The 60,948-nt window shown below is 42.1% G+C and overlaps 1 protein-coding gene across 2 annotated transcripts; it reads left to right on the top strand.

Moving 5' to 3' along the window:
* Positions 1 to 279: 279 nt before the first annotated feature.
* AACS (acetoacetyl-CoA synthetase) lies at positions 280 to 40,953 on the top strand. 2 transcript variants are annotated; one of them, XM_054392687.1, is made up of 18 exons: positions 280 to 397; positions 3,458 to 3,561; positions 7,888 to 8,008; positions 10,881 to 10,994; positions 19,342 to 19,439; positions 23,788 to 23,902; positions 24,455 to 24,536; positions 25,197 to 25,344; positions 28,947 to 29,027; positions 29,441 to 29,565; positions 32,211 to 32,275; positions 32,471 to 32,593; positions 33,950 to 34,063; positions 34,567 to 34,692; positions 36,186 to 36,255; positions 37,244 to 37,302; positions 38,128 to 38,330; positions 40,816 to 40,953. In XM_054392687.1, exons 1-18 carry the CDS (start codon positions 280 to 282, stop codon positions 40,951 to 40,953), a joined length of 2,004 nt encoding a protein of 667 aa, XP_054248662.1. The 2 variants fall into 2 exon arrangements, with proteins under 2 accessions (XP_054248662.1, XP_054248663.1); XM_054392688.1 differs by lacking the exon at positions 32,471 to 32,593.
* The last annotated feature ends 19,995 nt before the right edge of the window (positions 40,954 to 60,948 follow it).

Genomic DNA, 60,948 nt, shown 5'->3' with positions numbered 1-60,948 from the left:
ACCACTGGGGCGGTGGCAGGGGTCAGCTGGAACGCCTCGGCCGTGCTCGCCGCCCCCTCGCCGGGCGGGGCCGGGCGCAACGCCCCGCACTTTTTTCTCTCTAGCGGAAGGTTACAGAGTGAGGCGTCCCGGTAGATTGGAGGCGCTTAAAGCGTGCGCTCAGAGGAGGGGCCCTGTAGTCAAGGGTTGGGGGTGGTGGAATTGGTGTTGGTACTCTGCGTGACGGACGGTTAGTCGGTTCGCTCGTTTGCTGCTGCTGCCGCCGCCGCCGCCGCCGCCATGTCCCAAGAACCCGAGATCATGGAGTCGCAGGTGATGTGGGAGCCCGACACGAAGCGCAACACCCACATGGACCGGTTCCGCACCGCCGTGGCCAACAGCTGCGGGCTGCGTCTGGGTGAGCGCCGGGCGGGAGGGGAGGCCCTCGGGGTCGTGCTCTGGCTGTGTGGGTTGGTGGGTCTCTGCGTCCCTGAGACTCCGCATGCCCTGGCGCTGGCCCTACCGCTAGAGAGGGGCCAAGGTGCTCGTGGGGTGTCCGAACAGCTCCCCTCCCCGAGGAGCAAGAGGAGACAAAGTGGTCTAGGCTTCGAGATGGATGCTCTACTTGTGCCTTCTACAGAGGTCTCTGGTGCAGCATCTCGCTTAGTGTGAAGGTACATGCTGATGGGAAATGCAAACAGCCTTATCAGTTACTGCTGCTGCTGGATGTCAGCCCGGGCAGCGTCGGCTCTGGTACCAGCGGTGTGCTCCTGGCTGCTCAGGTGCACAGCTGAAGGCCTCTGTGCAGGGCTTTCCTGGGATGAGCAGCAGTACTGAAGTGACTTAGTGTATTAAGGGAACGTGGGAAGGAGGGATCATTGCCATCGTTGCTGTAAGGCTAGAGTACGCTCTAGTATAGTGCTTTGACAGCACGTGTGTGAGGTTTGAGCTAAGGCTATGCTCATCTGTATTTATGAAGGGTATACTTTCTGTAGTGTTTAAGTATGCTGGGAAGTGAAAGGTGATGCATAAGTTGGTTTGGTGGTGGAAATAAGGTGTTTCTGCTATGTGTCTGCTTGAGGTCTTAAATATCAACCTCTGCTTTGTGCTCACTCAAATGCTTACATGGCTGTGAATAGGTCTGCAGCCCTTTGACTTGGAAACCCCCTGTCAGCTTTGATTTAGCCTGACTTTGAGTAAGGGGTTGGCCCTCCAGAGGTGTCTTTCAACCCACATTGTTTTTCTGATATCTATAGGTGATGTCTTCAGTAAGTTTGTGGTCCTGGCTGAATGGGCTTGCTTACATGGTGAATCAGATGGACTTCAGTGCATGTGGGTGTTGAACCCTACATAGTTCTGACTATGTTGTCTGTTTTTCCTAGGTATTTGGGGATCAAGTTGCTTGTGTAACTTCCCTGTAATAATTTGTCTCATGGGGGACGGGAGGGAGTAGTTCTGGCAAGTGTCCTGACAAGTTTGTCAGTTCAGTGGAAATGTGCCAGTGGTATAGGTGACAACATTCTAGAGCAGTTGCAGTGTATCTACTGCTTCCAGCAGTTCATGTCTGGGAAACAGTAATGCACCTTGATTTGGAATTCACTGCTTTGGCCAGCCAGATCTCTAACTCTCCTATATAGGAAGCAAATTACTATAAGATTTTAGCTAACTCCTCAGTAGGAAATGTCATGTCATTGGTACTTGTGATCAAGATTGAATGCAGTTTCACATGGTCTATGGCTGTAACAACTATAACTGTTTTCACCCTGTTTTGAAGTGGCTATTTCTATTGAAAAGTGAACTTCCATGCAAATACAGAAACCTTTATCATATTCCATTAAATTTGAACTGATGTTCATTGGCCTGTGTGCTATTCAACAACTAAGAATGGATCCTTTAACAATAGGATGTGGACTGACTCAGGAGAGCTACGGGCAATATAATACTTTAAATAACATGGCTCTAAAGGCCCTACCCTGAAAATGTAGTAACCAGATGTAATGTTTAATTACTGAATAACAGGTCTGTGCCCTGAAGGGCTTGCAGGCTAAAGCTTATTTGCAGAAGAACTGTACAGATAAGACAGAATCAACTGTTGGCGCTGTAAGAAAGCGAATTAGTGGTGACTTGCAGCTTCTTGGGTTTATCAAATGATTTGGAGCATGTGGTACAATTGGTTTTTAAAGGAGGAGATGGATTGTTGATCTTCCCTTTGTTTAAGCCCTATCCCCACACCATGGGATGTGCAGTGTACAGAATAGTGCAGAATAACTTTGAAGGAGTGTAAAAACAGGTACGTAGGACACTGAGTGAGGCAACACAAGCAAAAGCTGAGTTACGGAGAAGAGTCTTTGCCTTTGCTTCTACTATGTCAGTAATCCCTACGGAGTGATATTGCATCGATGGAAAAGATTGAGTGGCGTAAGCTGCGGAAGGGACAGGCTGGGTGGGGAACTAGCTGTAGTGATAAAGTGTGAGTAACAGTTTAGAGATTGCTTTGAATGCTTGTAGCTTATGCAGCTGGAAGGTGTGCTCCTTGTAGGAAGAGGGTGCAAAGCTGGCTTATGAAACAGTGGGATAACAGGATTATAAACCAAACCTAACTGGAGAAAATGACTGAGTGGTTTAGCTGAAAGCATTAAATAGGAAACACAGTTGGCAGAGCGGGAAATTGTTGCCACTGTCACTGATGGCAGATAGTTGTCTTTAATTTGGCTGCAGGTGCAGCTTTCAGAGGGCATGGACATGACTTGGGAATGTCACTTGAGCTGCTGCTGAGGAATTTGCTTCAGTTATTCATTCTGAATTGTGCTTTTTGTTATGCATTCTTCAAGTTACTCTGTCTCTCTGTTGTGTAGGACTTAAACTGCTCACTTCCATGTTTTTAATGCCAGGTCATGATTTTAATAATCCAGCTAGTAAATATGTTGCTTCACTTTGTTGTTTTAGTGTGAAGAGGTAAGCTGCAATCTGCCAGACCCCAGATGTACTCAGGAGTAATGCATGCTTCCTTTAACAGTGCTGTTGATTTTACAGTTAGGTAATGAATTAAGTAATCTCAGGGGGTCTGTGCTAGTCCAGCTGTCCCTTGTGAGGAAGACTGACTTATCTCTTGCTCTATGAAAGCAGTATGTTGATGGTGTGATAAGGAGTGAAAGTGTCAGCAAGTGTCTAGCCTTCAGTTTCACTGAATTGAAGTGGGGAGGTGTTGCAGAGACCTATTAGAAAAGGGCCTTGTCTGTGGTGGCAAATGGCTTGTAACAGTCAGGTGAAATGATGCCATCTGTTCAGATGTTCAGGCAGAGTATTTGTTGATACTACAGTTGCTTGCCCTGAGCAGAAATGGTCTGCTCTATGTAATCAGTTTTATCTTACTGGCTCCTTTAGCCACAAATTTTCTTTATCTGGGATATCCCTGATTATGGGTTGCCTCATTGCTGCAGTTCTCTGCATATGGCTAACTGGTCTCTATTACTTCTAGCCAACTACAATGACCTGTACCAGTGGTCCGTGGAATCGTTCTCAGACTTCTGGGCAGAGTTTTGGAAGTATAGCAATATTGTCTGCTCTCGCCTGTACGATGAGGTAAGTGTGTGTTTGTCTTTTACAATCACAAAGGGGGAATAAATCAGTTTTACAATCAATCCTTTGACTTGTTCCCGGAACCCCTTGCAAGTGATATGAAGAATCTGTCAAGTGTGTGTATAGTCCTGAGTTTCCTGGTGTGGTGGATGGTGGTGTTCTGTTGCAAATACAGTTTAGGACAGTGAAATACTCAAGCTTCGCTGTCCTGAACAGTTCTACTGTAGTGTCCTTCTGGTTGTTTCATCTCATATGCTGCTTTCTGCTTTAGGGTTATACTTGTAGAATATCATCTTGAGTCTGTAAGTGCTGGCATGAAGTCAAGTCCATGTTTATATTCCCTGAGTCAGCTTACCTGATTAAGCACACCTGTTCAACTCCAGTTCTGTAGAACTAGTTATGGAAGCCGCTGCAATCAGATGTAGGCTTGAAGTGTCTCTGAGGGAATGGTAGTTGCTGAACAGAGGTGAAGCACTCGACCATGCCACAGTGGTTTGAGATCAAGTTGGCTTCCTCTTGCAAATGGAGGACAGAGTTGTGGTGTGGGACATGAACATCACCCTGCGGTCTTCCATCTGAAGAAGATGGACTAATTACTTGAAAAGCTTGTTGTAGAGGAACCTTCCTGAGACTTACAGATGACTGGACTTCTTTCTTAATCCCTGGAGACCATCTGTTCCAAGAACATTGAGAGTACTGCCAGTTCTGCAAAGGGAATTGGTAAGTTACTTTGATCTTTTTCCGATCCTACAAATGTTTCTATGGCATGATATGATAGATAAGGCAGTTCCTTCTGCCATGAAACTGCATGCTCTGATGTCTTAATGTGACCTACCCTTTAGAAGGGTGAATTCAGAAAGTTATGTAAGAACTATGCTGCTTTTTGAAGTATGTGGCTTGAAGATTGCAAACACTTAATTGTTTTTTTTTTTTTTCTGTAGCTGGTAGGTTGTATTTGGGTACTCTCCATTTTCTCTAGATACTCTGTGCTGTTAGTAAGGCTATTTTTCTAAATTTTCACATGGATATAAATTGCCCTGAGCAAGCAGTTTAGAGGAGCTCTTGTGTACCCTTGAGCAAGCTGGACAATAACACTACTTTTCTTGCCTTGCAGGGCTGGTACTCCTGGAAGTCTGCCTCTCCAGACATCACCAATGGCTGGAAAGGGGACTGAAGCATGCATTGGTGGCCTAAAAATGGATGTTTCCTGAGAAGCAAGAAGATGGGCATGTCTAGGAGGGCTTTAATTAGACTACTTGTGAGCTTCTAGGTCCCTGTGCACCTGTTCTACAAGGGTCTTGCTGTGGTGTGAGATTTTAAAATAGGAGAGGTGGAGTCGGTTGATAGACAAGTGCTGCAGAAGATACCTTGATTTGCTCTTTATGGATATTGCTGTTTGCCTCTAACTTTCCCTCAGTGTCAGTGTAGTGTCAGCTTCAAGGAGTGACTCAGCTTTGAGCCTCAAAACTGATTTCCTTTGATCTTTACTATTGGCCCTTCTCTGTTGAATGTCAGGAGGAAAGGCTGACTGCAGTAACTGAGCTGTTCTGTAGTAGCTGAAGCCATGAAAAGTTTGATTTGAAAGTGTCTAATTTTGATCCCTGCTGCTTATTGGAAGTAAGCATTATACTTCGAGGAAAATAATTTACTTGTGAACTAGAGTTTACTTCTCTGTTCCCAGATGGTGAAACAGTTTCTACTTTCACAGGTTGTTCTAAGAAAGAATAAAACTTCTTGTGTATGTAAGGCAGGCAGCTGCTGTTTTATTCAAACTTTACTAAAGGCTTTAAGTATTTGATGTAGACATGCTCATGTCACTCTGTAGCAATTCATATTCCTATCACTTCTAGAAAGAATGAAGATACTTGCACTGCACAAAGCTCTGCTGATATGGCAGCATTGGCATTATGTCAAGTTACAAGTAGCTGTTGATTTTGAATGAGGAATGGAGCCTAAAATTATTTTCTTTTCTGCTATGGGAAGCACCTGACAGCTGTTGTTCCTGCAGAGGAGCTGGCTGCTTTGAGCATTCTGGTAGTATCTACTCCAGGTTTTCACGAGGCATGCTGTTCTGCTCATCAGGTCATGCAGAATATCACATGTATCACAGTAAGGCAGTGTTTTTCTGCCTCATGCTAACGGTAAGATCCATTCTCAAAGATCTCTGCTTAGGGCAAGCAGAGTCTCTGGAGCATGGTAGTGCATGGGGCATTGTAGTAGAGGTGTGGGCAGAGGAGATTTTTAATGTGATTGTTATTTGTAGCTGCTGAGGCTTGGGAAGGTAGTCACTGATTAGCTGCTCTGAAGAGCAACTGCAGAGCAGGAACTGGAGGAATGGGAGTACAGCTGATGCTTGGTATGTTCACCTAAGCACACAAATTGGTCGTGTCTGCCTTAGTGCTGCTGAGTGGGAGTGAAGCCTTAGTCGTTTAATGAGGGCTGCAGTCAGCAGTACTGTAGGCTGCACTTTCCTGCAGACTTGCTGAGCATTTGTTGGGATTGTATGAAGTGGAAGGTGTGTTGCCAAGCTCTGTATTTTTAGAGACTTGCTACAACTAGGATATTCCACTTCTCCTTGAGTTTGTTTCTTGCTGAGAACGTCTGTCTAAGAAATAGATGAAGTTGTCTGTATAATAAAGCAGCACTACCGAAGAGATTAGGCTTAACCAGGAATCATAGGTGTTACCTGAGTAGAAAATAATGGAATGACAAAGTATAACTCCAGCATCTTATGCTAGTGGAGCTCTTTGAAGGAGTGTTCCACTTCGGGGAAAAATTCGCGTTTTCCAGGACAAGAATCTAATATAACTGAAAACATTCTGCTCACTTCTTTTCAAGCTAAGGAAGTCAGTAATGAGTCAGTTTTAAGGGTGCAGCAATATATGTTGGTATAAAAAGATATTTTTGCAGCCTGAGTGGACAGCTTAATGTTGTAACTCAGTTCTAGCTAATTGTTGTGAGCAAATCACAAGTTCCCATTTTTAGAAAATTCATCTGAAAGAAGGTAATACAGCAGAGCACTTCCACATGAGCTTTAACTTATTTTAAAGTGAATGTTAGGATTGCCTGCAGTAATACACATGCTGCCCATCTCAAAGCACACAAATATTAGCCTTTCTGGAATGGGAAGCAGAATAGCCTTTTACTTGGTCCAAAAGAATGCTCTTTATGTAATGCATGTGCAATCCATGAGAGAGAACCTGAGGGTATAGACTGAAGCTTTCAAAAACACAACTATACATAAAGTTTCCATTCAAAGATACTGCTGCTGGGCAGTTGAATCTCTAAAGAGTGGGGCATTTTGGAAGGCATTTACTTACCTTTGTGGCTAATGCTAAGGGGCTCTTTACATATTATTGTTATTAAAGGTATAGTCTTGACTGTGAATTATCAAGGGGTAACTTAATATTTTGAAGTGTAATTATTTCAAGATGGGGATGGGGGGAAGTCCTTTCAGCTGAACATATTTTTGTGATTTCCTTCCATTGCATTTTCTAATTCTTTGCATGTCTTAGCCCTAAATGGGGAATTGCTTAAAATATGGGTTTATTAGATGGTTTATAGGATTCACATTATTTAGAAGACAGTAAACTGAGGCTGGAGGAGTATGAATGCTGAGTTTGTAATGCAGTATTTATTTGTAGAGATTAGTAGCAGTACTTGTGAGCTCTGAATGAACCTATGAATATTTTAATGTTTTCTGCAGCTTAAAACAATTGAGAACTGGAATAAAGAGTTTCAAGTTACATTTGCCTATAGAGCTCACTTATTTAGTCTAGGGTTAATCAGGATTACCACTGTCTAGGTTCCTGGTGTTCTCTACTGTGTGACCCATGATGGAGAACAATGGGTGCTCACACCTTTCTTTGCTTGTGTTTTCATAAGAGGGTGGCTGGGGCACATTGCTGGTAGGGAGCTGCAATATTTTGTAGCTCAGTCTCTCTCGAGGCAAAACCTCAGTGGGAGTTGTGGTTTGTGTGTGTCTGGGAGTTGTGGTTTGTGTGTGTCTTGTGGTCTGGATGTAGTCATCGTGGTTTGCTTCACTTGTGTGTTTAAGGTTGGCCCAAAGGTAGAGCTGTCAGCAGGGAACTTTCTCGTTTTGTTGTAATGTTTTTGTTTGTGACAGTTGAAAAATAAATTTTTTTCCAGGCCTGTAATTACCAGATCTAGTGTCTGCTTGCCATCTGTAAGCTGGGAGAAATGATTCTTGCTTAATGGAGTGTACAGAGAGCTTGGAATTAATTAGCTGTTTTCTGTACAATGCTCTGGAAAATAAATTACATTAGTTTTTCAGGAAATGTATTTATGTTTTGTTTTTTTTTTTTACAGGTGGTTGATACTTCCAAAAGCATTGCAGACATCCCAGAATGGTTCAAAGGAAGCCGTCTGAACTATGCAGAAAATCTTCTGAAGCACAAGGACAATGACAAGATTGCACTGTATGCAGCAAGTAAGAAAGAATTAATGGCTTGTATTTATTCCTAGTGCAGAGGGCTGGGTCTCATAAATCAGCTCTGCCTTTTGTGAAACCTTGGAATAAATTGACTTGGGTGAGGAGAAGAGGAAAATAAAGCCAGTAACTCTGATACAGTGCTGCGAAACATCCTGTGGGAATATAGATCTGAAAAGGCCTTGACAAACTAAATGCAGGTTTCTTAGAATTTGCTTAACTGCATTAAGTTAATGGAGATCATGGTGTTTGACATCACTCAATATTTGAGCTGTTACTTCACATTTATCAAATACTTGCCTCATGCTTGCTTTCAGGATGTATTTTTGGCACTGTTTCTCAATATTCTTCCTAACCTTTTCCTATGCCTTTTGCCTTAGGAATACTAAGGGCTACCTGGGGTGTTGTAGATAAGAATGAACTCTGCTTTGACGGTTCAGAGGGGAAGTAGTTATGTGTATGGAAGACTTGGAATTTCACTTTCCTGGAACACTACATATCAGTCAGTCTATGGTTACAGTGGAGAAGATGAAAGTCTAATAAAATCTGGTTATATACTCATAATGAGGATGGCAATGTTAAAGAGAGTACCATCCCTATGTCTGCTGACTTTAATTTAAAAAAAAATGATTCTAATATCTGTTAGATGGGATTAGCTTCTGTGCAGGTGTGTGAGTGTTTTCTTAGGGAGTTGTGTTCTGAGCTCCCCTTTTGCAGGACCTAATCCTTATCATAAGACTGACCAAGGGGTGATGCTTCCTAATACCTTAACAATAAACAATGCAGTCTTACAACTCATTAGCAGAGAAAATTATGCAGAACTATGGATTGATTGTGTGAAAAGTCTTTGTTTCTGATATCTGGAGCTCTGTTTTTGAATTACATGTATTGGTGTTCTGATAGCTCTTTAAAAGATGAGACAATAGAATCATCTTCTGTAAGCTTAATACTAAAGAAGTACTTACCAGTTGCATTTTATTGCTCAAATGTATTGAAAGAAACCTCTCTGATCATTTATCAACTACCACTTCAGGGAGAAGGGGGAGGGGAAAAAAAGTCTGTAACCCAGTTTTGGTGTAGTAAGAATTGATCTGATGAAGTCTGGTAGAAATGAGACTTGTAAAAGAAAGCTGGCTTCAAAGTGGTGAACTCATTGCTTTCAAATGTTGAGATTATTAGAAAAGCTTCTTAGGTATTATTTAATGGAGGAAAAAAATCAATGCAGCTAAGTACATCCTGTACAACAGCTGAAAGCCAAACACTGATTAGTAAGCCAACTCCAAATGGCATGTAGAATTGACATGATTGATTTGTTAATGTTAAAAGGTAAACATGCCACTTGAAGTTGACCTAAAGACTTTCGGTTTAAATTATTGAAGAAATTTTGTCAAACAAAATAATTCAGTAAGTTGGATAATATGATTACATTGTCCCTATAGATCTTGTTTCTTGTTAGGAAGTCATGGGGTATATTGGACACTCACTGCTTTGTGCCATGCAATCACAGGTGATGGTACCAAAAGGACCCAAATTATTTTCCAGTTGACTACTGTATCTGTACTGGAGCAAACACTTCTCTGCAGTGAACAGATTTCCACCTGCATTTCTTTTCATGACCTTCTGTTGTATTTAATCTTCTTAAGTTCTCTTAAGTCAGAGTATTTTTTGTTAACCCCTCACTGCTAGGTCAGAATGGGGTTTTGGAAACCTCTGTCAGGTGTGTGTATTCACTAGGGGAGTGATGTGGCTGTAACAGGGCACAGGAATGTAAATGTGACTTTGCTAAACAATTTCACTTGTCACTGGCTCCCATGGTGAGTCTCTCATTTGTGCCTTCCTTCTCCTGAGGGTTTACTTGTGGAGTGAGATCAGAGCTCTGTTTCCTGTTGTTCTGTGGGGACAGAATCTGTTGGCAGTCTCTGCATTGACTTTTTTCCCATCACAACTTGCTCTCTTGCTCCATGTAAGTCCAGATTTACTGGGATAAAAGTCTGCAGCAAAAGAGTGAAAATATTGTTCTCTGCCTAAGGAAATTAAGCTGGTGGCTCTTCTGCAAGGACCTGCTGTACCAGGGCATGCAGTACATTTTAGTTGTGACATCCTTGGTGTGTTTCCCTAAGTGCTGGCACCTGGAAACAGGACAGGCCAAATGGCTTGGAGGAATCATGCTGATAAAGTACAGGAAGGGACCCTTAAGATGACAAACGTTGCCTTTCATAATGTTTGGGTTTGCTCATTTTGTTTCACGAGTGGTTCATTAACAGCTTATGTAACATCTGACATTCAGGACAAAAATGCAGTTCTCTTCAGAGGTGAATGGAGCCCAGTTTAGTTTGTTTGCCTTGTGGTATGTTGGCAAATGTGGATGTTTAAAAAGCACATTGAATGTCAGGCCTTAATAACTATATGTGCATGACTTTCTAGTCAAGAGTGACTTCTTATAATAAAGGCTACAGCTGGCACCTTGGTGCTGCTTCCTAGACCTAACTAGAAAACTGAACAAAAAGGGAAAATGAGGTTATCCTTTTCAAGTTAGAAAGTAGCCTTGGTGAGTGAAAGGTATTTATCATGAATGCTCTTAAAGAACGCACCTTTCTCTACTGAAGTTTGTGTTTTTGTAGGTGCAGGTTCCAGTCTTCAATGACCTTTGGCCTACTGAATAACTTCTATTGATTAATACTTGATTTCCATTAAAGAAATCTTAGTCCAGCATAAGAGGACCTTGAAAAAGTATAATTATCAGTGGAAACTTTTCTCCTGTAACTGCTTTGTATTGTTTTGGGTTTTTTCTTCCAGAATTAGTTTTTTGTACTAAACACTAACGTTGCAATGCATGATTTCTGACTGGTGGTTTTAATCTCCTTTTTCTCAGAAGAAGGCAAGGAAGAAATCCTGAAAGTTACTTTTGAAGAACTGAGACAAGCTGTAGCTTTGTATGCTGCAGCCATGAGGAAGATGGGAGTAAAAGTAGGAGACAGAGTTGTGGGTGAGTAACTTTTTTTTTTTTTTTTTAAAGGATAGGAGGTGAAATTTTCTTGAAAGATGGAAGTGAGTAATCAGGGTTATAGAAGCATGAATATGGAATACTATTTGACAGAAACATTCTGAAGACAAGGCTTTTATGCTGCTATATTTACATTTGCATGAAATACACTTCTAGAGGGAAGGAAAGTGGGATTAGCCTGCAAGTTCTCTAGCACTGGAGGGAGAAGGAAAATACCTCATTCATAGCTTCACTAAAGTCTGCTTTATAAGCCCTCTGTGGAAGCAGAAGTGATGGAGTCTCTGTATCTAGCTGAGCCTTGACTCAAAAGGTCTGGCAGATTGACACAGAGAGAGTCTTGGAAATTACAGTCCCAGGTTTGGTGGCTCTGGTACTAGCTGGCAACTACTGACCCTGTGGCCCCAGGTAACACTATGCACTGAGCTACTCTTCTTGAGGAATGGACTTGCACCACCTTCTGCCACCAGTGCATTTGCAAGGAGCATCTTCCGGAATGGTGAGGTAGTGAACAGCCGTTGAGCAGTAACCATTCAAGTCTTATCAATGCAGAGAGGAGTAGTTGGAAACCTGTGATCTCTTCAGTAATTCCCAGAATTTTCTGGAGTATTTCTTGTCATGTGGATTTTGCTACATAAACACTTTTTTGTCTTGTAAACAGTTCTTACAGTATACAGTCCAGGCATAGAAAGGAGTTACTCAATCTGGCCTCAGTCCATTTATTTCTAAGTGGCTGGTTTTGATCTTCCAGCTGAGCTGCTTTGCCTCTGTGCTTCACATGCTCTGTAACATGCTCTGTAGTTCTGTCAGTGTAATGCAAGTCAGAGCTGCAATATCCCTGAGGCTTATTCACTCCTACCTGGTAGTTCTGCTGATGTGCTGATCTTACTACTGGACTGATATGTTTTTTGAGCAATACTTGGCCATTATTCTAAGTATGTGTGAATTCTTATGATGCAATATCTTATGATGAAACTATTTGATTTGTTTTCTGGATGTTACAGACCGAAAACCAGAACTCAAACCCCTGTTTTCAAAAACATAAGGATATGCATTATTATTAAACCCATTTATTAAATGTATATTATTATTAAATGTATAATATACTAGAGAGCCCATGCTTCCTGCATGTGGTGTGGGTATTCTATAGAACTGGTAACTGAACATTTAATTATCGCAGATGGTGGCTTATTTTTTTGCATAGAATTAGAGCTAAATCCTTAATTGGGTGTGAACCACCCAGTGAAGTTGGGAAAGCTTGTCTAAATGAAGACTAACTTAAGATTTTCTAATTTTATTTCCATTTTCAAACTTAACACTGTCATGTTCCTATCTGACTTGTTAAGGAGCAGCAGCCTGAAACCTAACTAATGAATAGGAAAACTCACACTTTACAAAAACTTGGATATTTAGAACTTAAATGTTGTTTCTTGCAATATGTCCTTTGTGTACATCAAGGGGGAAAAGTGGAGTTTGTGTTTGCTGCAAGAACATTGGCAAAACAAATTTCAGTTCTGCATTTAGCTGGAAACTTGGACGTTAGGAAACCAATCCAAGTCCCAGCCAGGTTTTTGTTGACCCCTTCTAATGCTTTCTGTAAATGCTGCTTGTCATTGTGAAGCACACTCAATACACTCCCTTTGCAGTGAAATTTCTCCTCTTACTGTGTACAAAAAAAATCACATGCTCTGTTTTGTAGACTGCTTGTTGAGATTTAATCCACTATTATTTATTGTCTTAAAAATAAAGAAGTCCTATCAGGGCTCACACCAGGTCTTCTGTATGTGTTGCTGGTTATGCTGATCTGAAGGACTGAATTTCTTGTGTAAGTGTCAAAAAGGATGCTCTGAACCAGTTTCAGACCCCATAATATGATGAAATGCTGTGAAGGAAAGTGATGGACAAAGCAGAAGAGTAATGCCTGGGTATGTTTTCATAACTGTGGAGAGGCTACTATGTGGGGAGGACAGTAGCTGTAAATTTGTGCATAGCAGCAGCTGTAGCTTTGTGTTCCTGCAAGTAGAAACCTGCTGTTCTTTATTGTCCCACTCCTCAGGTTAAAGTCTGCTGCTTAGGCATTACATATTAGTATCTGATGCTAAATTAGAGTTTTAATGCCTGGGAAGAAAATGCTGCTCACTAGGGTGACAGTTTAAGTATGACTGGGAGCAGTCACATTTAATGGGAACATTAATTCTGAACTAAGAATAAAAAAATTTACATACATGAGACTTTAATTCACACCTTGGAACACAAAACAGTCCTGGTTTTGCAACCTGGTTATCACCTCTAGAACACTCCTAATCAAACCCAGTTAGAAATAACTGTTTGGGAAAAGACAGCATGTGATGCTGTCATCTTGTGATCATCTCATGAGCAGTTCTTAAAGTGTACTGTGCAGGGGAAATGTGCTCTGTAGCTGGAGACAATGTGCTATTGGAATGCAGCTGTAATCAGTGGTGAAAATAATTAAGCTAATAATGCTATTACTATTTTAGTAACAGTTCCCTTTAACTGTATTTTGCTTAGCACAACCAGAGACTGGCTGACTCTTGAATTTGTTTTGGCAGCTGGCTCACCTCTTAATAAAATTCAAGAATTATAGTTGATAACTTGGAGTGAACAAAATAGTATGCTTTAGATGCTGCTTGGCTTTATTTATACAGGGTTTTTTTAGGTGTTTACAGAAGATAGCAATTCCAAGTTGCTGCTAGTGATTCATCCTCAATGTCAGGGCTTCTTTCCACAGAAGGGGCAGGATTTTAACTGTGCATTGTGTCCTGGTTTTGGGAGTCAACACACATATTTTCTCCCATGGAAACCCTGGAAGGATTTTTCAGTGATTTCAAGAGGAGGCTATTTGATGTTACTGTTATTTAAAGAAAAATACAAATCCTGAAACAAACAAAAAAAAAAAGTGAAAAAAGAAAATATACATTGAAAGCACAATAAAAAATACTATCTGGATCCCACCTCCCTAAATCTCTGGAGTTAAGCTCCCATCATTTGGGAGACTGCAGTTTGTTTGTTTGCTTGTTTTTTCCCTTAGCCTTTTTGTGCATTTCCCGAGCAAAAGTTCCCTGTCTGGCACATCCACACAGCCCTTTCTGCCCAGATGCTGGGTACAAGTATCTGTGCTGGAACCCTTGAGCATTTCAATAGCTTAAGCACATCTTTATGAGCAGTTGTAGCTTATTTGTGGGAGCATGCTTGCACTGAGCCTGGAGTCCTTACAAAGCCCTTTACTTTTGATAACAGAGATTAATGACTTTAGGCAACCTTTCTGTTTCCTTAAAATCCCTTTGTGGCTTGGGTAGAGCTTTTTAAATTATCCATTTTTCACATACTGCATTTTATTCTGGGAAATTTCTCATATTCTACTTTTTTTTCTCACTCTGCTTCCTTACCCTGACTGGTGAGAGACTCTTTTCCTTGTAATCTTCAGGCAGTTGAACCCATATCAACTCCTATCAGTGGAGATGTTGGCAGTTTCCCCCTTCCCCTGGTGCACCCAGTTCTAGACTCGTGAGTGACAGATTGCTTTGCCTTGGGCAGCAGCTCATATCTGGGGAGAGCTTCTCTATGTAAGAAATCCAGTGGGGTTTTTAATGGCAATTCATGTATTTTTATACATGCACACATGCATATTTTAAATTGGTTCTCAATTTATTTCATACATTCTTTCCTGTACCAGGGGATATTTGCAGTCCTGGGAAGAGCTAAACCATAACAGTGCAGTCAGAGGTTGAGGCTGTGGGCTTTTCTCCAAATCCCAAATTGCAATGAGGGAGAGATGTTAAGTGCTGGATGAGAAAGTTTGAGCATACACCCACTTGTAGTATTGAAGATCAGGTTCTCCAAAGCTTGCCAAAATCTGCTGGGACCTAATTTGGTCCAAAATTTATAGCAGATGGCAAAAGGAAGGGTGATTCTTCATGTGGTTTATAGCAGCAACACAGGGCATGTTTTTACTGCTTCTGAAAAATCATTTTTTAAATAGAAGGGAGATATTAATTTCATTACGGTTGCCTAACACTTAGTCAGCCTGCCAGGTTCTGGTGTCCTTTGTTACCACTTTCCCTTAAAGTCACTTAGTGTTGGGCTGTCAGAATTACACATAATACCATTAACATTGTTTTTCTTGTGAATTTCCTCTCTTCTCTACTGTATCTAGGACAAAACCTCTCTAAAGTCTCATTAGACTTAACATGTCCCCTAGTTTCTTCAGTACAATTTATGGTTGCATCATGACAGTAATAGTATGTTAAAGTTGGAGGTGGGTGAATGTGGGAGGAGAAGCAGCAGTGTCAGCACTTTTTCAGCTTGATTTCATCCTAGTCTTCCCTTTCCATCACTAAGGAGATAGCATTTGACAGTAAACATAACTGACGCAGATGTGTGGTGAAACAGCTCTCTTCTAACAACATGCAGCGTTGTCAGTGATGCTCTGAACTGTTGGAAGAGAAGTACAATGCCTAATGCTAACTGCACAGATCCACGTGGGGAGTGCTCCTGGTCTCTCACTGGCCATCTCTTTGGCAAATCATAATGACTGCAGCAGGAGAAAAAAAAAAAAAAACGGAGAGTATCCATGGTTTTCATCTCTGGATAGGTTGCTTCTATTATATCCCTGTAGCCAGCTTTGTTCTACTACAAGTCAGCAGTTAAACTAATCTTCCCCACGTGTTCACACACAAAATGCTCCACAAAACATCAATGAATTACATTGTTTAAAGCTGGTATTTTATCTATAGTAACTGTATTAGCCCTAGTTGCTTACGTGGATTTTAGAGCTAGCTTTGTAAGAAGATTAGCCTGTTACTAATAGTCTCAGGCCACAGTAATGTCAGGTAGGATGACAGTTTTAAGTCCTACAGGAGAATGCCCTGTTAACATCAAAGAGAAAATGGAAATCTGGTCTCTGAATTGTCTCCTCAGTTTGAGACCTGGTATAGATCAATAGTACAAGTTATTGGGAAGACATGTCAGTTGCATCTCTCTCCTTCCTCCTGATACATTCTTTCAGGGCCAAGACTAAATCTTTCATGCAGGATCAAGTTTGGGGGTAGTGTTTTGGTTTTACTTTTCCATTCAGATGATTCTGAATGTTTGGATGCCTCCAAATAGGTTTGGTTTGTTTTTTTTTTTACTGCTTTTGGAGGCATTAGATGCTTGTAAGGAATGTGTTCTTTGCAGTCTGAGAAATGAGGCTTTTGACATAGTTTCCAGCATGATAATATCAGAAATTTTTGGACTATAGTCTTTGTCTGCTCCTCTGGTAAAGCGCTATGGTGTAAATGAACAAATCTAAATTTAATCTCAGCATTTACTAGATTAAGTAAATAGCAACTGACAGAAAATGTCCTGAGCAGATCAGGCTGTAAGGGCTTCCTAAAAAAAAATCCATAGTGTTTTGAAGATATCATTTGTCCTGCTTTTATTTCTTTCTCCTTATAAGGGAGATTTTATACATATAAGGTAGGAAGAGTGTTGCTAGGACGCTTGGTGTGTCATACACTGGATTCTTGGTGTTTCTGGCATCTGTGTTTTGAGCCCTTCATTCAATTGCTTTTTAGTTCACCTACAGAGGGTGTAAAGATCCTCTTTCTAGAAACAAAAGACAGCTTCCACCTGTCTTACCAGCTTCAAGAAAGGAGTAAGTTAAGAAACAGAGACCAAAGTATCTTCTGTGGGCTTCACCCATGTTGACAAATGCTGGCTTTGATACTGTGAACTATTGCGTCAAGGAACACGGAGATTCTACAGAAATAGTGATCAAACATGATGAATGATTAAATTAGCTTGTACCATTATTCTTCTGTTGTGTAGAGCTTCTGTACCTAGGTCCCTGTTCTGTGACCTCCAATGTGAGTCCAGCTAGAAACACTGGAATTTTCATCCTTTGTTAGCCACATTCCTCTTTACCAAGTTTCAGACACTTATGACCTGTGTCAGCTTACAGAATGCCAAGGAATCTGTTGATACTTTGAGCACAGTCGAGTGCAAGGAGCTTTACCTACATGACAGTTGCTGTGATGGGTTTGCAGAATCTCTGATGCGAGAAAGGGAGAAATAGAAAATATTTCTGAGAATCCGTTTTTAATCTGAAAGACTTGACAGGAGAAGTAGTTTGTGTCATTTAGAGTTAGGAGCTATTGAGAGGAAAGCAACCTGAGTTCTTTGCTGTGTTTGGAGAATCTCTGTCGAGAGCAGCACCACGTTTTTATTCATAATATGTGGTGTTGGGGATTGGGACAAATAAAAGTCCCAGAGAGTGAGCAGACTGGCTGCCTGCAGTGGTTGGGTAAGGATACAGAGATGTAGAGTAAGTTGCCTTATGTGTTTCATACCTTTGGGCTGATATCAGCCAAAACTTAAACCTCTAAAACTCAACCACCACCTGAAAGCCAACTGACAAATGAAAGTAATGATTTGTCTGGCTCACAATAAGATGACTTATATTCTAAGATTTATGCTCTTACCCTGAGGGTTTTATAGGAGTGGTAAAAAGAACTTGCTTGTAGTGGAGCTGGTGCATGGCAAGGTAATAACTGCTCCAAAGCATGGAGAGACATCTTTCAGTTTTCATTGCACTCTGGTCCCCTCATAATCCCATCTGAGAAATGCTCACAGGAAATATTTGTCATCATTTAAAAAAAAAACTTGCTTCCATCACACTGAATTACATTTTAGTCTCTTCTGATTCATGTATTTCAAATTGTTGTTCAGGGAGAAAGATGCCTCTTAAAAGAAAAATCTCTGAAATTTTGGGATACTGTACCTGGTATCATATATATTGACCACAAGGGAAAACTAGCAAAATAAATAGTGCCTTTATGGGTTGTGAGGTTATACTGCACTTTATGTACTTAGATCTAACCTTTGCTAAACAAAACATTACAAACTGTCAGTGGTTCTAGGGAGTAATATATTTTTTAACATGGTATGAGGTTTTTATTATCTTCTGGGTTTCCCCTCCCCCCCCTCAGAAATCGTTGGGCTTTACTCATAATGCTGTTTTCAAAGTTGCTACTTGTGAAAGCACAGCATCTTACAGACCACCTGAAGTGGTCAAGCTGGTATAAGAAACTGATTTCACTGCTTTTTCAACTGTGAAGAAAAATCTCCATTTAAGGCTTACTTTTCAAGTCTTGTTTACACAGTTAGATTTGATCAAGCTATGTAGACAAACTGGCAAAAATGAAGCTCAGTAACCTTCTGTTTGATAAAGTTAGCATGATAGAAATTGCTAGTAAAATCTGTGATCTTAGTTCCAGTCCTGAAAAGTGCCTAGGACTGGTGAATTTTTTGCTGTCTACTTCTGGAGCACCTGCAACTTGCACTGCAGTCCAAGATCTGTCAGCGCTCTCCATTTTTGCTAATTGCCTTGCAAAGCATTTTTATTGCCATGTAAGTTTGCTTTCAGACACTGAATTCTAGGTAGGTATCCAAGTACTGCAATTAGGCCTGTCGAGTGCCTTTTTAAATGTACTTAGACATCTATGTAGTTGCTTCAGAAGGCTGATCTGAAAGTCCAGATTTTTATCATCTACTCCAGTGTGGTTTGTGAAGTTCAGTTGGGTGTTTTCATTTATGGGTTGCGTTCTCATCAGTTGAAAGTCAATCTCAACTACCCAGCACTTACTAGAGAGTTGTTCAAATTGAGCCCACAGAAAATCGAACATTCTTGACATTAATTTTTTTCTCTGCGCCTTGATAAATTGAACTTAAATCTTGAAATTTTTCTGCAAGCTAATGAGATAAACCTGAAGAGCTGCATTTGTGGGGAAATATTGCAGGGCTTGTCCTGCTGTTATTCCCTTATCAGCTGAGACACTGGTTTTGCCTGTTTGTGTTTAAGATTTTGGCAGTGTCTGCCAGTCAATGCTTAGCTTTAAAACTGAATCTCTGCTTCTGAACAGAGTATTTACAATCTTTCCTTGCAGATGCTTGTTTCTTCTGATGGCAGCATTCCCCTGTATGCTGCTGTATTCTTAGTTTCTCTGTACCCTATTCAATCCACAAACTTGCTTTCTCTCCCGGCTGCTCTTTTCAACCTACTGCCCTCCATCCTGAAAGTCTCATTAATTAAGCAGAAACATTTGTAGACATAAAAACTGATAAAAATACTTCCGTTTGTTAAAAGAATCTTAATTCCTTGTTGATTTCAAAGGAGGAGGATGTAGTGATCATGTGGAAGATTTTAAAGGATGTTTCAGTCTAGGATCTTTTTTCCCCATCTGTTCAAGCTGGCTACTATATGAACCATATTTATTGTAAGATTTGATGTATTTCAGTTTCTCTCTCTCTAACAATTTAAATTCTGCCATAGGTTACTTACCAAACAGTATTCATGCAGTGGAAGCAATGCTGGCTGCTGCAAGTATTGGTGCTATCTGGAGTTCAACATCGCCAGACTTTGGCATTAACGTGAGTAGCTTTGTGAGTGCATGTTGCAGAAAAGCTGGCACCGTCTCAGACAAATGTGGGGACTGTCACACTGTCACTTTAGCCTTACTGCCACCTCCTGGCATGGCCAAGTACACCAGGGTTTGTTTATTTTTTTTTCCTAGCTATCACAAACTGAAGGAAAACCCATGGTTTGATTTGTCAGTGACTGACAGTGTAGTAATTTTTGAGCATCTTTAGCCAACTCACTGCTGGGACATTTTCAGGCAGAATCCACAGTCTTGGTGGGCTTTTATTATATCAAATATGCAACTCAGCAGAAATGCAGCAGGGTTTCACAGGTTGCATCGGATTGGAAGGGACCACAAAGGTCATATTGTCCAACCTCCCTGCAGCGAGCAGGGACAAGATCAGGGTGACCAGGGCCACATCAAATCTGATCTTGAACGTGTCCAGGGGTGGGACTGGGTCTTGGCCCCTTTGTTCCGAATCTTTCCCCAGGCTGCTTAGGCACACTGCAGTTTCTTTGCCTAAGTAAGTCCCTTCTGCCTCCTGTGTGGGTAAACTGAGAAACACTCCAGGTGGTCTTTTCCAGAAGGCTTTGTTTGCCAACAAGATGAGGAACCCCAGACTAATGTCGCTAACCTGTTTAACTCTCTTTTGTGTAGGAATAAATGTTGCATGTAAAACATGGTAAAAAATAAAACCAAACCAAACCAAAAAAAAACCCCAAACAAACCATCATGATATCCAAACAGATGTTACAATGTACCTTGGAGCTTTGGGAATATGCTCTGCTTCCTTTAGAAAGTCTTTAGCACGCATCATTGCATAAGCAGCAACAGATACAAATCACTTCTGAAATGGAGTGAACATTTTTCATATCTAAAAGTTTGTATGGAAGCATTTGCAGAATGTACTATTTGTGCATCAAGAACACTGAAAATACTGCAGTTTTGGGGTAACTGAGACCCTCAATCTCAGTGTTTAACCTGAGTAGCTGGTTAAATGCATCAAACTGTTGTCTGTGGAGTAGCGGTAGAGGGCAGCAGCATTCTACTTTCCTCCACTTGAGGGTCTATCATTGGGGAAAAAAAAAAAGATTAAAAAACCTCATTACAGCATATAATGATCAATCTGTTCTACAAATATTTTCTGCTTGCTCAGAAAATGACAGTATGGAGTATTTTCTTTGCAGTGTGATTTGATCTCTCATCTGGGGGAAGACTGTTCATTTTTGCCTACGTTACAAAGTACTGGTCTGTTTTCTGTCCATGTTATGCTGTTATTTTCAGTGCTCAGCTTCACTTGGGTTTTGTGATAGTTTTTTAATGGAACTCAGCCTTGGAGCAGCACTGCCATTGATATCATTTATTTTCCTTAGGCTTGGCAGCATGCGTTGGCATGAATTCAAATCCTAAAATCTTGAGGGAGATCAGCAGAGGTCCTTAGGGATATTGGCTTCTACCCTAAGGAGAAGATATTTCTCCTTCTCTGCAGTTGGATTAGTGCTGTTAACATAAATGAAGATTTTTTTGGTTGTTGTTGCTTTGTTTGTGTTTTGGGAAGCAGTGTGGTGTTTTCAGCATTTGAAATCCAATTGTGTATATATGTTTTTGTGAAGCTTAGAAATGTCACTTTTCAGAACTGCCTACACATTGCAGGCTCTGAATGCCATACATCCAGTGTTCAGGAAGTCTGCTATCAGAGCACCAGTAAGCTCCCTCCCACACAGAATGCTGCTCTTGGCAGCTTTTGCTTCATTTCTCTACTCCCTGTTACCCATTTATGTATATTAATAGGAAAGTGGTTCTCTTATGCCTGAGAACAAGAAATTGTTGGGTATGTAAGATTAAAAAGCTCTGCTCTTGGTGCTATGTGAGTAAACCTTTGGTGTAAGCTCTTGCAAAGTCAGTGCAGCTCTATTCTTGGTGTCCTGCGCAGTTTTTCACACTGCATTTGAGGCTCCTATAATAGAATGAGCTATATCTGGAATACCTGGGCTTTTCATGAAAGCAATTTCTTTGCTGAGCCATCTGGTTGGACTAAAGTTCCAGTGTAGCAATTACATGTTCCATCTGTTTGTATTGCCTTTGTATCGTGCCAGGCTGCCCTGTGGGATTTGATCCTGCCAGTGCCAATGAATCCAACTGGGTGTGTTAGCAGGATCAGCAAGACCCTGAGAATTGTAGTCATCTCTGTTTCATATTCACACTTGTCTTCAGATTTGTTTCTTCTGTTAGACTACTCTTCGTCGTCTTGTGGGTCTTCATTTTTGAACATTGGGCAGCGTGGATATGGGCTGTGTATGCTCTGGGTTCAGCATGAACATGTACACTCATTGTATCTTTTGGCTGCTTGATTTGTTCTTTGAGAATGGTACAAAGAAGTAGATACAGAAACATACCCAAGAAAGCAAGAAATTTGATTTCATACCTCCACTGTGAGGACAAGCTGAGGGAGCTTCAGCCTAGAGAAGACGAAACTCTGAGGGGGGATCTTAGCTGCCTTGCAATACCTGAAGGCATTCTACAAGAAGGCCAGAGAGGGACTCTTCATGTCTAGCAACAGGACAATGGGGAATGGTTTTAAGCTGAGGGAGAGGAGGTTTAGACTAGGCATTAGGAAGAAATTCTTCAGTATGAGGGTGGTGGGACTCCAGGTTGCCCAGGGAGGTTGTAGATGTCCCCTCCCTGGGGGCATTCAAGGCCAGGTTGGATGTAGCCTTGAGCAGCTGAGCCTGGTTGAGAGGCATCCCTGCTGATGGCTAGGAGGTTGGAGTAGATGATCTCTTAAGATTCCTTCTGACCTAAGACCTTCTATGATACTCTGTTAGAGTAATTTTAATGTACTAGGTAAATCTACAGTTCTGACTTGGCTTCTTGAAAACCTCTTCAGCCACCAAAACAGGCTCTGGTGATTTTTGTTTTAACCTAATTCATAGTTAGGTGTCAGTGTGTTGCCACTGTGTTGTCACTGTGTTTTCTTATGATCTGAGCAAGGAAAAGGAAATGCATCTTCAGGTGATAGGAGAGGAAGCTATTAAGTGACATTCAGCAGAGACAGTTGCATTTCACGCAGCTAAACCTGACATTTAGTCATGTCCCTGTTTCTAAGCTGTGGTGTTCAATGAGCCTTCCTGAAAAGACAACATAGAGAAGCTGTTGGGACAGGACCTCTGCACTTTAGCAGTAGGCTTTCTTGCAACCTTGACAAGTCCAGCTTGCAAAGCAGGAATTTAACAAAGATTAATTGACTGATGTTTCTGCACTGATCTTTTTATTTGGTAATTTGTTTTTCATTTTGGCTGCAAAGTAGAGCACAGAGCAGGAGACAGAAGAATACAGAGAGGTAGGAAGAATAAGCATGTGACTGAGGTCTGATTTTTGCAGCATGGTTTAGGAGATTGTTCCTGAACAGTTAGCTGACAATTTTACAGTATTTGAGTAATCTTGTAGTTCATAATGCTTCAAGTAATGTAGGTAGAGAGGGATGGACATTACTGTGTGCTGAAAGCTTTTACTAAAAGGATTTTCTTCCTGCTGTTGAATACAAAAAGATCTGTTTCTGGTAGGCTGCTACATGCAGTGTACTTGAAAGAAAAAAATGAAATGCCAGGGGGTGCTTCTATCCAATGTGATAATAGTTAAGGTAAATTCCTGGAAACAGTGTCAGCTGAAGGAGACAGTGGAAAAGGTAGCCTTTGAAGGTGCCCTGTCCCAGAGGTTCTAAAGGAGTTGTGGTAGTTTGTTGCTGATAGGCGTGTAAGTGTTTTCAATATCTAGTTGTGGTAAAAATCCATGCTGCAGTTTCCTTTTGTTAATTGTAGCAGAACAAAGCTGCTTGTTTGTGTGAGGTGCCACCTTACCATGGGATAAGTGTATCTTCCAGGAGACAGATGCTTTTCATTTTCTTCACATGCAGGCTCAAACTACCAGTGCACTGTCAAAGAAACACTGGGGACAGTTTACAAGGGCATCTAGAGCACCTGCCAGCAGATGCAGACAGGAATCTTGTGGACCTTTAAGTAAATTTAAGTGCCTAACTCCTGCTCCTGTCACAGGTGCTTAACCTCCTTAGATGGGTTTGTAAGTCTGATTCTTAAGATTAATTTTTAGCTGGTTGAATAACTTTGCGAACTTGATCCTTTGGTTCATATGTTTGGGGGTCATGAAATAGATTGCACACCAATGGATTGCACACCTGTTGCACTTTGATCTTTGAATGAAAGGCAAGCATGCTGTCTTCCAGTTTTCCTGCTAATTCCTGTCCGAATTCCTAGCTTGAGTTGAGATTGTGTTTTGTATGCACCATGCTCTCTTACTGTAGCAATTAATGTAGTTTTTTACTTTTGTCTCTTTGTCCCCAGGGTGTACTGGACAGATTTTCCCAAATTCAACCTAAGCTCATCTTCTCTGTTGAAGCTGTTATATACAATGGCAAAGAACATAACCACTTGGAAAAGCTGCTTAGTGTGGTAAAAGGTATTTCACTGCATACCATCTAGTCTTGGTTAAGCTGAGCTTTGTGGGCACTCAAAAGCCTTCACTGCCACTACAGTGACACTTCCTCCTTTACAGTATCTCTGCCCACTTAAAATTTCAGAACTGATTTGAGTAAAAACCAGGCTTTTGTGTAATTCTAACAGTCTTTTGCTAGCTTAGCATAAATACAGCATCATAAATGAGTCAGCAGTATTTGTATGGGGGAACAGGGGCTAGTGATACTTGTTTGGTTCTTTTTAAGTCCAAGTGGAGTACTGCTGAAGGCAAATGAAGTGGTATTAGAGCACTATAATTTGCAGATTTACACATGTATTTTAAAAGGCTGGCAATGCTGAGGAAATTGTATCTTAGGTAACAGCTTAGTCTCTTGGGGTTTCTTAACATTTAAAACTCTATCCAAAAACTTTGTGCATCAGAATTATTTCTCCCACTTAGTGCATTACATTGTATGATCCAGTCAGACAGGAAAGACCTTTGGTTTATGTAACAGAATGTAAAAAGATTTTTTTTAAATTTTTCTCATTTTTCCAGGGCTTCCAGATCTAAAAAAAGTGGTGGTGATTCCATATGTCTTCTCGAGAGAAACCATAGACATTTCTAAGATTCCAAACAGGTAATGGGAGCTTCTGAGCTGTGCCTCTCCTAACTAAGATGAGATGGATGCTGATAGCTGTTGAAACTGCCTGATCTCTTGTACCCTAAAACTAGGAATTAGCCAGATTGATTGATTAATGCTGGTCCAGTTTCATACTGAAAAGAGTAATAGTGTATTGCTGCAGATGTTTTGCATCTGCAGAACCACTGTTGGTGGTATTGGTTCTCAAGGGAAGGCAAAATTGAATAGGATATTATCAGGGAGAAGAGAGTGGCTTTCAGAAACGAGTAAGTAAGTGGGAAATTTTAGACATAATTTGTCTTGCTTATTTATTGGTCTGGATCACATATTTACCTTTTTGGAAATGGTTGAGTTCCAGACTTTGTGCTGAGGATCACCTTGTTCCAGTCTGCTTTGAGCTGTTAAAACTGGCAGCTGATCTAGGTGCAGATTTATAGACTTTGATTATGTTGTGTTAAATCTCAATATTGTGCTAATGTTTTATTTTAAAACAGGGAAAAAAAGAAAAGAAACAATCATTAGCAATTCAAAGAGCAGAAAGACTAGGAATAGAAATAATATACATAGCTTGAGTGTATAGCTGAATGTAAAAGAGCTATTTAGATAGAGGGCTTTCAAAAATGCTTGAACTGTTCCTTTTTCCCCTCTCTTATGCAGTATCTTTTTAGAAGACTTCCTTGCTACTGGGAAAGGAGACCAAGCCCCCCAGCTGGAGTTTGAACAGCTGCCTTTCAGTCATCCTCTCTTCATCATGTATTCATCAGGCACAACAGGGGCACCAAAATGCATGGTTCATTCAGCAGGGGTATGTCTTCCCTCCTGGAGCTGCACTATCTATATTTAACTACCTGGGTTACATTTTTCTTTTAACAGTATCATACCATAATGCACTTTAAAGAAGAATTGATTGCTGACAGCTTTCTCAGTAACTTGCAATGAAACTTTCATTTGTAAGTGACTGAAACCAGATATGGACTAATAAGGATTAAAAAAATAATTTGGTTTAGAAATTGGTATGGAGACCTTTAAGATTTTGGCTGTTTTCTGGGAGCAAATGTCAGTCACAAAACCAGTAGTAGAACTGGTCTGACTAATACTTGCAGAAGAAGGGACAAAGAACTTGAATTGGGTGCTTGGAACTGATTTTTGGACACTGTCAAGCTGAGGCTCATAGGGATCTTGCCATTTTTATTATCTAGAATGTTTTTGCCTTAAACTTTATCCCCTGTGTCTTTCAGTTCAGCTCATGTCACCTTCATCTATCCCTAAAGGAAGGAAGCTGGAAGCTTAGCTATCTGTTTGGGTGTAGGTTTTTGCTTTGTATGCTTTAGGCAGTGTCTTGTTGTGTACATGCAATGTTACTGCCAAAATCATCCACGATAGCAAACTTTCCACTTAGTACTCATGTTCTACATATTTTTCTGGGCAGTTTCTTAAAGTCCACAAAGTGACTCCAGCCATTAGGCTTAGTGTTGAAGCTAGCACTGCCATTAGTGTAACCCTTAACGCAGGGCTTTTGCCTCTTAATGCAGACCAAATGTGTTGCCTGGCACATTTGTACCAACTTGTATAAAATAAACTGTACCATTATTGGGCTGTGCCCATTGCTTCTGCTGTTTGCTCTGAAAGTCAGGATGAGCATTTTCTGAGACTGGCTGCAGAGTTGTCTAGGCAGCCTGAAGGCAGGATCATTTTGTTACACCCATAGTCTTCTTGCCTGCCTTTAATAGCAAGGGCTGGGGGGTTTGCCCGCTGACAAATCCCATGCTGCCTGCAAGCACCCTGCTTTGTGTTACCAACAGGAGTTCAAACCAGGCAGCATGTGACATACCTTTGGGACACACATCCTAGGTTTGTAAAGAAAAAGGAAGAGAGATAATTTGAAGTTTGACAGCTGTTTTGAAGCTCTGTTGGCTTTAGACTGGCTGAGTACTTGCAGAGATGGATTAACAAAGGCAGGACAGGTCTTCAGTGATGCATGCTAAACAGTAGAGAGATGAAAAAACACGGATGTAGATCAGGCAGGAGGACTTTTCTCTGTTGTGAAGTTCTTTTTATTCCCATGGTATCTGTGTGGCTGCCTAGATTGGCCTTAATTACACCTCTGCTTTCTATCTGATCATATCTTTGGTTCATATCTAAACTCTTAAGTAGCTTTGTATGGACAGAGGTCTGGAACAGGCTGCCTGGGGGGTTGTGGAGTCTCCCTCTCTGGAGATATTCAAAACCTGCCTGGATGTGTTCCTGTGTGATGTGCTCTAGGTGGTCCTGCTCTCCAGCAGGGGGGTTGGACTGGATGATCTTTCTAGGTCCCTTCCAACCCCTAACATTCTGTGATTCTGTGTGACTACTCATCCTTGGTGGGGAGGAGATAACGTGATGGTTTGAACAGGACATGTTACTTGTGAGGATTCTGTTTCCACAGAACAGCTCTAATTCATGTATTGCAGAGGGGTCTCTTTTTCCTTGAGTTCTGGTGTTAACACCTCTGGTCTCAGGCCCCTTTTCAGTTATTCCATGTTCCCAACTGTCTTAAGGAGAGAATTCTTTCGCTAAAATCTTAATCAGTTCCTTTCTGTTCATCTTAAGGACTCGCAGGATCTGAGCTTGCTGCTACAGACTTCTTGTGTAACTGTAGGCAAATCACTCTGAGGTCTTTTCATGTGGGGCTCTTTCTGAGTGCTGCCTGGAGATCAGTGCTGGTTTAGAGCAGGACCAGCAGCCGTGAGTAGCTGCTCTCTCAGCTCTGTAACTGCTCAGCACTGGTCCCTTGTGTGCTGATAGTGTGGCTCAGGAGCAGCAGTGTCTACTGATTTTTTGACACTCCAGATGCTCGGTGCTCTGTCAGCCATATGTTGAGCCCAGTGAAGACAGGCAGATCAGTAAGTTTTTATCATCTGCCAAATCTGTGTCATGAAATGCCAAATGCTTAGAATTTATTTTGAGGGTCATAAAAGTCCTATAAATAAGCAAGTCTATAAATAAACTTGAGAGAGATCTTGGGCCATTAGTTCTTTAAAGAACAGCTCTGCCTTATACTACAGTACCTTGGTTTCCAGACTGAGAGTTAGTTTGTTGTTTTTTTTTTTTTTTTGACAGGGAAGGAGTTCATAGCCTGTACCTAAACTCATTGTTAAAAATTTCCTTTTGGTTCTAGAACTGTGGAAATAGCAGCAACTAAATGGAGGAAAAAGAAAGCAAGTTTTTATTTTAATTGAATTCGACTTTTTTAATATCACTACTCTGTGTGGCTCATTCAGGTTTGCCTGCAGAGGCAAAGGTCTTACCTTTTATAAAAATGGAATAATTCTCTTAACACCTGCTATTCTTTTGGCAAATTTAACAGTTAACACTGTTTCTAAATCCCCTATTTTCAACTGTCACTAAGGACAGCTATGGCTAGGTGGCAGCATTGTGACAGCTTAGTGTATTCAAGTAAATTCAGATCTGGTCCCTTCTGAGTTGCACAGGGAAAATAAGATTTACTCCTTTATTTTTATTTAATGTTTTCTGCCTTTTCTGAAGTGTGTGCCAATTTTATGACTCTCTTTTTTCATTTCAAGTGTTTATCTGTAATCTTATTTTCTTTCAGCATAAATCTTGTTTCATGCTTATGAGGCTCTTAATAGTTCCACTATAACTCCTTGCATAAATGCAAACCCCATCTTTTGAATCAACCACTGCAATGAAGTGACTTAGTGAAGAATTTATTTATCCTAACAAATTATGCCTTGATGATCAGAGAGGTATTTCAGCAGTGTTTCTAACAAAAGAGAGAAGGAAGTAATGCACTTAACTGCTTTATTATTAATATTGATGCTTTGAGCATTTTTCATGTTGCTAGTCACTTCAGTGTTTACAAGAGATGTGTATAGTTAGGTCTTTCATCTCCTAAATGTTAATAGGTGAGATAGTTTGGATAAATAGTATTTCTATGTAACAGCTACGGCAGTTCAGAGCAGCTTTAGGTTCTTCCATTCCTTCTGGTTGCCTAGATATATGGAAAATGGAGTTCTGTCAAAAGGTTTATCTTGGAAAATCTGACTGGTAACAGCATGCTGTTAAAATTACAGCCTGCACGGAGTACTCTGCAACTCTGATGGCTGGGCAGAGTTAGGAGTGAAGTTATTTATTCCATGGATTGTAAGTGATGTACAGTGGGAATTGCTGAGGGCTAATGAGAGAAGCTGAAAAGTTATGTGAGAAAATGGAGGATGCAATTGCTGCTGCTGTAGATAGGCCCAGGGATTTACTTCAGCTGTGGTTAGAAAGAAATACTTTCCTGTAATCTTGAAGCACATCCTGTGAAGGATTGGCAACATTAGGGCTTTTTAAGTCTTAATGTGCTGTCAGTTTTGCTTTTCATTTATGTGAACTTACCTTTTTCTTTCACTATCTTTTTTTCAGGGCACACTAATACAGCATCTGAAGGAACACATTCTTCACGGCAACATGACAAGCAATGACATTATTATGTACTACACAACGGCAAGTGTGGTTTAAGGCATTAAAGGAAAAAAACCTTTATTGTATTTTTCTTATAAAGATGGGAGAGCTTTTTCTACAAATGCGGGTCTATTTTTGAGGGTATTTAATTCTTGTTCTGCAAGGGCTTGTCCTACTTAACTGAGGTTAAAAAAAATCAGGAAGAATAATAAAATACAGAGACTTTTCTGTTGAAAGGTCAAACCCATGTTAAATGTTTCTGAGCTAATTAGTGAGGAAATGGATTGATTTTTATGGTTTCAAGGTTTATTGATCTGCCTCATCAATATCACCTGCAAAACAAGCTCTACCTTCTTGCATCATACTGAAGATAAGAATTTGTGTTATGTCTCTGTTTTGGTGTGAGTGGACAGCTAGCTGACACAAACTAATACAGGTGTCTTGTTTTTTTCCAGACTGGATGGATGATGTGGAATTGGTTAGTGACTGCACTTGCTACGGGCGCTTCAGTTGTCCTTTATGATGGATCTCCTCTGATTCCATCACCAAACGTGCTCTGGGACTTGACTGACAGACTAGGGTATGTAAATAACATTAAATGGAAGGATAATGGTGTTTGTTCCTGTTAGATGACCACATACAATCAACCTTCTGAAAGGTGTCATTTCCTTTGTTAGAAACTAGTACATAACATACTGTAGTTTATCTTCTGGCGTAGCCTTGAGTGGAGCTACTTTTTAACGTTGGACTAAAGCAGTCTTTGAGGGAGCAGAAGAGACAAAGAGTTGATTGTTTCAAATTTAACTCAAGCATTTAGATTCCAGGCAAACAAAGAATTTTGGTTTTCAAGTCAGTTTTCAAGAGCAGCTTTTTCAAAAGGCAGTAATGGGGAACAATCTGAAGAGTAATTTCTCTGCACATTTAGAGCTTAGAAAATAAGAATCCTTTATTTCAAGCAGCTCAACCTAAGACTCAATATAGCACTTTGACTTAAACACATAAATTGGCTGGAAAAGCTCAACAGGGTTGCTTATATTTCCACATTTTGTTGTTTAATACCCAATTCTCCCTGTCAAATTGTTCCTTACTTCTCTCACCCAATTCTTTGTCCCTAAAGCTGCTCACAGTGACCTCTCTCAAAGCCTAGAGAAATGGCAGGTATCTGACAAACAACTGTAAAAACCCTGTGATGGTATTTAGCTTTGTACTCTGGTTAAAGTTGGATTTGATTTTTTTTTTTCTTAAACTTTTTATTTAGCAGCTGGATCTGAAGAGAAGATCTGAATGATATTACTGGTAAAATGAGTGTCATTTTAAATTGATAATGAAAATGTATTTATGGTTGAAAGTGGATACCAAAAGGTTCACTTGGACTCTTGATAGTTAATTTAAGCTTCACTCAGTCTTTTGTGACATGTGATATTTGAAGACTGCCATTTTGTCTCTGACTATTACAATTGAAGGTTAATTCCTAGTCAGAATGTTTTCAGAAAAAACCAAACAATCCCTCCCCCACCAAACCAACAACCAAAAATCAAAGCCACAAACTTCAAGACCCTCCCCCCCCCAAAAAAAACCCCACACCAAAAACAGGAGAACAAGAGGCAAAAATTTTGAATCAAGAAATACCACAGCTTATTTTTAAGCATTGTTTCTACATGCCAAAAGTAAGTGAAGATAACTGAAATGTGTCTGCATGTCTCACTTTTATAATCTGGTGCTAAAAGTGGTGCCCATCTGTGTGGTGCTTCATAATGCAGTCTGTTCCCAGCTCAGTCATATGTTACATATTTAAAAAAAAAAAAAGAGGTTTCAACATGTTAAGACTACCTTCATCCTTGGAAGATGAAGCATACTCTCTTCCAGATAGCATATTCTTCTAGTATCATCAAGAAATCTCATCTTGCACAACAGGAATGACTCAAGTGGACATCAATTAAAGATCTGTTCAAGTGAGCTGTTTAGTCCCCATCCACCAGCTATGTCACATTTGGAAGGAGCTAATAGCAGACAAGGCTCTACATGTGCTGTAGAGGAAGTGTCAAAGCTTAAAAATAAACAGAAGCATTACATACTGACTGTAAAATAAGCACTCATTTGAAGCATGGAAAGGAAGTGAAGTATTACATAGGACTAAAGTAGTTCATGGGGATCGTGATCTGTGATAACTGGAGGAGCATCATACTTCTGTGGGCTCTCATGGTGCTGTTCCCTTGTACCTGATGAATGGCTCTATGCACCCATGTGTTGGTGCAAACAGCATGTTGCTGTCCCTGCCCAAGAGGTGGCAGCCTCCTGGTAACAGTCATCCATCTGAACGGCAAAGGAAGAGTGAATAGCCCCCTCTCCAGGTCTGGAGCTCTTCTACCTTCCATCTTGCCATTAGAGTAGAAGCAAAGACAGCAGGATCTTATTTTGAGTTCTACTGATGTGTGTATTGCCTGCCTTCTGTGCACCCAGGCTGTATCCCTTATCTGTCTCTCTGCATTTTCTTGAGTGAGTTTATTACTGTAATATAAAATGAATTAGCAGAAGGCAGGGAAGAGGATTTCCTGAAAGTCAGCAGAAATACTAAACTAGCACTTCCATTGATAGTGGGGAAGGGGTACAGCCTTTGCTTCAGATTTTAATTGTGTTGTATTGGAGATCTCTAAATACACTTTCTGCAAGGGCCAGACCAAATTTCATGTTCTGCTAAGCACCTGCAGCTCAAGTAGAAACCAAATGGATACCTAAAAGGAAATCATTGGCTGCTGTCTTCAGAAGTATTCTTTGTTAAACTGTGCCTTGAAATAGCAAAAAAAAAATTTATGGGCAAGAGTGCAACAAGGCAGCAGTTTTGTGTTAAACAGCTTCGTGGCGATTATGGCCTATTAATGAAGTAAACGTTGGAACATTTCATGATGTCTTTGGGGTGTTCTGCAGGATGAATTCCTGTAAACGAAAGTGAACCTTTTCCACAAGGTGGGAACGCTTTGCTTAATATTTAACTATAGAATTAAAAGTTCCAGAGCTGCAGAAATTACATGTGATCTGACTAATTTTTGTTGCTCAAAAAGATGTGCCATGCACTTAGGAAGCTTTAAGAGACTGCATTGCTTGACTAATCAACGTACAGTGTGCCTAACAGCCTCTGCTTGCTGCAGTGGGAATTGCAGGTCATTAGAATCTTAGCATATTTAAATATGCAAGACATTTACACTTTTTTTTTCTTTTCCCCTCTAGGATCACCATCCTTGGCACGGGTGCAAAGTGGCTGGCTGTGCTGGAAGAGAAAAATTTAAAACCACGTAAGCTTCTAAAAAGCTATTGAGTCCCTTCTGCCTTCCCTCCTACCTTCCCACCCCAGGTATCTTGTATCTTGATACAGGCCCTGTGTCTTGTCACAGAGTCCTCTCTGTAATTATTGTGGATGGTAGTGACAGTTACAAGCTCTTGTAAAAACTTCTTCCTTAACCTGCTTTGTTGGTTTTGTCCTTGTTAAGGTGAAACACACACTCTCCAAACACTCCACACTATCCTGTCGACAGGATCGCCGCTCAAATCACAAAGCTATGAGTATGTCTACAAACACATAAAAAGCAGTGTCCTCCTGGGATCCATTTCAGGTGATGCCTTTATGCTGCATACATCCAGCTTAATCCTGTTCCTTGCCTGTGCATTTCCTCCTTGCTTGTTTGCTGCTGTATATTTGAGGATCTTAAGTCTTGGATCATTCATGCTTGGTGATAGTTAAACTGGAGTTGTCTTTTTAATGCAGAGGTTTTCTGCGTAATTCAGTGTGCCATAATGAAGCTTGTACATTTAAAGGCTTTCAGGTGGAATGCTTCTGACATGGTGGATGTTTTGGGTTTTAGCTTTTTTTTTTTTTTTTTTTATTAAGTGGGATCATTTATTTTGACTGGCTGTCCTCAGGGGTAGCAGGGTGAGATGAAGAAAAGAGTCTATTAACCTGTAGAACATACTGTTCTGCAAATAGCTGACTTTAGCAGAAAATACCTCTTGGAGAGGTTTTTCCATGTTCCCGTTTTAATTCTTTTTGTGCTAAGTAATTGGCACTGCAGACATTTCTTTTTTCTATTTTTTTTATTTTCGTGTGTGTGTGAATTATACAATTAGGAAAAATATCAGGCCCACCTACTGTGCAGTTTGTTGTGAGCAGTGCTACTGAGGCAACTTCTATTCACAAATGATCAACCACAGAACAACTCATTCTGCTTTGTAATAGAGGACTGACTTTTTCAAAGAGCTGTTTAACTCAGTTTAGTTTGACTTTTAAAGTCTGACTTTTCTGCTGCAGAAGTTGCCTCTGAGTCTGGTCTTGGAGTAGTGCTGAATCTTGAACTTGTTAATATAGAAATTTGTCTCAAATGCAGAAGACTATTTTTGAGTGAAGTTAACATGATTGATTTGTGTCTTAAAATTCCACTTCCTTGAAAATTTAGACTATAAATATCCCAGTTAAGTAAGCACTTTGACAGGATCTATTTTTATTAAAATAACTGTTCATGGCTTACCTGCTTGCTAATGAGAACAAGATGTAAAAGCTAAGTAAATAGAGTGGAATAGCTTGATTGGTTATTTCAATGAAAGCAAACAAACATTTCTGAGTGATCTTAGGTTTTTAAGTCTGTAAACCAGGTCTTGTTTATATTTTCACTCATATAAACAGTTTCCTTAAATGAGATTAAAGAAACTGTTGGAAGAAAAAAAGCTTTGCCTTAAGGAATATTTCTGCATGAAGAGAATACACTTATAAAAAGACATACAAACTAAGGAAAGAAACCCTCTTTTAATAAGTCAGGCAACATCCCAGATGATACTGTCTGCTTAATGTGGATTAGAAGCATTTGGCAAAGGTGGAATTTTGCTGTTTCAGAGTTCTTAGTTTTCAATTTTCTTCCACCCCCCCCCCCCCCCCCCAAAGAGTACTCCATGTTCTAAATGGACTTCTATTGTTGTAGGTGGGACAGATATCATTTCATGTTTCATGGGTCATAATGTTACAATTCCAGTTTACAAAGGAGAAATTCAGGCCAGAAATCTTGGAATGGCTGTAGAAGCATGGAATGATGAAGGTAACTATTACCCGAAGTACTGTGCACAGTTGTGAAACTGAAGTTCATACAACTATTGTATTTCATTCATGAGGAGGGTAAAGAGCTGTTAAATGAGTGATTTCACTTGGAAAATACACAAAATCTGCATCTTGATGCATGTGATCTGGATTGTATAGGACTCCAGTGAAGATAATCAGTGTGTAAAAAGGTTCTCCTTTTCCATCACTCTACTGAAGCACCTTGAGCCCAAATTCTAACCTCTGGTGTGTATGCTAATTAGTTCTGCTGCTGTGGGTGCCAGGCTGGCTTCCACCCTGTGATGTAACTGTCCTGAAGTTAGTGAGGTTAAGGTAGGGATGAGTTTAGGAATTGAACACAAGCAGTTAAGCTTACCAGTCACAGCTCATTTCATATCTACATCAGTATCTGGCATGAAACTAGTAACTGTAGGTGCTTTTTGCTTTGGTACTCTGTTGTTTACAGAAGGGAAATGGAGAAAACCCCTTATTCTTTGTATACAGGAAAACCAGTTTGGGGTGAAAGTGGAGAACTGGTTTGTACCAAGCCTATTCCCTGTCAGCCTACACACTTCTGGAATGATGAGAATGGAAACAAGTACAGAAAGGCTTATTTCTCAAAATTCCCAGGTATGTAATGAAGGCCGTTGGATATTGCTCAAACTGACCAGAGATACAGGTTGTATTGCTTTTGGGAAGATACAGGTTTACTCTTGCCCAGTGACAGGCAGGTGCAGCTTTGCATCCAGATTTCTAAGGTGAGAACTCCACAGCATGTTCAGTAATATCTATTTCTAGCAGTTTCTTTTGAATATTGATCCAAATCAGTTTAAGAATCTCTGGAAAGCTCCAGTCCCATCTTGCTCCTGCCCTTATTAGGCAGATCTGACTGTAACAACCTGATAATCTATAGTGCAGACACAGATTGCTTGGTAGGGGTGTGAAATGGAAGTGCTGAATAGGTCAGGGAGCATTCCTGCATTAATGAGTGCTACTGCCCCTCTGCCAGGCTGCTTCTACCTAGCAGGAGGAGTGAATCCTAAGGGATAAGTGCTGGCTTGCTACCTCATTAGCATGGTGTTTAAGTGTATGTTCTCTCAGACATGCATATTCTGCATTTGTACATTCTTCCAGTGGTGGTAATAGTAAAGGAACTGTGAGCCAGAGTTTTTCTTCCTAATAGTTGTGGAGGATTCTGCTCATCAAGAGCTTCTGCCTTTGTGGCACAGGGGTGATGAATTCCCTGCTGCCTACTGGCAGGGGCTTTTACAGGAGCAGGACCCCAAGCTGCTGCTTTTTGGAGATGGAAGGGCTTTTTTAGAAATAGCAGCAATACAGAGTGAATTCACAGAAGTGAGGATGTGGAACCTGCAGTCTACATGGGAGTCTGACAACAAGAAATAGGAAAACCCCAAACTTTCGACAGCTGGTAGACTGAAATCACTTTGCTTCAGGGGTTCTATGTGAAGCCCTGCTTCTATCTTTCCTTGTAAATGGACTTAAGGTTGTAAGTTAAGTTAGGGAATGGTCTTATGTAGACATGCATTTGAAAATAGAGGCTTGCTTTACAAAACTTTGAGTTGAATTGGCTGATGTTTCTGTTGGTGGCAGGCTGCTCTGGCAGCATCCATCTTAAAAATAATACAGAAGTTACTCTAGTTCTGAAAAGTCAAATCTTGATTTTTATATTAAGACATCAAGGACGTTAAGCACATAAGCTTCCTAGGGAATTGTTAAGACCTACTGTGCAAGCCCAGGTGTCTTCTGGCACAGAATTTAAATCCTAAGAAAGACTAGAAGGAATGTTGTAACCTTTGTGGGAGATTGTTCCAGGTTCCTCAAAATGTGGTGTTTAGAGCAGCTGTTCATGTTATCTAATGGATGCTGTATAGTCATGCAATCAGGAGATTAGGGTCTGATGCTAATGTGAGCCAGCTCTTTGTAGTAACTGCAGTGTAGATGGTCTGCATAGTTAAGTACTGCTGCATTTGCTGTGGGTTGTTATGAAAATACATCTGAGATGTTCCATTTTTGTCTATATTTTATCTTAACATGAGTTAAAATATCTGCTGTGACTGGGTGAATAAGAGATTAGCTGCCTAACCTCTGTCATTCTCTAATAGGTGTTTGGGCCCATGGTGATTACTGCAAAATTAATCCCAAAACAGGAGGAATTGTCATGCTGGGTCGCAGGTATGGTATTTGGGTGGAAGTGTTTGCAGTAAACGTGTTAAGGTTTGCAAGTTTCACCTGGTAACATAATGAACATTATTCTCTCATGCCTGCCAGCTTTATATTTGTTTTGTGAAATACAGTATGGGGGTTTCAACCCTTAAATTTCAGCAGCTGGGTTAGGGGGAAGAGAGCCCATTTCCAAGTTCTGCTCTACTTTTTGACAGTGTTCAACTATCACGTAGGGCAACCCGCCTGGATGTGTTCCTGTGCTGCCTGCCCTAGGTGATCCTCTTTTGGCAAGAGGTTTGGACTCTTATCTCTGGAGGTCCCTTCCCTTCTAATATTCTGTGATTTTGTGTTTCATGGTTTCTAATGATCACCTATAAATCTGAGTTGAGGGTGCAGCACATCCAAGGTGGGGCATCAGGAGACTTTGTCTTCTAGTCTTGGCTTTGCCATTGACTTGTTTTACAGCAAAATTTAATTATAGAAGGTAATGATCTTGACTTGTGCTTCTGTTATGATCTTGAATGTCTGTGATCACTAGTTGTGGCTAAATTTTCAGTTTGCTGTTTGAAACAAAGTTGAGTGAGTGCCTTGAGCTGTGACTGGCATTGTCACAAACAGACCTACTTGACAGACATACAGTGCCAGGCTGCTACATATGAAGCACAAGTTCCAGCTATAAGAGCTGGAAAATAATGAGAGACAATTGCAATATGGATTCTTGGTCTGTTTTGTCATCAGTGGAGTGTGTGTGTGTGTATTTGTAGGCTACTCGAAAAGGGAGGGACTGGGAAAGATGAATGAATAACGTTGAGGTTCTCTGTACAGCTTCATTCTAATGAGCAAACTGCCTTTTTTGAATCAAATTCTTTTAAAATTCTAATGTGGCTGCACATTCAGTGCACAAATGTAGAGAGACTTGGTTAATTGCATCAATTTTTCTCTTTTCATCAAACTCTAATCACATTTTAATGCTTCTTTTTGTTTGTGTGATTTTCAGTGACGGTACATTAAATCCAAATGGAGTAAGATTTGGAAGTTCTGAAATCTATAACATAGGTATGAAATTAACTTTCCACCTCTTTCAGCTATGACATTGTTACCTTCAGATCTGAAATGCAAGCATTATAAAGGTGTTTAGTGGGATTGAGTAATAAAAGACTTGCTTTTCCAATGAAAGTACAGACCATAATAGCATCAACAGTCAAATTCAGTGTTGTAGACTTGAAATTGGTTGTTTTCCTGAAGCGTCTATAGGGCTGCAGTTGAGGTGTGCTGTTCATAAGATGTTACTTTGCTGCAATTAGTTTGTGTGGCTTGATGTTTATAACGCAAATTCATAAGAATACCTACCTTTTTTAGGCTTTTTTTTTTTGTGCCCCAAGACAAGCCCTTGGCTGGTTTTTATTGTGCCTTTCTTAATAATCAGAAGTTCTCGAGCTTGTGCTCAAAGAAGATCGATCTTGCACCTTGCGGAAGGTGTTGAAACTGTGCTTGTGAAGGTGCTAATCTGAGACTCAACTATCTGTTGCCTCTCCTTGTTCTTGATTTTTCTGTCTGTGCAAGAATAGGGATTGTGAGAAAAGCCAAAGAAAATGGCTGAGTATAAAAGTTTCTATCCCAAAAATTACAGCACTTTTATTTTTAACTTGGTGTTTCTTTTTCCTTTTGTCCTGGACCTAAATATTTAAGGTCCTTTAAACCTGGATTTTCACCTGAGCAGTTAAATTCAGAGCAGCCAGAAGGGAAGCTTGTTGTAGAATAACCTATCTAGGATGTCCATGTTGCCTTTGCAGGAGGTGATACTTGTGGTTGCACCAAAAGGGAGGTGCCTCCGGAATACACAAATGCAAATGCTAATGAGGACTCTTCCTTTATTTTCAGTTGAAGCCTTTGAGGAGGTTTCTGATAGCCTCTGTGTCCCTCAGTACAACAAAGATGGGGAGGAGAGGGTGATACTCTTCCTGAAGATGACTTCAAACCATGCCTTCAGCGAGGAGCTGGTGAAGAAAATCCGCCATGCAATTCGTGTAGCGCTTTCTGCCAGGCATGTTCCAAGCCTCATTCTAGAAACCAAAGGCATTCCGGTATGTCATGAAAAAAGCTGCCTGCTTTTTGCCTTTGTCACCTTGAATAGTAATTAAGGAGCAGTTGTCACTGCTCTTCAAACCCACATGTGTGGAAGTTTTAGCATCTCAAAAGTGTATTTGAGCTTTATAAATAGTTTGTCTATGTTGCCTGGCAACATCATTTCATCTCCTTCTCAGCAAAGCTTGTTTTTGTTTTTTAACAATGCCTAAAAATGCTCATTCTCAATTTATAAATGTGTGGCATTTTTTCAGTAATATATACTTAAGCCTTTTAACAGGGAAATATTGTAAAGGTAATTTTACTTCAGCTTTTCTGGCTACCCATAAGCTTATTTTGCTTTTGTTTTCCTGTTTCAAGTGGCATTCTTAGGAAAGCTGAGAGCACTGAGCAAACTTGTAAAATCATTTTATAAACCATTTCACTTTTACATCTATTTATCCACTTAAATGGAGCACTATTGCTGTCCTAACTGTAGCAAAAGCTAAAATAAAATCTTTGTGCTTGGGAGGGATGAGGAGAGCGAAACCTGTATAGCTGGAGGTTGTGCATGCTCATTCTTCTGGAGCTGTGTTATTCTGCAGTGCTGCTCTTTGCTGTATGAACTCTGCAGTTGAAATACCTGTTTTTTTGTAGTCCTCCCTGCTAGATTCTCTTGAACAGCCCTATAAGAGCAGAATGAGGTTGCAGTGAGCTGTTGCAAGTCCACTTGAGTATGCTTAGAGAGAAGATTTGAGACCAGTGGTTTGATGTTCTGATACCCATTTATTGCCAGTTTACCTGAGAAGGTGGTCCATGGGTTCAGGGCTGCCAGCCCCCATGGTGCATGCAGCCATCTGGGTCTGATATGCTGAGTTTTCAAATAATACTTGGCTCAAATGTTGTCTTTGCATGACTAAATTCCCCTTAAATGTGGAACTCTAGATTCTTTGGGCTTCAACTGAGCTTCTGCATGAAGTGCTGAACTTGTAAACCATGTAAATCACCTGAATGTACAGCATGAAGTTGATGTGATGGGCTGCCCCTCAGGGAAGCCTGCTTCGATCATTAATTAGTTCACACTTCGACTGAATTTACAACTGAGTGAATTTTAATTACCTTTCAAGTAAATACACCAGTGGTAGAGAGATCAAAGCTGTCTCCCATCTTTCTTTAGAAGTATTGCTTAGGAGGGAAACCTCTTTATTTTCTGCTACTTTTAGAAACGTATTTGAACCCATCTGAAAATACAATCTAATGTTGACTGCATACTGAAACTGTGTGCTGGTAGAAATAGTCAAGCTGTGTTGAAGTGATTAGGACTGAACACACAAATCATGGTTTTCAATGAGATACCTAGGTGCTGAAAACATACTGCAGGCTCTTGGTGCAAATCTTTCTAGTGCTGTCCAGACCAGATAAGCACTCTGGTTGTCAGCCACAAGATGTTTACTAATGAAGCAAACTTGCTTTGAGCAGTCTGTCTGATCTTTTTTTAAAGGGGGCAGTTCCCTTGCAGGCCACTGAGTTCTTCCGGTTTCTGAGCACTTGTGAAGATTGGGTTGCTAATCTTAGAAGCAAGAGTAGTTCACTAAGATGGTTCAGGAGGGTGGGGTTACACAACTTCAAGTAGTTCCAGTAAGGATGGATTTGATTTAGTATCAAGATCAATAATGCAGAAGTGTATTGAGCTGAGGGTTGTTTAGCTTGCTTTGGAAAGATCTCTAATGGTGGAGCAGGAGTTCCAGTGGGCTTTGGAGGCCAGAACAACCTGGGTTCCCCAGTCAGGAGATTCTGTAATGAAGCAGTCCCTGTGCCCAGAGCAGACACACAAGACGAAGGAGATGTTTGGAGGTCAGCTTTAGAAGTTGCCACCCCTCAAAAGGTCTCAGTGGTACTAGCCCAAGAAAGCTGGTATTAAAGTTTTGGTGCCTATAAAAGCAGAGGTCACCTAAAATGGGCCTTGACAGTTCCTGTTAACATGGGAGTAGTGCTTTACTAGTCAGAAACTAAAGAGTAGAAGAATTAGGGATTTTTTTCCCTGCAGTTTTCTTACTTTCTGAGTAGCTTAATATAAAGTCTGATTTTTCTGCTCCAAAATGGAGTGGGGCTTTGGGTTGGTTTTTTGTCTTTTTTTTGAGCCCATATTTAGAAAAATCTTAAATTTTTTTCAAAATTTGATGGAGCAGAACACAAACCAAAGATTTACAGAGTAAAATTCAGAGTTTAGATTCTGATCTGGTGTCATTGGTTTAAGTTGGAGCTTGATCAGGATCTCACAGTATTATCAAATAGAAGGAATAAACTAAAAATCAAACTCTTTGAATTACTCTGGGTCTTGAAGTGATTTTACAGAAGAAAGATTCTTGTACTCCAAATGTAAGGGAAGGGAAGACGTGCTAATTTTTGATTGAGTGCTGGGGTTGTTGTGGGTTTTCACAAATACTTCCATAACATGTTTCACATGAGGAGTGTAACTTTGTCACTGCTGGTTTTGTTTTTCAGTATACAATAAATGGAAAAAAAGTGGAAGTAGCTGTGAAGCAAATAATTGCAGGGAAAGAAGTTGAGCAGCGGGGAGCCTTCTCAAACCCAGAGACTTTGGACCTGTACCAAAATATCCCTGAGCTTCAGAACTTCTGAAGTCACTTGTTTGGGTGGTTTTGTTTGTTTGTTTTTGGTTTTGGGTTTTTTTTTTTTTGCACATGTCTTTTTGTTCTGTGTTTGTTTTGTATATACCAATACTGTATGTAAAGAAAAAGCTCTATTTAATACCAGTTGTTCTTTTAAAAAGAAAAAAAAAAATATTTCATGAAGTGCATTATAAAAGGCTCAAGTAAAGCTTATGTCCCTTTTTATTGGTTCAATATGCCATACCTCTTGGAGTGTTTTCCAGCCTGGGAGGAGGAACCTGCCTGTTTTGGTTTTTGTATGAGTGCATCTTCTTGTTAAATTTCCTTCAGCAGCCAATCAGATGGGAGCACCAATACCATAAATTACAGTTACAAATAGAATATTTCTTTCATAAGATGCTTGCTTTTTTTTTTTTTAACTGGATTTTTACCAATATAATGTTTTTTTCAATCCATGTGTTTCAAGTCACCTGTAAGGAACACACTGTGTACTTAACTATGAAACATGGAGGTGTTCTGTACGTAGTGTGCACTTAAATGTTTTTATAAAGCCAAATCATAATGCACTAAACCCACTTGACTTGACTCAGAATAATCTGTCTTGAAATATCTCACGGTACCCTTGAAGGTAATTGCTGCTTCATGTTGTGATGTAACCTTCCTATTGTTTTAAACTTGTAGTTGATAGACTTCTGGGGATTTGGAAAAGTGAGGGAGTGAACACATCCTCCTTATTCCTGGTGTAACTCCAGGTTATTTCCCTGGAATTTAGTCATTGCTCTGGATTGACGACATTGGAGGTGAAGACAGCATTTTGCTTCATCACGTTGTTGGCTGTAAAGCAACCATCCCATGTTACATGAGCTGAAGAACTCCAGTGTGTTCATTTATGAAAAGCTGGTGGGTTTTGTAACTTTTTTTACAAAATGTCACGTTGAAAGTGAAAGACTAAAATGTTTTCTATCTCTGTATCCTTCCAGTTTATAAAGGGAAAAAATACTGTGATGAGCATACAGAAACAGTAAAATGGAAGCACTGAAGCACTGCTTTGTTTTTCATGAAATACGGTTAAGTAGGTGTCTCCAACCTCTGGTATTCAGTCTCTCCTGCACTATTTGAAGTTTGGGTTAAATATTTTATGCATTGAAATCATGATGTACTTACAATTGTGTTTGAATGCGTTTGGCATTGATAAAGAGTTAATTAAAAGAAATGGATTCTTTATATATATATATATACATATTCTGTATTACATCTGTCTCAGCTTTCAGTTATTGTCTTATTTTTATTTCCCTTTCAATTGAGTGTCATGGTAACATTTTTAGCTTGCCCCTGATTTTAATCCACTGAGTCTATGGAATTGTTCTCTGAAAGTTTCGTCCTGTTTTCTTATGCAGAGCCCAGAACAAATAGAACCTTGCTACTAGTTGTGTATGCATGGTTGGCTCAATGAGAAGGTCACAGGTGAATAGGAGTGGAAGACAGTGCTGAAAATATGCCTCGTGTCAGTACAGCAAGGGTATGTTAATGTTCCTGAAAGGGATCTGTGCTCTCTTACTTAGGGCAAAATGTAGTTGTTCCTGGTGAGCTGCAGATACCAAGAGTTTTTACTGTATATTCCTTCCACCCTCTGATAGATCTCAGCTTGCTAGCTTCACTAAGCTGAAGGCTTTTGCAGAACATGTCAAATATTGCTGCTAATAATTCAGTAGGAGTGAAACTGCTGGGGAGGAGCCCCTCTCAGGTGGTCTGTGACTGAATCCACAGTTAGTGTGTGGACAGCCAGCCCCACATTCACTGCCCAGTGCAGAAATGCCTCATTAGCAAATGAAGTAATAAATGAGCTGGTCTCTGTCTGACTTTTTGAACTGTAACAATTTGGACAACAGACCATACTGGCGTGATAAATGTGGTAATATAAATAACCAAGCACCTGCTAGGAAAGTATAAAAATGAGCTATCCAGCTGCCAATAACCTATGATTAAGAGTACTTCTAAATTCCTTTCCCCCCTGGCATGCTATATATAAATTTTACATTAACTGTGACTTTGTATTCATTAAAACTTCATTATATTGTTCTTTAATTCATGCAAAATGTCTAGAGTTTACAAAGCCCACAGATCCTTATTAATAAGTAATTTTGGGATATTTCATTAATTAAAGATAGTGTAGAAGCACAGATACGTTAAGAACATATACAATGCCTACAGGCTGGGTTTTTTTAATCCATTACCCTGATGGAATCACTGTGGAAAGCTTTGTTAACAAATATAATTTGATCTCTTGCAAATGTCAAATGTTGCAAAGCTTTTCCCAGACTCTAGCTGCAAACAAAAATACAAATATATATCGATCTATGGACTGACAGTGACTTTACAGCCACAAAGCCTTGATGGGTGGTGCAGACTGAGCACTGTGCAAACAGATGACCTTTCTGTGCTGCACCAGGTTTCAGAGGCCTGAGTTTCAGAAGTGCTGGATCCTGACAGCTCATGGAAATCCAGGCATTAGGCTCTTGCATTGAGTGTAAAGTGACTTGCATTTGAAAGGAGACTGGAGCAGAACTGGAAATGCCATTCAGACCTCCCAAGTATAGCTCCTTCTATCACAGATCCTGTCCTCCTAACACCCAAGGTGCATTTATCTTACCTGTAGTTTATGTGACCAATTTCTTTGACTGCTGCTGTGGTGCTGTGAAGGTGACTGCGCTCCCTTGGGTTCAAAATGTTACTGGCATGAAAGCAGAGAGCTGAAGTCATCAGTTTGACAGAAAAGCAACATGATTGTCTTTCTGCTTCCCACCCCAGGTTATAAACTAGCTTTATTCTTTCCAGGGTAATTGTGGTCAGATGTGGTTTCAAGGAGGCCTTTGCAAATTGGTATCACCCAAATGCTTGGCCACAATGATAAGGTCTGGCAGGGTGGTGCAGCTCATAATACCATGACATTAGCAAAAACTTCAGTGAGTGCTGTGCCTCTGTGATGTTCTGAAGGCTAAGCTGGGTAACCCTGGCAGAACGAATTGATGGAGTCCTGATGGAGTGGTGTCCAGAAAGTCTCAGTGCCTGTCAGTGTGTAACTGGTTGTACCTTGAAGGTGCTGCCTGCAGGAATGCTCTGCGCTTTGTTTATAGTTGGGGGTTCACTGTGTTCTGCCTGGAAAGCTGCATGTGCAGGCTTTAGTGGCATGTGTGGCTTGTTCTGGAACTTGATCTTGAGCTTTGTAATGTTCACAGCAAAGAAATTCAGAGCAGGAACAACTTGAGGAGCTTTTTCTCCCTTCTTTTCTGCAAATGAGTGACCATTGAATTGTGGTGAAATCAACCCATCTGCCCTTGACTCTTTGGGGGACTTAGTCTCATTGCTTTCCTTTTGGAAATTTGCTTTTGTTAGGTCCCGTTGGAACAGGTACTTCCCCCTCCCACTACCTTATGATTTCAATTAATTTCCCTGGTTTGTGGTGGTTCTTAAAGGAAGAAAATGAGCTGGTACCCAAATTACTATGTGCAAGAGAAATTGGTTGTGTGAATTACTCAGTGGTTTTAAAAACACAGGTAATTGCCTGATGGAATGCAACTTCCCTGGGGCCATGATTGTCTTTCCATTTTAAATGGGCATGCATATTAAAGGATGTCCTTCACAAGGCAGAGCTGTCCCTCACACCGGTGTTATAATAATAGTTTAAATGCAGTAGTAAGGAGTCTCAAGACCAGTCTGCCAGCTTGGTCTTGAGATGACAATGCAGGGTTTTGGTTTGGGGAAAACCACTATCTATAGGAATGATCTGACAGGGAGATGGTGTCCAGATGATGTCCAAATGAATCTGAGAATGGTCTTCCTTATGTTGCATCCCTGGGTGCAAGTGCTGCCCTAGTCCTCATGTTGGTAAGTGCTACAGCAGCTGGCCCACACTAGGGCTTTGATGGGGCTAAATATCAACACTGTCATCCTAGGAAGTCTGTGCATCTTAAGTGCTCAGCAGGCTGTTAAGAGAGGAGAAGGTTCATGGATAGTGAATACATGGCTAGGGCAGGCCGGTGGTCGAGCACACTGCAGGAGCAGTATGAGATCAGGCCCTGAAATTCTCTGGTTTGTCACCTTGGTGCAAGGTAGAAGAGCTTGGGTGAGGTGGGAAAAATGTTTGTCAGTGAACATATTTGAAACTGCCTGACGCAGTTGGCTTTGGTCAGAGCATGGAACAGACATTGGTTTGGAACAAGTAGGGAGCAATGGGGAGGGACTCTTCCTCAGGGACAGTAGTGATAGGATGAGGTCTAACAGGTTTTAAACTAAAAGATGGTAGATGTAATTAGATGTAAGGGAGAAATTCTTCCCTGTAGGGGTGGTGAGGCACTGGAACAGGTTGCCCAGAGAGATTGTGGGTGCCCTGCCTCTGAAAGCATTCAAGACCGGGTTGAACAGGGCTCTGAGAAACCTGACCTAGTGGAATGTGTGCCTGCCCATGGCAGGGAGTTTTGGAAATAGATTATCTTTAAATTCCTTTACAACCCAAACCATTCTGTAGTTTTCTAAGCATCACTTTAAGTAACACTTCACTTAGAGTTCTGCACCTCCCTTTCATCTATCAGGTCCCTTTATTGAACACTTAATCTCTGTTCACACTTGAGACTGATCAGAGGTGTTCTGGTACACAGGAAGGCTTTGGGTTTGTTACAGGTGATCTCTGGAGTTCTGTGCAGAGCAACTTCTCTGTTTAAATATTTTAGCTCATTACTGGTTTCCTGAGGTGTCTGTCTACAGGCTAGATCCTGTGTCCTACAGAGCTGAGATGATAAAGCCATCTTTCACCCTACGAAAATATTTTTAGCTCTTAGGTAATCAGATCTCAGACAGCAACAAGAAGCAACTTAATTTTCTTCTACATCTTGTGTAGCCAGGGGAAGCTCCATGTTGTACATTGTTTTCCAGAAATCAAAGCAGGATATGAATTGCTGTGCAGTATGGCCAGAGTCCAGTGCAGCAGCCATGGAGCTTCTGAGAGCCTGCCTATTTTCCTTGCTGGGAATTAGGGCCCTTTTTAGATTCAAATAATGAGACAATCAACATCATTTTGACCATCTTGTTCTACATGATCTGTGTGCAAAGAAGGAGCGAATCTGTTATGCAAAGGAGAGGGAAGCAGTCTCTGAAATGCTATTAGTGAGTCCAAGAGTATCTCAGAACAATTTCAGTTGCAGAACAATAAGATGTCCCAAAGTATTAATGCAGCAGGCTGCAGCTGTCATCATTGCTTCTGATGGCCAGAGAAATTTTTCCAAACCACCAGTCAGAGATGAACTTCAGTGACAAAACAGCATTGGTGGGGCTGGGAAAATCCTTGGTATGCTATTGTTTAACTGGGTTATTGTAGCACATTAGTGAAAACTTAATTGGATCTTGTACTTCTCAATTAGAAGACCCTAATGAATTTGCATCTTCCTATTTTTGACAAGTGGTTTTGCAAAGTTCAAGAGGCTTATCAGCATTCAGCCTGAGATTCCAGCTGAAAGGAAAATGTGCCTTGGAAAAAGCCATCATCTCCAGGATTGTTAATTAGTTTACAACAGCATATTAAAGTGTACATGTAGAGGATCACACCATTAATAAGGAGTCTGCTCAAAAAAAAAAAAAACCAAAACCCTTTTCCAGTTTTCTTTCCTCTTCTGTTGTGCTTCCAAGGAAGTTAAGAATTGGCTGTTCCAGGGTAACAGCCCCACTGATGGGCTTATTCCTCTGTGTTGTCTGGTTTAATTTTACAGAGACAGTTTCTAACATTTCTAGCCTGTGGAGACTGTAGCCTGCGTTTTGCCAAGGAATAGAGTATTTCTTCTTGGATGAGTTTCATGCCATTAGAAATATGGCTTGGTTGTGTTGCATTGTGTTCTCCAAAGCTCTGGGTGTGGTATCATGGAAAATGGCTCAAACATCACCCTTTGAAGGAGGAGATTGCTCTTCAAGAGCAAGCTTGAAGCTGGGCAGCCAGAGCTGGGCAAGAGGAGAGCTGAAACCTGTAGCCATGTAAAAGTTTGAGAGGGGATGGATGGAGATGTGTATCTGGGGCAGGAGGTCATGGCAGTGTTCCTCACTCTGTCATCCTTGGATGCTGTGCTGTTTGGGAGCCTATCCCCCAGAGATGCCTGTTCAGTTCGGCTTTGGTACTTTGAAAAAGACGTTTCAGAAGCTATATGCGAAGCCTGGGCTCACTTAACCAATGAATTTCCTTTCAGTGAGGACAAGAGGTCTAGGGTTGTCTTCAGACAGCCTAATTTTAGTTAAACCCCAGCTTGGCATGATGGGATTTTTCCCTTTCTAAATATCAGGGTTTAATTCAGGCTCTTTCTTCTCCAGGGAGGAGAGTCCCAGTCTGTTTCGAACGCCGTTACCTCTCATGATCTCTGCCTGTGTCTGCAGCATCTTTCCTTGCTCAGGAAAAGGTGGATTTTAGGAGCTCAGTGACATATGGAGCTGCATTTCTTTCCTTTTTAGTGGATTTTAAACTGATGGGACTTAACTGGTGCAGCTGGTCCTGTGGGAACCTGGCTGATGGGATGGGGCAGGCACAGACTTTGACAGTCCAACAAGTGGGTGGTTACACCTCAAGAACTCAATGGAACATTCTTCAGGACATGATTTAGTGGTCATGGTGGTCTTGGGTTAATGGTTGGGTTTGATGATCTTAGAGGTCTTTTCCAACCTTAATGATCCTATGATTTATTTCCTTTTAAACCAGGTGTATTTCTCTTCAGCTTATTACCTGCAAAGAGGTGAAAGCTAAATTGAAATAAATTGCTTGAAGAGTTTGTGCTAGCTTATCCAACTTGGTTTAAAAGGTGAGCTGAGCTTAAACAGGTGTGACTTCCAAGCTTCAATGGGCCTAAGGAGGTGGCCTTGCCTGTGCAAATGTGATACTCAGCTGAGAATTTTAATTTGCCTGGTTCTCATGTATAATAAAATAGGCTGGATACATGACACTTCATGAATTAATGCAGGAGTACAGAGCATGAGGAGAGCTTCTTCTACAGGATTTGTTCTTATGATGCAAATGCCAAGCAAGGCTTTAAATGGACCTGGCTATCAGGAATCCTGGAGCCCATTTCACGCTTCACTTCAGGGTTCCCATTGCCTGAACCATTTTATTATTAGAGGGTGTGTGCCTGCATGTGGGGAGGGAAGTTAGGAAGGAAATGCTCAGGCCAGCACAAGCCCATCTAAACCCCCACATGTGTATGTGAGCTTTTAGCACACTGGGGGCCCACAAGGCATTTACAAAGAGATGAAATGGATAGGAGGAAGCAGGGGAAGAGAATCAGCCTGTCATCTTTCTGTCCTCTGTGGGTGTGAAAGGCATTATTAAACTCTGCTGGTGTGAATTGGATTACTGGGTGGGAGGAAAAGCCCAATTGCTTTTGTCCAGGTGCTTTGCCTACCAGGGAAAGCACAGAGGGATTTCTCTTTAATTCATGCAATGAACAAAAACTGCAGGTCTCGCCAGGGCTGATGAGAATAAATAACCCAGGTCTGGGACCTGCAGGGGTGACATGTGCTGCTGGGTGGCAGCCCTGAGGCTGTTCAGATTCAGAGGTGAAGCATGGCTGTCCTGCCTGGGGGGAGGGAGGGTGCCCTGGTTGCCATGGGCAGAACCCGGCTCATCCTCTCTTGGGATGACTCTGCTGGTCACTCTGTGCCATGGCTGTACACGGGATCACAGTACACACCTTCTTCCTCCACCTGCCCTAGCTAGACAATGCTGTCACACCAGCTGTGTTGTGCAATGGTCTGTGCAGTGCTGGCCCCCTCAGGCTTCCAGGGACCAGCATAAGGAAGAGATGACAAGTTCATGGGTGATGCAGCAGCACTAAACTCTGCATTGCTGCACAGAAGGTTGTAGGGGGTGAGTGGCCATGGCTTTCTGCCTTCTCCTCACCAGAACTCTCTCTTCCCTGTGCTGAAGACCAGACCCTGCTCTGAGCAGCACCAGCTGGAGGAAGGGCAGCCCTGGTGTTAGTGCTTGTGCCAGCAGCTCCAGGATGACAGATGACATCTGCAGGGGAAAAAAAAACCACCACCACCAAAACAAAGCTGATGGTAAGGTGATGAAACATGGTGAGTGCCAAAACCAGCTACAAACCCACAGTGACCAGGATGTTATCACTCCCCTGGTGAAACCTGTAATTAAATGGAAAAGATGACAGCTGGTTCCAATGGCATAAAAATATTGAGACCTGGCTGAAATGCAAAGATTTTCTCCTAATGCAGCTGGATTTAAAACTGGGGAGGGGGAAATAAAGATTGCTATAGCTCATAAAAACATTTTTCCCCCTGAATCAGTTTATTTTAATATTTGGGAAAATAAAGCAGTTTTATAAATAGGAAAAAGGAAGTTATTTCTGGGGCTCCAGGCTGAGATTCTGGTGGTTACAGGTAGGGAGTGTGATTGGTGCCACCATGTTCAGTATCTCCACTGCTGATTCTCCTCATCTTCTGCCCTTTAGTCTATCTGGACCATGTGTGCTTCATCCCTGCCTGGTGCATACAGCACTTGGCACCACAGAGTCTTGCTGAAAACTGCTACTTGAGTTTGGAGCACAAGAAGTGCTGGGAACCTCTAGATGTGTAAGAGAAAGGGTCAAACACATTTCCACCCTAGTTTAAGAGTTTCTGCCTTTATTCCCTGGTGCAAAGCCTCAGTTCCTGCCGAGTTCTATAAGAAATAATTACTTTCATGTACAAACTGGAGGAAAAGGTGTTTCTAAGTGTTGTGGAGTCTGACGTGAGAATTCTATTAGGCTTCAATGAGTACCTGCTTGGCCTTGTAAATTGAAACTCCAAAAGCTCTCTGTATCTTATCCTGGTATTTAATTTTCTTGCTTCAGCAGCAGGGGGTGAAAGGAAGCTGGAATGGCTTTATTCAAATCTAGGTAAGAACTGAACGTAACAAAAATAACTCCACTGAAAAGAAAAGAAAGCCTGTAATCCCACAGGGACCATTGCCCTTGCTGTTCTTCCCCAGTTGTGGAAAGGCAGATTTGTGTATTGATGTGATAGATCAGCTTGTCAGACTTTTGAACTCCTTTGCAGCACACACTTGTTTTTCACTTCTAGCATTATAGACCCATCCTTAATGGAAACTTTGATTTGTGCCACAAAGCTGCAGTTGAGAGGAGCTACCACATAATGGCCAGCTCTGAGCTGTCTCACTAGCAGGCTAATTCCTCAACTGTAAATGCCATGTATGTACAATGAAGTCATTAATGTAATTAATAATTAAGAAAACACCAGGTGGACATAACTGGGGAATAGGTAATATGCCAAGAAGTTCAGCTCCTGAGAAGAAGCATTTTCATTTGAGTAAGTAGAAGGATTTACTGACACCTCCCATTCCCCCCCTGAAACCTCCTGAACATTCATTATGCTTTAAATATTCTCACACTGAGTGTTTTTTTTTTTCCAATGGTCTAATTATAAACTTCATTATAATTGTTCATTAGTTTTATTTTGTTCAATTAGCTTAACAAGTTGCCAAATGAAATACAAGACTGGCAATTAGCTTGATCTAACTGTAATGAGCCACTCAAATTGGGTCACCAAATATGTTCCTTTATAGCACTTCTCTCTGTCTCTTTTTTTTTTTTTTTTTTTTTTTTTTTCAGTCCTAGTTGGTGAACAATACCATAAATATTCAGAACATGTCCTGGTCTAACTAGTGGAAATTTCCCACTCGTTTGTTAAACTAAAAATTGATTGTTTTCCTCTTGGTAGTTCAGGAATGTGCAGTCCCAGCACCTAGGTTGTCCTGCCTGAACTGAACATCAGCAGCAGCTGAGTGAGGCCACTGGCTTGTGTCCAGGTCTTTATCCTGCAGAATAAAACACAGCACTTGAGCTGTGAGGAGGGAGGTCAGCTCTGGCCTAAAGTCTGTTTATCTCCTCTGAGTTCCAGAGAAATCTGATTTTAAGACACTTTACAAAAGTACTTGAGCAGTAAATGTTCCTGTGCTGCTTCTGCCATGCAGGGGAAGAGCTGCTGGGCTCTGAGAGAGGAACACTACTGAAAACAGGAACAGTTCTTGCTCTGGTGAGCTGTTCTTCAGCGTTATTGTGTATTAACTGAGAAAGGAAGGGTCTCACCAGTTCAGCTCTTACCAGAATGACCCACAGAGGCTTTGCCTACAGCCCTCAAAGCTGGCAGCTCAGTAACTTTCGTGATACAGATGAGGCCAACGTGGTGGTAGCCCAGAGACGTTCCTGGGGAAACCTTGAAAAAACACTTTCCAATTCCAGTTTCTGTGGGGTTTGCAGCAGCAACCCATGTTATACAGTCACAGGGTGGTTTGAGGTGGAAGGGGCCTTGAAAGATCATCTAGATTGAAACCTGGCTGGTGCTCCAAGGCATAACCACAACACTCCCTAACCCCAACCCGTAACCCCAACCCGTAACCCCAACCCTTAACCCCAACCCCTACCCGCTACCATAAACCTGACCCCTGACCCTACCTCTAACCCCTGACCCAAACCTCTAACCCCTGACCCAAACCTCTAACCCTAACCCCTAACCCAAACCCTAACCCCTAACCCAAACCCTAACCCATAACCCTAACTCTAACCCATAACCCAAACCTCTAACCCCTAAATCCTAACCCTAATACTAACCCTAACGCCTAACCCCTATCCCCTAACACCCAATCCTAATCCTAACCCTAATCCTAACCCCTAACCCCTAACATCTAACCATAACCCTGACCCCAAACCCCTAACCCCAACCCCTAACCCCTAAATCCTAACCCTAATACTAACCCTAACCCCTAACCTTAACCCCTAACATATAACCCTAACCCTAACCGTAACACTAACCCTAACACCAACCCCTAACCGTAACCCTAACCCCTAAACCTAACCCTAACCTTAACCCCAAACCCTAACCCTAAGTCTATACCCTAACCATAATCCTAAACCCTAACCCCTAACGCTAACCCTAACCCTAACCCTACTCCTACCGTACACCTAACTCTAACCACTAACCCCTAACCCTAACGCCAACACTAACCCCTAACCCTAGCCATAACCCTAAACCCTAACCCCTAACCCTAAAACCTAAACCCCAACTCTAACCCTAAGCCTAACCATAACCCTAAACCCTAACCCTAACCCCTAACCTTAACCCTAAGACTAAACCCTAACCCTAACCATAATCCTAACCATAACCCTAAACGCTAACACTAACCCCACCCCTAACCCCACCCCTAACCCCACCCCTAACCGCACCCCCTAACCCCTAAACCCTAACTCTAACCCTAACCATAACCCTAACCCCTAACCCTAACCCCAAGACTAAACCCTAACCCTAACACTAAGCCCTAATCCTTAAACCTAACCCTAATCCTAACCTAACCCTAACCTCTGACCTCTGACACCTCAACTCTAACCCTAACCCTAACCTCTGACCCCTGACACCTCAACTGTAACCCTAACCCTAACCTCTGACCCCTGACACCTCACCTCTAACCCTAACCTCTGACCCCTGACACTTCAACTCTAACCCTAACCTCTGACCCCTGACACCTCAACTCTAACCCTAACCTCTGACCCCTGACACCTCAACTCTAACCCTAACCCTAACCTCTGACCCCTGACACCTCAACCCTAACCCCTAACCCTAACCCCTATCCCTAACCCTAAACCATACCGCTAACCCTAACCCCTAGCGCTAAACCCTAGCACTAACCCCTAACGCTAACCCTTACGCTAAACCCTAAACCCTAACCATAACCCTAAACCCTAAACCTAATCTAAACCCTAACCCTAACCTTAATCCTAACCCTACCACTAACCCTAACATTAACCCTACCACTAACCCTAGCCCCTAACCCTAACCCCTAATCCTTACCCCAACTGCTAACCCTAACCCCTAACACTAACCCCTAATGCTAACCCTAACCCCTAACCCTAACCTCTGACCCCTAACACCTAAACTCTAACCCTAACCCCTAACACTAACATTCACCTAATCCCTAACCCTAACCCTAACTGTAACCCTAACCCAAACCCCTAACCCTAACCTGACCCTAACCCTTAACCTTAACTCCTAATAATAACCCTAATCCTAACCGCTAACGCTAACCCTAACTCTAACCCCTATCCCTAACCCTAGCCCTAAACCGTAACCCTAACCCCTAACCCTTAGCCTCTAACCCTAACCCCTAACCCTAACCTCTGACCCGTAACACCTAAACTCTAACCCTAACCCTACACCTAAGCCCTAACCCTAACCATAACCCTAACCCCTAACCCTAACCCTAACCCCAACCCCGAACCGTAACCCTAACCCCTAACGACTAACGCCTAACCATAACCCCTAAGCCTAACCCCTAACCCTAACTCCTACCCCTAACCCCTAACCCATAACCCTAACGCTAACCCTTACCCTAAACCCTAACCATAACCCTAAACCCTAAGCCTAACCCTAACCCCTAACCTTAATCCTAACCCTACCACTAACCCTAACATGAACCCTAACCCTAACCCCTAACCTTGATCCTAACCCTACCACTAACCCTACCATGAACCCTAACCCCTAAGCCTATCCCTAACCCTAACGCTAACCCTTACCCTAAACCCTAACCCTACTACTAACCCTAACATTAACCCTACCACTTACCCTAACCCCTAACCGTAACCCCAGCCCTAACCCCAGCCCTGACCCAAACCCTCATCCCTAACCCCTAACCCCTGAGCCCTAAACCCTAACCCTAATCCTCACAGTAACCCTAAGCCCAACCCCTAACCGTAACCCTAACCCCTAACCCTAACGCTAACCATACCCCTAACCCTACTCCTACCGTACACCTAACTCTAACCACTAACCCCTAACCACTAACCCCTAACCACTAACCCCTAACCACTAACCCCTAACCACTAACCCCTAACCACTAACCCCTAACCACTAACCCCTAACCCTAACCCTAACCCCTACCCCTAACCCCTACCCCTAACCCCTAACCCCTAACCCTAACCCTAACCCCTACCCCTAACCCTAACCCCTAACCCCTAACCCTAACCCCTAACCCTAACCCCAACCCCTAACCCTAACCCCTAACCCCTACCCCCTACCCCTAACGCTAACACTAACTGGTAACCCTAACTCTAACCCTAACCCCTAACCCTAACCGGTAACACCTAAACCTAACCCTAACCCTAACTCTAACCCCTAACCCAAACCCCTAAACCTACCCCTAACCCTAACCCCTAAACCTACCCCATACACCAACCCTAACTCTAACCCCTAACCCAAACCCCTAACCCCTAAACCATAAACCCAAACCCTAATCCTAACGCTAACCCTAATCCTAACGCTAACCCCTAAACCTAACCCTAAATCCTAATCCTAACCCCTAACCTCTAACCCCTAACCTCTAACCCCTAACCTCTAACCCCTAACCTCTAACCCCTAACCTCTAACCCCTAACCTCTAACCCCTAACCCTAACCCTCTAACCCCTAACCCTAACCTCTAACCCCTAACCCTAACCTCTAACCCCTAACCCTAACCTCTAACCCCTAACCCTAACCCTACCCCTAACCCTTAACCCCTAACCCTAACGCTAACCATAACCCTACACCCCTAACCCTAACGCCTAAACCTAACCCTAAACCTAACCTTAACCCTAACTCTAACCCCTAACCCAAACCTCTAACCCCTAACCCTAACCCCAACTCCTAACCCCAACCCCTAACCCTATCGCTAACCCTAACCCCTAACGAAAGGGAAAAAGAAATTTGGTGCTAGTTCCCTTCATGTGATAGGCCCCAATGCTTTTCTTTGTCTCTGTGCGGTTTGTAAAGCACCTCTTTTCCACATGCTTAGAGATGGCTGTAACTAGTGACAGAAAAGAGCTAGCCCAGTATTGCCAACTCCATTTAGACTCTCTCCTCAAAAGAGACCAAAAGGAAAAAGAAATTTAGTGCTAGTAGGTTCCCTTCATGTGTGACCCCCAATGCTTTTGTTTGCCTCTGTGTGGCTTGTAAAGCAACTTTTTTCCACATGCTTAGACATGGCTGTAACTGGTGACAGGAATGAGCTAGCCCAGAAATGCAAGCTCCATTTAGATTCTCTCCTCCAAAGAGATTAAATGGAAAAAGAAATTTGGTGCTAGGAGGTTCCCTTCATGTGATAAGCCCCAATGATTTTCTTTGTGCGGCTTGTAAAGCAACTTTTTTCCACATGCTTAGAGATGGCTGTAACTGGTGACAGGAAAGAGCTAGCCCAGAATTGCAAGCTCCATTTAGATTCTTTCCTCCAAGAGATCAATTGGAAAAAGAAATTTGGTGCTAGGAGGTTCCCTTTATGTATTAGCCTCAAAGGATTTTGTTTGTCTCTGTGCGGCTTGTAAAGCACCTTTTTTCCACATACTAGACATGGCTGTAACTGGTGACAGGAAAGAGTTAGCCCAGAATTGCAATCTCCATTTAGTCCCTCTCATCAAAATAGACCAAATGGGAAAAGACATTTGGTGCTAGGAGGTTCCCTTCATGTTTTAGCCCCCAATGATTTTCTTTGTCTCTGTGCGGCTTGTAAAGCAACTTTTTTCCACATGCTTAGACATGGCTGTAACTGGTGACAGAAAGAGCTAGCCCAGAATTGCAAGCTCCATTTAGACTCTCTCCTCAAAAGAGACCAAATGGCAAAGAAATTTGGTGCTAGGAGGTTCCTTTCATGTGATAGACCCCAATGCTTTTGTTTGTCTTTCTATGGCTTGTAAAGCACCTTTTTCCACATGCTTAGAGATGGCTGTAACTGGTGACAGGAAAGAGATGGCCCAGAATTGCAAGCTCCATTTAGACTCTCTCCTCAAAAGAGACCAATTGGAAAAAGAAATTTGATGCTAGGAGGTTCCCTTCATGTTTTAGCCCCCGATGCTTTTGTTTGTCTCTGTGCGGCTTGTAAAGCTCCTTTTTTCCACATGCTTAGACATGGCTGTAACTGGTGACATGAAAGGGCTAGCCCAGAATTGCAAGCTCCATTTAGACTCTCTCCTCAAAAGAGACCAAATGGAAAAAGAAATTTGCTGCTAGGACGTTCCCTTCATGAGATAGGCAGAAAGCCTGGTGTGAGCTGAAGGGTGTTAGGTGGCTTTGGGCAGCCAAAGACTTCACTTTGAGTTGCTCTGGTTGTTGGAAAGTTTTGGCTGCATTCAGCCCCGCACAGCAGCTGTTTTTAGCAGCATTTTTGGATAGCCCTGAGCTGGGTTTTTTTTGTTTTTTCATTTGTTTGTTTTTTGCCTGCCTCCCCTTTTGCCACACAGCTCTCAGATTTGTTCCTGTTAAGGAGATGCTTAGCAGAAGCTCTTGGCCCCTACGATCCAATGGATTTGCTGCAACTTCTTCCAGAAGTTAGTATGAGCAGGAGGAATTACTTGGTATGAATAATTCCTCCTGCATGTCATACACATCATGTCTAAGTCGTAGGGATGAAGCAGTGGCATTAACAGGGCTCTGCTCTGGACTTTGATTTCTCTGGGATTTTGTCCTGCATCTGACCAATGAATACATGATAAAATATTAAATCAGCCCAGAGACTACAGCTCTTTGTAAGTAATTTATAAAACCCTCCTCTGAGGGCAAGTGCAATGTGTGGATGAAGCTGTGTGCCAGCCCCCTTCCTTCCTGCAAACCATGGTCTACCCAAACCCATCTCTGGGACGGATGAGTTTGGTGATCTATGAACACAGCCTCTTAAAATTTCATCCAGAGACCTTGTTTCAGGTTGGGAAGGGGGAGAATATTAACTTGTCGGGAAGGCAAATCCCCCACTGCAGGCAGTGCTCCCACAGTCACTTTTGGCGCCGCAAACCCCCTTTGATGCGGTGCTGTCTCTTGCACCGTTTCTCATCAGTTGTTTGCCAGCTGGGACGCGGCTGGTGTCAGCACTCAGTTCGCTCAGCGCCTTCAGCTGAACGGTGCCGCCGGCGCAGAACGGGAGAAAATTCACACCTCTGCCTTTCACGCCGCAGGCAGCTCCATCAGCTCCTCAAACATCATCCCAAGGCACATTGTTCGGCTTAACGAATGCTCCCGGAGCTGCCGTCTGTGTCTGGGGCTGCTGCAGGAACGCGGGTTTACTTCAGACGGATCCTGATAGGGTTTTCCACTTTGCTCTCCATGTCCTGACCTGACCCTGGGAGAGCCCCAGGGGCTGTGCTGGCTGGAGGAATGCAGGGGCACGTAGGCTATACAGTGGGATGTCCCCTGCCTCTGTGGTGCAAGTGACACAGTGGAACAAATCTTGGCGCTGGGATCACAGAATTGCAGAATGGTGGTTGGAAGGGACCTCTGGAGGAGTGTGTCCAGGTGAGTTATGAAAGTTTCCAGAGAAAGAGACTCCACAGCTTCTCTGGGCAGCCTGTTCCAATGTCCATCACTCTCAAAAGGTTTCTCTTTAAGTTCAAGTGAAACCTTTCTTGTGTTCTAGGTTGTACCCACTGGACCTTGTCCTGTCACTGAGCACCACTGAAAACAGCCCAGCTTCCTCCTCATGACCTCCACCCTTTAGATATTTATTTGTTATGCTGCGATCTTCTCTCAGTCTTCTCTTTTACAAGCTGAAGAGCCCTAGATCTATCAGTCTTTTGTAAGAGAGATGCTCCAGTCAGGTCCAGGATGTGTCTGGATTTGTGCTTTTGGGTCTCCGCCTGGTAACTGCTGAGCCACCAAACATCAGGATGCCCAGTGCCTGGAAATGGCTGCTCTGAGGCAAGTCATGTTCAGAGCATCTCTGCTCCTAAATCACTTTGTTCACTTTATATTACGGTGTGGGATTTTGTTGGTTGGTTGGTTGTTTTCCCTGCTGGGCTTAAATCAGGCAGGGACAGATGTAAGCAGGCTTGTAATAAACTGCTGGAATTGTGAAAAGGGCTGTGTGACACATGGCTTTCCATTTGAGTCCAGGAGTTATGGTCATAATAACCATTAATTTTTGTAGTGTTCCTGGGGCAAAAGTCTCTTCTCTTCATTAGAGAGACCTGAATTTCTAAATATCCTGGTGTTAGCTATAGCCTCATGCTGTGAATAAATCCCTTTGTTTATACAGATGGTGCTTGGGAATACAGCTTAGTGGTGGACTTGGTAGAATTAGGTTAATAGTTGGACCTGATGATCTTGAAGATCTAATCCTACCTAAATGATTCTATAATGGCCTGCAGTGGGGACAGTTCCCCTATTTGTTTTGTTGAAGGCTCTAAGATGCTCCTGCTCAGAGCTCCCAGAGCAGTGCTGGGAGGCAAAGGGTGGGTAGACTAGTTAAAAAAAAAAAAAAAAAAAAAAAAAAAAAAAAAGAAGAAAAAGGAAGAAATAAAATATTCTAGGCAAAAATGTCTCAGTCTAAATGGTGAGCGAGGCAGTGCTGCTGCAGATGACAGGTCTTCAAAGCCGAAGCAGGAGCGGTGCTCAGGGAGGAAGGGAAGCAGTGGATCCCCTCCCCTGACTAGCCAGGTTTTCCAGGCGCAGGCTTTGCTCCCTTTCTGTCTCCAGGGTGCCTTTGAACCAGCCCCTTTGACGGCTTCAGGCACTTCTTAGTTTGGCTGAGAATGAGCAAACATAAGAGAAGAAATCTGTAAGAGTGACAGGTCCTGGGTGCGTCTTTCATATGCATTGCTGGAGCACAAAGGCTGTTTTAATGAGCCAGCAGGCACTTAGCTTTGTGTCACTCCTGTTTTTAGCAACTCTTTGGTGGTGGAGCTACCTGAGAATTTTCTCAGCTGTGACCTCTGTTGAAAGTGCAGGGTTTTTTTTAGTTGGTCTTGTTTTCTGTGGCACACCAAGTCTAGGCTGCTTGAGGAAGGCAGGAACATCATCTGACCACAACTGCTTGTGGTGCTGGGGGCTGAGCTCCTCATCTTCCTCCCAGGGCGGCTCCTTCAGGCATGGCTGTGTTCCTCCTGTCCCCATGCCCATGGTGTCTGCCCTGTGCTCTGCAGCAGGGTGCCATGTTCTCTTGCTTTTAAGCATCACTTCTTTGCTTTGCAGGGAAAACTCAAAGCTGGGGTGAATGCCTAGGCTGAGTCTGGAGGAAGCCTGGATGGCACAGCCTGAGCATCTCTGCTCAGGCCCACACTGCTTCATGACTGTGGATGGTCCTAAAAGTATTAGCAAAGATCTCCTCTACATAATGTTCCCAGGCAACACAGCTCTGAAAAGCAGAGCTGAGGCATCCCTGTGATCTGGGGTTGGGTGGCTGTTGGGAAGATACTTAGAAGATTTCTTAGAAAGGGCAGAATTGGGGCTTCTCTTTTGTCACTGTCCCAAGCAGTAAATGAAAGGCAGCTGATGGACCAGCCATGGGCCTTAGGTTCACCAGAGCTACAGGGCTGGGTGTTTTGATTAGTTCAAAGGCATCAGAAAATGATGCAAACAAACCAGGGTAGGAGATAATTTCTCTTGATCTTGACAAAGCTAAGAGATAAAATCAGGTTCCTTGTAATTATGCAAATAACAGCATCAATGTGGCTGATTTTCCTTGTGTGCAATTCTTTCCTTAAAGAATGTGTTTTATGACTGGCTATTAGGAAAAATAAAGGAAGAATAATCAAAAAATGCTTTATGATATGAATTTCCAAGAGGACTTGGGCTCCTGTTGTTTTCCTGAAGATATTAAGTTGGTTCGTGAGAAGTAAATCACCTGCCAAGAAAAGTGTGTACCATCTGGAGCAGCATTCTGCATGCTGCTGCCACATATACTACCTGTGCAGCCCATGGAGCCACATCCAGCACCCCTGTGGTGAGCCACTATAAGCAGTGCTTCCCTTAAAAGATTTGCACATCTGCCCTGGTAAGCTGTCTGTCTGTCTGCCAAGGGTCTCCTGCACAGAGGTGGGTCTTGGTCTGCACCTCACTGGCTGGAGCCTGCAGGAGGATGACCACATGTCCCCTGGCCCTTTTCTGCTCCCCACTACCTGGAGGGTGTGATCTTCCATGGTCCTGTGTGATCCTCCATGGTCCTACTCCCCACAGCAACCTCCTGGCCCAGGCTTGGCCATGATAGAACCCCTCTTGTGCTTCCCCCCCTCAGCCTTCTGAGCTCACAGGGCCAACAGGAGAAAAACCCCTTCCTTGCTGTAAATGAATAAGTCTGGGTCAGATCCTTCATCCTCTTAGGTGCCTCCTCACCTAGAGAAAGAGAGGAGATGTCATGATGAGGCTGTTGGACTAGGTGTCCAAGCTCCATCTCCTTTGCTGGTGGTGCAAGACTGGGATCACTGGTTTTGCTGGCAGGGGGCTCTCATCTGGTTGCTCACAGCTGCAGGCATCTGCCAGCTATGGGACATTTCTACCTGGCACATGCATGTGCGTTTTGTCAAGCATCCCCCCTGCTCTACCTACCCCCCAATGCAGGTGTTTGAAATTACACAGAACAAAATCAGTCAGTCCCCTGCTCAGACCTCTCTAAACCAATTTAATTAAAGGCAGGTGAAGGAGGGAGCATAAATTATGGCAATTCATCACTTTTTAGTCTCAGCAGGTGCTTGGCTGCTCAATTCCCACTGCTTGTGCTTTTCCTCCTGGGAGTGATCAGCCAGCTCCATTCTGGTGAGCAAAGCCCTTTCCACCTCTGGGAAGAGGTTTTAAGGTAATGATAGAGAGAAGATGATTAAAAGGAAAAAAAAAGCCCACCCTGATTCTGTTCCTGCCTTGCTCACAGGTTCCCTGCCTTACGCTGGATGAATCACTCACCTCCGTGATTCATGCTGATCCTATGCTGCCAGGAGAGCATCAGCCCTCTGGATCTTCCATCTGTGGATGATGCTGGGGCCCAGAGAGGAGCAGATCCCCAGAGGATCCCACTTTGTGTATCAAGGTGCTGTGTCACAAGCTGTGGTGCAGGTGGTGAAGTTCCTACAGAAGAGGAAGGGCTTGGGTTTCTTCAAAGCAGCCCTCCATGGCAGTGCTGGTGGCTTCCCTGTCTGCTGATGGGCTTCCATGTCTATGAAATGGGGCCCATGATGATTCTCTGGTCAA

The sequence above is a fragment of the Indicator indicator genome, chromosome 26 (assembly GCF_027791375.1).
Source record: "Indicator indicator isolate 239-I01 chromosome 26, UM_Iind_1.1, whole genome shotgun sequence".
NCBI classification, from domain to species: domain Eukaryota; kingdom Metazoa; phylum Chordata; class Aves; order Piciformes; family Indicatoridae; genus Indicator; species Indicator indicator.
This window is presented reverse-complemented; position numbering and strand designations above follow the sequence as displayed.

Coding starts and splice junctions, on each gene's coding strand:
- AACS (XM_054392687.1), top strand. CDS start 280: ATGTCCCAAGAACCCGAGATCATGGAGTCGCAGGTGATGTGGGAGCCC. Junction 3,562..7,887: donor GCTCTCGCCTGTACGATGAG/GTAAGTGTGTGT, acceptor TTTTTTTTACAG/GTGGTTGATACTTCCAAAAG. Junction 19,440..23,787: donor CGCCAGACTTTGGCATTAAC/GTGAGTAGCTTT, acceptor CTTTGTCCCCAG/GGTGTACTGGACAGATTTTC.